We start from the raw sequence: 72,089 nt of genomic DNA, 5'->3' as shown, positions 1-72,089 counted from the left end.
AAGGATGACTTCTTGATCGGATCTGGAAATGATCATTGTAAATGAGTTACAATGATATTGATTATCCAAAACCGAAGAACAGTATACCCAGATTGTAGTCTGGAATAAACTTTATGCTCGGATGTCAAATCTATAAGCTTACAAGCTTCAGAAGATTGATATATCTATTACAAAGGTCAAATATATGATTTGAATCGTTTGTCTCATAAGATGAGGCAGAAAATTGTTTTCCTTACATTGCAGATTCCCTTGACCTCATTAAAGATGGTAATGGTTTAATCTTGCAAGCAACGGAAAACCAGATCACACCAACGATTCAAATACAAGTTTTGACACTTGATTTTTTTTATAGAAGATCAAAAGTGTAAATTGGAAGATGTAATGGGTACCAACATAAGAAAGAGTTTCTTATCCACTAATAGAAAATCTTGCATAGAAGATGCTTGATGATGACGCTAGTCCAATAGATGTTGAGTTAATATCTGATTGGCTTTAGTGCTAGTGGGAGATTGTTGGAGTAAGCCCTAAAAGCCAATCTATTTTGATAGAATCGTCTTTTGTATGATGACTTTGATTTATATATTTAATATATATAATAAGGCATTTCTTTATTATGTTTGTTTCAAACTAATAAAGTCCCTAGAATAGCTAGTCTAATTAATGGAACATTAAGTGTGACTTAATAGTGAGACTCCATTAAACATAATGACACTATTCTTAAAGTATCCATAGTCAAGTTTTACTGTGATGTGGGATAACAGTAAAACATAGAGACTATTATGTGAGTAGACCGATGACTTCATCTCACGAGTCATGGATATGAGATATCAAGTCTTCACATAGATATAAATATTAGGAGTAATATTTATATTGGATTGACCCGCCATGAGAATGCTACATTGTATGTTATGAAAAGTGTCATAAGTTATTCTCATAGTGATAATGGTGTATACCACCCTTCGACCTGAAACCACTATGGACCCTAGATGTGGAGTAGAATACTTAGTTGCCGTTCAAACATTGTCCGTAACAGGATGACTATAAAGTCGGTTGATGGGTACTCTACAAATCATGCTGAGGGACATGAGTGACCTAGATGGAATTTGCCCCTCTTACATAACAGGAGCAATATCTGTAGGTCTCTTGATGGAATATAACTGATAAAATGCGTGGCCACGCCGAACTAAGTCAATATGAGATATTGAGCTTATTCGTTGTTTAGTATATTCTGGGATCAAGAAATAAAATATTGAACCATACAAGGGTGACACGATCTATGCCTTGTGGTCAATATAGATATAAGGGCAAAGGGGTAATTATACATAAGATCGTTATCATAGAAAGGTTTCGTCAGATCACATGACATTCTCGTCACTTGGGTAGCAGTGATGTGTTGCTAGATACCGCTCACTGTTTATAATATTAAATATGTGATTTAATATTATTGCCAACGTTACGAGAACCTATAGGGTCACACACAAAGAACAGATAGATGAGAGAAATAAATAAGTAAGACTTATTTATAAAATAATAAGTAGGACTTATTAGTAATTAAATAATTAAGTATGACTTATTATTTAATTTATGAAAATAGAGAAATACGGTCCACCGTAAGGTACGGTGCAGTGCTTGGTTTGATGACCACACAAGTGGTTCTATAAATAGAACCCTTGTGATGAAGTTTTGTAAGCTTAACCTAATTTACAAAGTGAAACCTAGCCGCCGCTCTCTAAAAACCCCGTTCTCTCTGACTCTCTCGTGGAATTGGCTAGCACCGATCATCGGAGAAATTCTGTTCGTGTGGACTGAGTAGATGCATCGCTACTTTGCTTTGCTCGTGATCGAAACTATTTCCATACTTTGTGAGGTAACAATTCTATCACTGATTCATTCTAAGTTCGTAATGATCCAAGGAAAGGAAATCGTTTTTTTTTTTAAAATTCCGCTGCCTCTGATATATCGATTTCCCTTCAGGAGGTTGGTTTCTTCCTTCCCAAGTCAGTTGCTGTCGCAGGGAAGAAGAAGATATTTTATAACAATACGGCATTCACTTCTGGGCGTTGCCATGTTGTCGTTGGTCACGCCTTGGTCTTGAGTCGCCTAATGGGGCGTTGAGGGCCTTCTGGATTTGGGCCTAATACTCTTTCCCATATTAATTGGGCTTGTTGAATTTGCTTCTAAGCCCCTTGCCCAGTCCACAGCCCCCCAAGCACGAAATCCGTAGGAGCGAAGTGCTTGAATATGATTCAAATTTCCCTCTAAAATTTTTGGCGCGAGGTGAATCTTGTCACGTCCTTACCCATTTTCTAGTGCACGTTGTTCTATTTACACCATGTTTATTAACCGTCTCTCCACTTCCTGCAGCCACGATGAGATTTTTCTTCTATAAAATGAAGCATTCGATGCTGGGATCAACTCATCACATTCTCACCTGCTTGCTTAAGAGTTTTCTTTTTGCAGTATGTCTCCCAAAAATCCTCCCTTTGAATGTGGTCAATCCCCTGCTTCCCCCGTCATCAAGCGGCTCCGGCGTATGTTGACCCTGAGTACGGAGGACTTAATGGACGATTTTGGTGAGTTCTCGGAGTTTGTCAAAGAGCTTAATGATTATTGCTGGAGGTTGACGAAGGAAGAGAAGCGTTTTCTTGACAGTGTGCTGCGTCTGGAGAAAGAGTTGAAGGATAGTGCATCCTTTGTGATTGCTGTGGAGAATGTCAAGGAATGCCATGTCGAAGTTACCGAAGCTGTCGACATCCAGATAGAGATCACGAAAGAGACCATGGATGTGCAGGAGGAGATCCTGGGTATATGCTTTAACGAGGAGCGAAGGGTGGATGATCGTTTGGCGATGTTGAACAAAGAGATGAAGCCACTCTTGAAGAGGAAGAGGGCTCTTCAGGGTGAGATTAGGGATGATGTTACTAAGCTGATTTCCAGACGTCATTCTTTGGTGGACCTTTTGGACAAGCAGGGCGAGCTGAAAGAAGATTTGAAGCCTATTGAAGAAAACATGGTGAAGGCGAAGAGGGTGAAACGGGCATTGGAGGAAATGCACCGTATCGCCGTCGCCGATGCTGGTGAATTGGGGAGTTCTACCATGCCATGAAGTCTTTACTTGCTTGCCCTTTTATGTCTTTTTTCCTATGTTTGTAATTTGTTTCCGTATTTTTGAACCTTCGTTATTTTCATTCTGTTTCTTTGCTTCCGTTGTATTTCCTTTGCAAAAAATTTGAATATTAAGCAATTTCCTTTCCTTATGTGTTGTTCTTTTGTTCCTTTTAGTACCGCCTCCCTTTGCAGTCTTCAATAACTAAAATGAGTCAAATTTTGACTTCTTGGAAACATAAAAGTGGCATTTCTCGAGACAGTCAAAACTTGGTGGTTACAACCGTCCAAGCATTTATTACTACCGTTAATCACGATGTTAAGGTTAAACATTGACTATAAATATCACCTGATAAAACTCAAATTTATATCAACTTGTTTTGAATCATCACGATGGAAAAGAACAATGCCAAAATACCTGCTGCTGAGAAGTCTCAACCTCAGCGAAGGAAGAAAAGGGTAGAGGTATCTACCTCTAACTCCACTCGCTCCCGAAGGTCTAAAGAGGTCAAGAAGGTGGAGGTTATCATTCTTTCCTCTGACACCTCTGATTCTGACAGCGCTGATGGGGATTACGTTTCGTTTCTGGAGACGTATGTTCCTCCCGAGCTTTCTTCTCGTGCTTCTTCGTCGGGTGAAGAAGATGGATCCCGGATTACCGTGGAATCCAAGATGACGCTTCCTGAGCCTGTGCAGAGGGATTCGGAATCCGAGTGATAGGATTTTTAGGACTAGTTTTTCTTTGTAACTTTGCTTTATATCATTGTACCTTTATTTTTCGAAATTAATAAAGATCTCTTTTTTGGTCTAGGACTGAATTTATTGTTCCTGTGTTTTGCTTTCTCCTTAATCTTGAATCTTTTCCTTTTGGGCGTTTTTTCCCTTTTAACTTCTGTTACGCCTAAAAAAAGGCGAGGCTCGTACTTTTGGCGTGGTCATTCTAGAGGCGCGTTGTGCTTCGAGGCGACTTCAACTTCGCCTTTAGGATAATAACTATTTGACGATAAATCTTCCAAAACTTACTCTCGGGATACACGCTTTTTGACACGTGTTGGTGTTTTATGTTGGCCTCATTTTGCTAAAACAAATATTCAAGCAAGATGTTGGATAGAATGCTTCAACATTGGATACAACATTCATGCTTCAACATTGGATACCACATCCAGTGCGCTCTGTTTTCGCGAATGATATATTTTTGCGTAAGATCTTTGAAAGATTTGATTGAAGATTTAATCCACGCCTTTTAATTTGTGTGCCAACACACAGGTGTTTCCAGAATCTTCAGTAAGCGATTTATGTGTTATTAGTTCCTCAATATTAAGAGATAAAAGATTTAAATTCTAAATATGGAATCCACAATAAATGTTCGTTTGAGATAAGGAGCGTTGTCACGTATAATTAATAATGGATCTCGTGATCAAGTTTTGTTTGCTAATCAGATCTTCAAGTTAAGGAAACAAAACATTTTAATTGAAGATTATTCCTTGAAGGAACCTTTAATCAAGTTGTGCTATTGTAGCCTAATTGAAGACCTAGCCTGAGCTAGTGAAGGTTATTTAAAGAATGTTGACACCATTGTTCAAGTCACTGAAACCAGATTTGAGTCTTACAAAGCATGTGTTCAGGGTTTTAGTATTGTTAATTGTGTTCTGAGTCTTGTGTTGATTTATACACTGATTAGGAACTGTGTGTCTTTGTGTTGTAATATCTCTGGAGCTTCTAAGCAAGGAGATAGTGTGTGTGTATACAATTCCAAAGCTTTTAAGTAAGGAATTGGTATGTGTTTTATGAAGTGTGTCTTCACCTGTTGAATCTAGAAGTGTACGATCACAGTGGCTGTGATCAAGAGGAGGTGAGCGGAGGTTCTCATACCTAGGTGTGACTTAGGTAGAATATAGCACGGGTGGTGATTAGGTGAGAAGTCATAAACGGGGCGTTTATTGAGGGCTTCAAACTAATACTATCATAGTGGATTCACTCCTGGATTGGTATCCCCCAGAGTAGGCTGTTATGCTAAATTGGGTTAACAAATAACTGTGTTATTCTGTTTCGTGCATTTTATATTTCCTTATTGTTCGTCTAGTTCAGTGTTGAACACAGTGTTGGATCATCGGATCAAACATACAGTGTTGGAGCATCGTGTTCAACATCGTGTTACTAGTGTGCCAGAATTTCAATTGGCATCAGAGCAGGCACCCTGTTCTGGATTTAGGGTGAGCTCCAGGGAAAATACTTTCTGGTGAAATGGACAAGGAAGGAGGAACAATTTCCAGACCGCCCCTACTGATAGGGCCTGAGAACTATGACTACTGGAAAGCTAAGATGATGGTTTTTCTTAAATCCATTGATAGCAGAACATGGAAAGCTATAGAAAATGGCTGGGAACCCCCAGTGCTCATTGATAAGGATGGAAAGAAAACCAGTGAAATCAAGCCTACAAAAGACTATTCTAAAGACGAGGATGACTTAGCTCTAGGAAACTCAAAAGCCTTAAATGCCATATTCAATGGGGTGGACATCAACATGTTCAGACTTGTCAAACGATGCACTGTGGCTAAACATGCGTGGGAGATACTTAGGAAAGCACATGAAGGAACCAACAAGGTAAAGTTGTCCAAACCTCAGATGCTTCGCACAAACTTTGAAAATCTGAGTATGAAGGAAGAAGAGACTATTCATGATTTTCACATGAATATTTTAGAATTTGCAAATTCTTTTGATGCCTTGGGAGAACCCATATCAGATGAAAAGCTTGTGAGCAAAATTCTCAGATCTCTACCTAAGAGGTTTGACATGAAAGTGACAGCAATTGAAGAATCTCAAGATCTGGTCAACATTCAAGTGGATGAACTAATAGGCTCACTTCAAACCTATGAGTTAGGCATGAATCAAAGAAAAGAAAAGAAAAATAAAAGTTTAGCCTTTGCCTCCAACACTAGAGAAGATGAAGAATCAGATTTGGAGAGTGATGAAAGTTTGTCAGAAGCAATGGTCTTGCTAGGAAGACAATTCAACAGAATCGTGAAAAGAATGGACAAAAAGTCTAAGTTCAATGTGCCAAGCATCAAGCTCGACATCAACAAACAGACCAATGATCAAAGAAGGGCTAGAAGTGATGAGAAAACCAGTCAGTCAGAAGGGGTCCAGTGTCAAGAATGTGAAGGATATGGACACATCAAAGCTGAATGTCCTACCTTTCTGAAGAGACAAAAGAAAAGTCTGGCTATCACTTGGTCAGATGAGGATGACTCAGAGGAGGAAACTGAAAGTGGATCTGTAAAACATGTCAATGCGCTGACAGGTCTGTGTGAGTCTGATGTTGAATCATGTGATGAAACATCTTATGAAGAACTGGTTGCCACCTATAAGGATCTGTTCATCAGGAGTAATGAAGTTTGTAAGGCATTGGAAAGACAAAAGAAGGTTAATTGTCAACTACAGGCTGAGAAGAATGACTATCTTGCAAAAATTGATGCTCTCAACAAAGAGATTGAAAAACTAAATGTTGACTTGGAGCATGCTAGAAGACAAGTCAGAGTTTATGGATCAGGAGAAGAAAAATTCCAAGCAATGCTATTGAAACAAAGTGCAGGAAAGAAACCAATTGGCTTTGACTATGAGATTGTTGATCAACAAATGGGATACAACAAAGCTACAATCAGTACTCCCATTGAGAAGACTTTTCCTGTCAGTGCTGGCTTTTTACCACCACATCCTCCCACACACCAGGGAACTGACACTTGGTTAAAATCCAAACCTAAGCCTCCTGCACAGACTGGATCGATGCCTCAACATCCTCCTCCACATCGGAATAACTGGTCAAGAACTAAATCTAGAAGAAGGAACTGGAGATGTCACTATTGTGGTAGGAAAGGGCACATAAGGCCTTATTGCTATAAATTGTATGGTTACCCAAAGAATTTCCGGTCACCTGCACCAAAGCCAGAAAATGTGAAGACTAAGAAAGAGTGGAAAGAAAAAGAGAATGATGTATGTCTGATAGCTCACACATCACTACGAGCATCATCTAGACAAGATTGGTACTTTGACAGTGGATGTTCAAGACACATGACTGGAGTGGAAGGATGTCTTGCCAACTTTAAATCCTATGCCACAAGTTATGTAACCTTTGGTGATGGAGCTAAGGGAGAGATAAAAGGAATTGGGAATCTAATCAACAATGGATTGCCAAATCTAGATAATGTTCTATTGGTGAAAGGTCTTACAACTAATCTAATCAGCATTAGCCAGTTGTGTGATCAAGGCATGAAAGTAAACTTCACAAAGTCAGAATGTCTTGTTACAAATGAAGAAGGAAGACTCTTGATGAAGGGTGTGATGTCAAAGGACAACTGCTACTTATGGGTCTCTGAAGAAGAAAACCACTTGTCCACTTGTCTCTTAAGCAAAGAGGATAAAGTGAAGCTGTGGCATCAAAAAATGGGTCACTTACATCTGAGAGGTTTGAAAAAGGTCATAGCAGAAGAAACAATCAAGGGAAATCCAAAGCTCAAGATTGAGGAAGGAACTATATGTGGTGAGTGCCAAATAGGCAAGCAAACCATGGTGGCACATCCGAGGCTCCAACATTCGGTTACATCTAGAGCACTTGAACTATTACACATAGATCTGATGGCACCTATGCAGACTGAAAATCTTGGTGGTAAAAGGTATGTTTTTGCTTTGGAAGATGATTTTTCTAGATTCACTTGGATAGATTTCCTTAGAGAAAAATCAGACAGCTTTGAAACTTTTAGAAACTTATGCTTACAACTTCAAAGAGAAAAGGAGGTTGTTATTGTAAGAATAAGAAGTGATCGTGGAAAAGAATTTCAGAATGCAAAATTCTTTGATTCCTGTGCATCAGAAGGCATTTTTCTTGGATACTCCACAAACAGCAGAGTTTATAACTCTAGAACTAAAGTTACCGTGGAATTAATGAATGTGGTAGTTGATGATGCATCATCAACCAAAACAGCAGATGATGAATCATCCATTCAACAGTCATATGATATTGTATTTGATGAAGTTTCAGGTTCTAACAATGAATCTGCTGATCCTAAATCAAAACTTGCTCGTGTCAACAAAGTCCCATTTATCAGGGATTTAGTTGAAGAAAATATTGTGAAGCTTGATCATGTTGCTATTGGATGCATATTCAGTAAAGCATTGGATGTTGTTGAGTTTGAAAGGCTAAGGGGCAAATTAGGAATTTGCCTGCATAAGGAATTGTAGCAGTTAAGGAGTTTTGAGCGTGCAACCACATTTTTCACTTCGCTCCCACCAGTGATGCACGCTAATTCCGGGCAATCATATCAAAATTGCCATAACCGTGTCATAACATGCAATCAACTCTCTTTCACCTACTGTCCCACTGATTGTGCTTTGTTTGAAGTTCAATTCAATCAAAAACTATTTTATTCCAATCAGATCACCATGTTAAACTCTGATAATACTGTTGATGCTACTGTACAACCATTTGTAGTTGTGAATGATCATGTGGCTCCATCTGATAAGTCCATCTCTGATTCTGTTGTTGAGCTTGTTACTTTTTCTATCAAGGAGAACATTACTACCCTTGATGTTGCACAGGATGTTGGAACATCCTCTGTCCAGCCTAATCCAAATGCTACCACTATCACTGAGTCTTTTGGTGATAGCTGTGATTTTGAGGCTGCTACTGAAGATGAATTGCAGGACAAAGAAAAGAATGATATTCCTGCTGATGCTATTGAAGACTCTAAAACAGAGGAAAGTATAGAGAAAGTTGTCTCTCTTGGTGATAAAGATACTGAGTCTGAAAAGATAGTAGATGAAGAACAAGAGATGATTGATCTTGATGAGGTTGACTTCTTGGATGAACCTCAGCCAAAGACTGTTCATGGGAGATTGGAACAATGTTTTCTTATGCCCTTGTCATATTATGCAAACAAGGGGAAATGTCTATTTTTTGAATGGATTATGTGTTTGTTGTGATGGAGGTAGTAGATATGTTTTTTACAACCTCTAGTTAGCTGGATGAAAAGAAGTTGTAGTTTGAGCGAATGATTCATGCTCTGAAGCTTGAAGAAGCTGCATTAGAAGCAACTGACGGAGGTGTTGATGAGAATCTGAGTGTTGGTCCAGGTGGTTATAATGAGGAAGAAGACTCTGAGGTTGAAGATGAGGGAAATGATTCCCCAAGACAGTGCCTCTGTGTAATGTTTTCTTTTGGATTTATTTTTCATGTGTGGGCTATGATCTAAATTTAAGCACCTTGTGTGCATATGGACTGTGATATTCTGCACTGTGTCTCTGGTTTTTCTGCTACTTCTATGAAGACCCTATTTTGTCTAAAAAAGGGGGAGTAGTTGGTAGTTAGTAGTGTGCAGTATGTTGATGTGCTATTTGATGTTGCAACATCTGATATGTGTCGTAGTACTTATGTTTGCTCTGTAAGGATTAAGGGGGAGTAAGTTCTAATATGCATGTGGTACTCGGATACCTTGTTATGATATGCACTTTTTTAGGGGGAGTAAACATGTTTGATTAAATTTTTGCTCATCTCTGATATTGAGGGGGAGGAGTATTATTTAGTGAGCATGATGTGCTGACAGATGCTCTAACATCTGCTGTAGGCACGGTAGCAGTATGTGATGTATAGTATCTGATGTATGTGCTTTGCATATGTTCTGAATGTGCTTTGCATGAGTGGTGTGTGATGTTTTGATACTCTGTTATGCATGTCTTGAAGGGGAGTAGTTATCTGATGTTTCATGATGTGGTGCTTAATGTAGAGACATTTGCCTTTCCTGTTGTGGAGTGTAGTATATGTTATGTATAGCAATGCTGCTGCATTTTTGTATGTGAAGTAATGCTTCTGCTATTACAAGACTACGGATTGCTAGATACTAATATATGGATTTGTTATGCTCTGATACTCTGCACTATGGATTTCTGTGATACTCTTCGTTCATGAAGCTTTTGTTTGGCATATTTTGTGACTAAAAAGGGGGAGAGTTAGTAAGTCTGCCTGATGTACTGCTGATTGTCTGCTGAATCTGTGAAGAGTAGTATTATGTGCTGTGGTTTGCCTTGGTTTGCCTTCAGTGGCCCAATGCTAGATGTTCTAATCGATGCTGAATCACGTTACCTGAAGCTCTGTTGAAAATGAACATCTTGATTCCTGAGAGGAATTTATTTTTCCCCGGTGATTCTTTTTATGAGAAATATTTTTCACTCCATTGGCGTTTTCCTGTGAGGCGAGTTGTGTTCACTATTCCGCTGTTGCATGCCTCTGTTATTCTTGTGCGATACAACTATTCTTATTTGCTATTTTCATCTGAGAAGTTCTATTGAAAACTGCATTTAAAGATGTTCTACTTTACTTCATGACTGTGTGCTTATGTTGATTTGAAGAAAGGTAGGTGATGTATCTCTCTAGATTGGTTGAAATGATCTTAAGTTGTTTTAGCCAAAAATTGCCAAAGGGGGAGATTGTTGGTGTTTTATGTTGGCCTCATTTTGCTAAAACAAATATTCAAGCAAGATGTTGGATAGAATGCTTCAACATTGGATACAACATTCATGCTTCAACATTGGATACCACATCCAGTGCGCTCTGTTTTCGCGAATGATATATTTTTGCGTAAGATCTTTGAAAGATTTGATTGAAGATTTAATCCACGCCTTTTAATTTGTGTGCCAACACACAGGTGTTTCCAGAATCTTCAGTAAGCGATTTATGTGTTATTAGTTCCTCAATATTAAGAGATAAAAGATTTAAATTCTAAATATGGAATCCACAATAAATGTTCGTTTGAGATAAGGAGCGTTGTCACGTATAATTAATAATGGATCTCGTGATCAAGTTTTGTTTGCTAATCAGATCTTCAAGTTAAGGAAACAAAACATTTTAATTGAAGATTATTCCTTGAAGGAACCTTTAATCAAGTTGTGCTATTGTAGCCTAATTGAAGACCTAGCCTGAGCTAGTGAAGGTTATTTAAAGAATGTTGACACCATTGTTCAAGTCACTGAAACCAGATTTGAGTCTTACAAAGCATGTGTTCAGGGTTTTAGTATTGTTAATTGTGTTCTGAGTCTTGTGTTGATTTATACACTGATTAGGAACTGTGTGTCTTTGTGTTGTAATATCTCTGGAGCTTCTAAGCAAGGAGATAGTGTGTGTATACAATTCCAAAGCTTTTAAGTAAGGAATTGGTATGTGTTTTATGAAGTGTGTCTTCACCTGTTGAATCTAGAAGTGTACGATCACAGTGGCTGTGATCAAGAGGAGGTGAGCGGAGGTTCTCATACCTAGGTGTGACTTAGGTAGAATATAGCACGGGTGGTGATTAGGTGAGAAGTCATAAACGGGGCGTTTATTGAGGGCTTCAAACTAATACTATCATAGTGGATTCACTCCTGGATTGGTATCCCCCAGAGTAGGCTGTTATGCTGAACTGGGTTAACAAATAACTGTGTTATTCTGTTTCGTGCATTTTATATTTCCTTATTGTTCGTCTAGTTCAGTGTTGAACACAGTGTTGGATCATCGGATCAAACATACAGTGTTGGAGCATCGTGTTCAACATCGTGTTACTAGTGTGCCAGAATTTCAACACGTATTTAATCCGACGTCGCATGCGATACTTCTTACTTCGACTTCTGGACTTCAACCAGTCGAAAAAGGTTTCCCTCTTTATAAGTAGTATTTCCGTTTCTTTTTTCCCTTTACTTATTTCTTCTCGCGAATCAGTATTCTTTTTCATATACCCTTCTTCGATCCTCCAGCAAGCCTTTGTTCAACGCTTCGTGTTAGGACGCTTCCAGTTTATTGCTCCAAGCTTTGTCACTTTCTTAAGGTATTTTACTTTTATACCTTACTCTTTTTCGCCAATTTGGTCTGTCTTGAGTAGGAACCCTAAGTTTTTGATTAGGTTTAAAAAAGATGGTTATTTTGAGGGAGTTAGATGACAATGAGGGGAGGGTTCCTATTTCTTCTTCTAGTTATCTCGAATGGGCGCAACAAGTTCGCGCCCACTATACTAGGGCTAACGGCGTTCTTAATAGCCGAGGGTTTTACTCGGAATTATGGGGTTTTGATGTTGGGAGTAGTAGTAGTGATAGTGATAGTGATTGCGTCATAATCTCCCCTTCCTCTTTCACAGGAAAGCGGAAGAACCCCTGCCGAGATCTGGTCGTTGCTGATTACACTCCAGTCACCATGGAAGTTCCTTCGAAGTATACTGGTGTGGAAATGGTGAGGAGCTTTAGGAAAGCCGTCAAACTCTCTGATTCTCGACATGAAGATTCTATTATTACCGAGCCTGTCAGAGAGGACGAGTTTGTATTTTCTAAGAATGACAACCCGCCGCATTATTTCTACCTTTACACTGGCGTGATCTAACCCCTCAATATTTGGCTGCCTTTTACCCCTTTTGAAGCGGAGATGTTGAAGGTTCTTAACGTCGCCCCTACCCAACTTCATCCCAATAGTTGGGCCTTTATCAAAGCCTTCGAGGTGATGTGCTTAGGTTTCGAACTGAAACCCTCAATTGGCGTCTTTTTCTCCTTCTACCACATTAAAAACTTGAAACCTCAAGCTTTAGTCTCCCTTAGCAGTCAACCTAATCGCCGCCTCCTGAGTTTGTACGCTTCCAACTTCAAGAACTTTAAGAACTCTTTCTTCCGGGTTCGCTGTGGCGATCAACTCCCGGATTTGATGTATGATGAAGTAGAAGATCCTCTATTTCCCTTCTACTAGACCGATAACCCTAGGCTTATCAAGGGAGCCCTTCTACCGGATTTGATGTATGATGAAGTAGAAGATCCTCTATTTCCCTTCTACTGGACCGATTTTGAACAAGATATCGTCAACTTCCTTGACTCCTATGCTCTTATGGATACCGCCGACATTCTTAGGTGTGAGGGTAATAGTGAAGCCCTGACAGAGTATTTACGTAAGTAATGCATTTGGTATTTTTCTACTTCTGTTTAATGTTGATCTCGCCTTATTACTAACTTGTGTTTTTTTTTTTGTCTCTTTATTTTTGCAGAGAGAATGAGGACTATCTCTAATGAGGAGAGACTGGCATTCTTGGCTAAGGCTCGCCAGCAAAAAGCCAATCCTGCTGTCGCCGTGATTGACCCACTGAAACAGCTGCAAGTGGAGGAAGCTGTTATTAAAGAGGGGCGGAGCAAAAAGAAACATGATGGGCGGATCCGTATCGAGATCCCGGGGAAAGCAGATTCCGGAGTAGTGGGATCCGAGGGTGTTGAACCACCTCCTCCTTCCAAAAAACAAAGGGTAGAGAAGACTACTCAAAAGGCTGGGGGTGCTGACAAGGGCAAAGGTGCGGCTTCCAGTTCTTCTCAGCCTCCTGCTCAAGACGCTGAAACTGCTGCGCCCCTTTCCTGGAGCTCCTTCGATCCTCTGGAGTTTATTGAGAGAGGAGTAACCATGGTGGGTGACATGACTCGCTTCACCAACACTTCGACGGGAGACCTGAGGAAGAAGGCCTTAGAGTATGAAGTCAAGGGTACTCTTCTTAATTATCTACTGACAAACCGCCAGGAGCAAGAGGTTCTAGAGGCGAGGCAAAAAGTGAAGATGGTTGATGATAATCTCGCTGACATTGAGAAGAGGTATTCTGAAACTAAGGCAAAGCTGGAGAACGATATCAAGAAGCTGAAGGAAGAAAGGGAGGGCGAGACAGAGAGACTGAAGAAAGAGTATGAGGAGAAGCTGTCTAAAGTTAAAGAAAGCTATGCCGCTTCGGAGGCCAAGCTCAAGGAGAATGCTGCTGCCCAGGATGAGAAACTCTCTAAGCTATCTAAGGAGAAGAATGAGGCGGTACTGTCTATTGGGACCTTGGCTGATGAGAAGGCTAGGTTGGAGAACGACATCAACGAGCTTCAACTCTGTGCAGCCAATCAATATGATGAGGGTTTCGCCTTTGCGATCGAGCAGGTTAAGCTGCTCTTTCCTGATTTAGATGCTGAGCGCCTAGGCGAGGCCGATGCAATGAAGCAGATAGTTGATGGCAAGCTCGTTCCTTACGTTCCTCCTCAGTGAATGCTTTATTCTTCTGTTGTAATAGATTAAATCTTGCCCTTATGTGGCTTTTGTAACTATTCTGTATGCCCTTTTATGGCCTGAACATCTTGCCCTTCAGTGGGTTTCTTATTAATTTCTTCGCTTGTCTGATTTTCTTTCTTCATGCTTTTGCGGATTATTTTGATATTGCGCTATTAAATAACACCTCCTACCTTTCTTTCTTCGTAAACTTTTACCCTTACACCTGTGATGTCTTTGACACTTTAACATAATTGTGAGTTGTTTGGGAATAAATTTATACCTGTTGCCTTTTTGGCGATTGTAGCTGGTATGGCGATATGTCGCCTTATTTTGAGTGCGTGCAAGCTTTTCCTCTTGGTGATGTTGATAATCTTGCCTTTCTTCGCTGTACATTTTCTGTTTTTGGCGCCCCCTACGGGTGACGCCAGGGCCTTTCAACCTTGTTTTATTTTCTGTTCTTGACGTCCCCTACGGGTGACGCCAGGGCCTTTCAACCTTGATTTAATTTCTGTTCTTGACGTCCCCTACGGGTGACGCCAGGGCCTTTCAACCTTGATTTAATTTCTGTTCTTGACGTCCCCTATGGGTGACGCCAGGGCCTTTCAACCTTGATTTAATTTCTGTTCTTGACGTCCCCTACGGGTGACGCCAAGGCCTTTCAACCTTGATTTAATTTTTGTTCTTGACGTCCCCTACGGGTGACGCCAGGGCCTTTCAACCTTGTTTTAATTTCTGTTCTTGACGTCCCCTACGGGTGACGTCAGGGCCTTTCAACCTTGATTTAATTTCTGTTCTTGACGTCCCCTACGGGTGACGCCAAGGCCTTTCAACCTTGTTTTATTTTCTGTTCTTGACGTCCCCTACGGGTGACGCCAGGGCCTTTCAACCTTGATTTAATTTCTGTTCTTGACGTCCCCTACGGGTGACGCCAGGGCCTTTCAACCTTGATTTAATTTCTGTTCTTGACGTCCCCTACGGGTGACGCCAGGGCCTTTCAACCTTGTTTTATTTTCTGTTCTTGACGTCCCCTACGGGTGACGCCAGGGCCTTTCAACCTTGATTTAATTTCTGTTCTTGACGTCCCCTACGGGTGACGCCAGGGCCTTTCAACCTTGATTTAATTTCTGTTCTTGACGTCCCCTACGGGTGACGCCAGGGCCTTTCAACCTTGATTTAATTTCTGTTCTTGACGTCCCCTACGGGTGACGCCAGGGCCTTTCAACCTTGTTTTAATTTCTGTTCTTGACGTCCCCTACGGGTGACGCCAGGGCCTTTCAACCTTGTTTTAATTTCTGTTCTTGACGTCCCCTACGGGTGACGCCAGGGCCTTTCAACCTTGATTTAATTTCTGTTCTTGACGTCCCCTACGGGTGACGCCAGGGCCTTTCAACCTTGTTTTATTTTCTGTTCTTGACGTCCCCTACGGGTGACGCCAGGGCCTTTCAACCTTGTTTTAATTTCTTTTCTTGACGTCCCCTACGGGTGACGCCAGGGCCTTTCAACCTTGATTTAATTTCTGTTCTTGACGTCCCCTACGGGTGACGCCAGGGCCTCTCAACCCTGGTTTAATTTCTGTTTCTGACGCCCCCTACGGGTGGCGCCAAGGCCTCTCAACCCTGGTTTAATTTCTTAGTTTATTCAGAGTTCATAACTTAATCAGGTTGACCTTGATTGACGTAAATGTTTTGACTGTGTAAGAAAACATGTGTAAAAAAGAACTACTAAAATTTTGAAATTCAATGAGCCTCGATAAAAACCCTAGTTTGCACAAGGGAAAAGAGTGTCTCACTGTTTTTATTTATTAATGAAAATGGTTCTTGTACATCATTAAAATAGTGCTGAAAAGGCATGAATTTACTTGTTCTTCCACCAGTGGCGTGATGCTCCGTAACTAGCTATAGTAGAACTTTAAGTTTGCTATGTTCCACGTCCTGGGGAGGGTTCTTCCTTCCATAGTCTCTAAGCGATATGCTCCTCCTTCAAAGGCTTCTTGTATACGAAAGGGGCCTTCCCAGTTTGCCGCGAACTTCCCTCCTTTATCCTTTCCCATGGGTCTTTTCAACACTAGATCGCCCTCTTGAAAACTTCTCTGTTTGACTCTCGTATTATAACGCCTAGCGGCCCTTTGCTTTATGGCGAATTCTCTGAAGTGTGCTCTCTCTCTCTTCTTTCTTCGATAATGTCTAGGTTCTCTTCCAAAGCTCTATCGTTCTCCTCCTGCGTTATGGTTTCTCTGCGCCAACTGGGAGGATTTATTTCCACCGGGATCATTGCATCTGAGCCATAGACCATTGTAAATGGTGCTTCTCCCGTTGCGGATTGGGGAGTGGTATGATAGGACCACAGGATGGGCGAGATGTGGGCTACCCAAGCCTCGCCTTTGCTATCTAGCCTCCTTTTCAACGCCCTTAATATAACCTTATTTGCCGATTCAGCCTGTCCGTTAGCTTGTGGGTGCTCCACTGATATAAAGGTGTTTTTGATTCCTTTGCTTCGACAGAATTCCACGACCTTTTCGCTGGCGAACTGAGTGCCGTTATCGGACACGATGTACTTAGGCAAGCCGAATCTGCAGATGATTTTTTTCCAATAAAAAATCTTGACCTGTTCCGCCGAAATACTAGATACTGGCTCTGCTTCAATTCATTTTGTAAAATAATCAACGGCGACGATGATCCATCTTGCTTGTTTGTAGCCAACTGGGAATGGACCAACAATATCCACCCCCCACATGAAAAAAGGCCATGGGGATAATACTGATTTCAATGGCTCTCCAGGCATGTGGTGTAAATTGGCGTGTCTTTGGCATTTATCATAGTTTCTTACGTACATGGCGGTGTCATCGTGTATATCCGGCCAGTAGAAACCTGCCCTTAATATTTTTCCTGCTAAAGCCCTTGAACCGATATGGCTGCCACATGAGCCCTCATGTACTTCGGACATAATGTGTTTTGCTTCTTCATTGCTGACGCATAGGAGAAGGGGGGATGCAAATCCCCTTTTGTATAGCCTATCCCCTACCATAGAATACCATGCCGCCATCTTCTTTAATTTGAAAGCCTTTTCCCTTTCTTTTGGGAGTTCATCCTTTTGGAGGTAACGTATAATGGGTGATCTCCAATCTTCATCCTCTATCACCATCATCAAATCTTCTCCGCCGATGCTGGGAGTTTTGATCGTTTCTTGGATAACGGTTCTATGGCTCCCTGGTTTCTTTGTGCTCGCCAGTTTTGACAATAGATCTGCTCTCATGTTTTGCTCGCGAGGGACATAAACTAATTCGAACGAGTCGAAGTGTTTAGCTAGACTTTGCACTCCCTCTACGTATTTGATTAACTGTGGTTCCTTCGTCTGAAACTTTCCTGACACTTGGTTGGTTACTAGTTGGGAATCACTCATGGCTTTTAACTCCTTCACTTCCATGTCTTTTGCTAACTTCATTCCTGCTATTAAGGCTTCGTACTCAGCCTGGTTGTTGCTGGCTTTGAAGGCGAAACGTAATGATTGTTCTATCATAACGCCGTCTGGTCCTTCCAACACTACTCCGGCTCCACTTCCCCGTACGTTGGAGGCTCCGTCTACTGAGAGGGTCCAAGTCGCCGCTTTTTCAGTTGTTGGCGGGGTAGACATTTCTAATACAAAGTCGGCCAGTCTTTGCGATTTGATGGCCCCTCTCGGTGAGAAAGTGATGTCGAATTCTGACAGTTCGACGGACCATGCTACCATTCTTCCTGCTAAGTCTAGCTTTCTGAGGACGTTCTTGATAGGGTAATCTGTCCTAACAACTATCTTGTGGCTTTGAAAGTATTGTCTTAGTTTTCTAGCCGTGACAACCACCGCAAGAGATAACCTCTCTATTCTCTGATATCTTGTTTCTGCTCCTCTAAGGGTTCTACTTACAAAATATATAGGCTTTTCTTCGCCTTCTACTTCCTGAACCAGAGCTGAACTTAAGGCTCTATCAGAGACTGCAAGATAAAGGTAAAGGGTATTACCTGGTAATGAGCGCGTCAAGATGGGCGGCGATGCCAAAAATTCCTTTAGTTGTCTGAAGGCTTCTTCACATTCGGGCGTCCAGGAGAATCTTTCATTCTTCCTAAGGGATGTGAAGAAGTGGAAGCCTTTTTCGCCCGCGCATGATAAGAATCTGGATAATGCCGATATTCTGCCCGTCAAAGTTTGGACCTCTTTCACAGATGTAGGACTTCTCATGTCTATGATAGCTTGACATTTTTCTGGATTGGCTTCTATTCCTCTGTTGGTGAGCATGAAACCTAGGAATTTTCCTGCTTGCACCCCGAAGGAACATTTCGCTGGGTTTAATCTCATGTTGTACTTTCTTACTGATCCCAGGATGTCTAAAAGGTCTTCGTCATGGCGATTTCCTTCGGGAGTTTTCACTACCATATCATCAATGTATACCTCTAAGTTCTTCCCTATTTGCTCGGAAAAAACCCTGTCCATCAACCTTTGGTATGTTGCTCCTGCATTCTTCAACCCGAAAGGCATAACGTTGTAAAAATAATTGCAGGTATTCGACATAAAGGCTGTATGGCAGGCATCTATAGGGTTCATCTTTATTTGATTATACCCTGAGTAGGCGTCCATAAAACTCAACATTTTGCATCCTGAAGCACCATCAATCAACTTGTCTATGTTGGGCAAAGGATATGGGTCTTTGGGACATGCCTTATTTAGATCCGTAAAATCCACGCACATCCTCCACTTTCCGTTGGCCTTTTTCACCATGACGACGTTAGCCAACCAAGAGGGATATTTTATCTCTTCAATGAATCCAGCCTCTTTTAGTTTCTCCACTTCTTCCGCTATTGCAGCTCGCCTTTCCTCCCCAACTTTTCTTTTTCTCTGGGAGACAGGTTTTGTGTTGGGTGATATTGATAGTTTATGTGTTATCACCCCTTCATCTATTCCTGGCATATCTGAGGGTTTCCATGCAAATAGGTCAGCGTTGTCCTTCAAGATTTTGATGATTCTTCTTCTCTCCTCATTGGGCAACGCCGTTCCTAAACTGGTTGTTTGGTGCGGGTGATCGCCGATTTGAACTTGCTCCAGGTCTTCTATAGGGCTCACCCTTCTGTCTTGAAATTCTTCCCTTGGATCCATGTCTGAATTTTCTATGATGTTTATGCCACCTGGAACTGTGGATTGTCTTCTTTCGGATGCTCCATTTGTATTGGATGCTCGATGCCGTATCTTTAAGCTGGACTCGTAACATTTTTTGGCGAGGATCTGATCGCCTCTAACTGTTCCTACTCCTCCGTTATCGAGAGGGTACTTAATTGCTAGGTACAGAGTGGACATGGCCGCCCCTAAGGTGTTGAAAGCAGGTCTTCCTATGATAATGTTGTAGGAGGTGAACGGAGTTTTGACTACCAAATATCGCACTTTGATGGTCTTGGCGTTATTTCCCTCTCCGAAGGTAGTGAGTAATGAGGCGTAGCCCATCACGTCTACCTGTTCTCCGAAAAACCCCACTAGAGCTCCTGCGTACGGCTGCAATTGCTCCTCCGCTAATTGCATGGCCTTGAAAGCTTCCCAGTACATGATGTCTGCTGAACTTCCTGAATCAATTAGTACTCTCTTTACATCGCAGTTCAGGATTTGGACTTGTATTACCAGAGGGTCATCGTCATGGGGCGCTACCTCCAGGCCATCCCTTGCAGTAAATGCCAAATCCGGAACGTCGATTGGTTGGGGTTGTCTCACGAGATATATCTCTGAGATGGCTCGACGCACATATCTTTTCCTTGCTGAGCTTGACTCACCTCCTCCTGAGAACCCCCCCGCTATTGTATTCACAGAGATCCTCTCCTTTGGAGGCTCTTTACTTGGCCCCTGAGTATCGCGTGGCTCTTGCCTGGGGATTTTTGACACGACGACTCGGCCTTGCGCTGCATCGTCAATGAACCTTCGGAGGTGTCCGCTTTTAATCAGTTCTTCAATCAAATCTCTTAGGCGGAAGCACTTTTCCGTAGAATGACCTCTGCACCTATGGTAGGCGCACCAGGCGTTGTCGTTGAGTCCCATGGGGATATTGTTGGCTCTTTTTGGGGGGAGATTTGCCAAGCCACTGGCCAGAATTTCGTTTAACACGTACACTTTTGAAGTGTTTAATGGCGTAAACTCTTCCTCGGCGGGGTGATTCCTGAACTCTCTCCTTGGTGGTTGATGGTATGGCTTACCATGGTGCCTTTGCCATGTGTTTCCTTGATGACTTCCCGTTTTTGGTCGCGGGTGTTCTGGGGCTCTAGTAGCACGGCCTACATATTCCTTCTCCTTGGCGTCTCTTTGCCTTTTCTCGGCGTTGCTTTCTTCGCCCTTTATGTAACACTCCGCTCTCTTGTTTACCTCCTGCATTGATGAGGCTGGTTTTTGGGCTAAGGATTCGTTGAAATGTCCTGCTCTTAGCCCATTGTGGAAGGCCGCCACGAACATCTCCTTGTTTGGATTTGAGACCTTGATGGTGGCCTCGCTGAATCTGGCTAGAAAACTACGCAACGATTCGCCGTGGTTTTGGCGAATGGAGAATAGGCTAGTTGACGTGACTTTCACGTGTTTCGATCCGGCGAACTGGTGAACGAATTTTTTGTGAAAATCCGCGTAGCTTTCTATTGAATTTCTTGGAAGGTTCATATACCAACGCAAGGCTACATCCTTGAAGGTGCCGGCTAGTAGTTTACATTTCAGGTGTTCTGGAGCATTGATTATGGCGGTTTGTGTTCCAATTGCCATCAGATGCTCTCGAGGGTCAGTTTTCCCATCAAAGGTAGGAAGGTGAGGAACTTTGATCGCTTCCGTGATTTGTGTATCCCATAAATGTTGTGCCAAAGGCTGTACATCCATGATGTTCTCTCCTTCCTCCTCTTCTGAAATCATTTTCGCTTTTTCTTTCTCATGTGTTCTTTCGGCTTCGATAGCCGCGATCTGGGTCTGCAAACGCCGAATTTCTACGACGGCGGCTTGCAAGGTGTTAACGCTAGAATTATCGTTGTTTCCATGTTCTCCAGCCATGTGGAGATGTTTGATTTTTTCGTCTAATTGCTGTGATAGGCTGGGATCAAATGATTTTACCGCAGCCCCACGGTGGGCGCCAAAATGTTCTGGTAAAAACTCAAAGGGGGTTGTATTATTGATTAAATGGTGTGATTACACTTGGTTCAATCCCAACAACCCTGGGAGTTTTTTCAGTCAGAAAAAGGATCCCTTTACAAATGAAAGCATGGAGCTATTTATAGAGACTCTAGTCTTCTTCTCCAAGTAAGGATTCCTAGAAATCCGGTCTACAGCGCCTTCTTCGGTGACACAGCGTGAAAATAGGGGTAAAGACCTTGGTCTCCAAGCTATGGCGGTTGCGGGAGGTTGGTTTCTTCCTTCCCAAGTCAGTTGCTGTCGCAGGGAAGAAGAAGATATTTTATAACAATACGGCATTCACTTCTGGGCGTTGCCATGTTGTCGTTGGTCACGCCTTGGTCTTGAGTCGCCTAATGGGGCGTTGAGGGCCTTCTGGATTTGGGCCTAATACTCTTTCCCATATTAATTGGGCTTGTTGAATTTGCTTCTAAGCCCCTTGCCCAGTCCAAATATAGAAGCAACACACTTTTTATTAATGTATTTTGTTTATAATATAGACCAAATACATCAGTTATTTAATGAACTAAGATAGTCAACTGTTTCTTATAAAAAGTATCAGAAGTAGTATTTATTTAATCAAGATATATATTAAGGATTATTCTGGTAATTTAATTTTTATATGTTATATTTTAAAGATGTTTATAATTTTAAGGTGAATAAGTGGGTGTACATAAAGATGACAATGAGTAAAGTTCTATAGTACTCATTCCCATCATATCCGCAATTTGAAAAATATTCATAACCGAATCCATATTCTCGTGGGTGATAGGTCTCCCATAGTGGGAAACAAATTTTAACCTTTAGATCACAAAAGTATACAATAGGCTATAATAAATTAAAGCGTCCACACCATACTTTATCATCTTTCATCAAAATCATTTTAAATTTATATATTATTATTAAATTAATTATATGTTATTATTAAATTATTTTTATATGCCAAAATTTTATTTTAATTTTAATGTAATATATTTCACGTCGCATGTACAATAACAAAGGTGGAAAAAAAAACTACAAATCGAACTTAGAAATAGAGAAGGTGTTCAAAGATGAAACACAAATAAGAGGAAGTCTCCTTGTACTAAATATCTCATTTTATTAATTTAATATATCATTTTTATACTATTATTAAATTAATTTTTATTTACTGGAATTTTATTTACAATTTTTTTTCAATTTTAAGTACATTGTTCTCTTGTGTGCATTTTACTCAGGATCTGTTTGGCAAAACCAAAAATCTGATTTAGGATCTAACTTTTAGCTTATAGCTTATAAACTCATATAACTAAAAAAAGATTAGTGTGATAACGGCCATTTCACCAAGAGTTTATAACTTATAGGTTACTTTTCAACGTTATTTGAATTAGCTTATGAACTTATAGCTTATTATTGTTCCTACCATATTTAACCTTGAAACATGGGCCCGAATGGGCCGCGGGTAGCCCGAGCCTGAATAAGTTATAAAAAAAATTAAAAATAAATATAAATAACTTGTTTTAGATGATTTAAACTTAGTCTGTGTTATGACCATTTCTTTTGCCATCGTACGAGTTTCTCAAACATCATCCGCTACTTAAATAGTGGGTGGTGTTTTTTTTCTCAAATTTCTCATTTTTACTACTTAACTAGCGGATAGTAAAAATAGGGCGCGCGAGAAATTTGTAGATGGCGGATGAGTAAAAATAGGGCGCGCGAGAAACCCGTAGGTAGCTGATGACAGTCAATTATATGATGTTTTTAGTAGTAGATTAGGGTAGTTTTAATAGCAATTGAAGACCAAAAACAAGCAAATACCTGGAAAAGTGAAATTATTTGGCCCAGAAACAAGAAAAGTGGAAAAAGCAGCAAAAAATGGCAAAAACATAATAAAAAGCGCGCACCATCGTACATACAATGAGATCCAGCGTGGCACGATGAGAAGGCGGTTTAAATTGAAGAAAATCTGCAACAAATCTTTCGCATCGTACCACGATGACTTGTCATCGTGGCACGATGAAAGGCGGTTGAAGAAAACAGAAAATCCTGATCAAATCTTTCATCGTACCACGATATGATCCATCGTGGCCACGATAGGTGCGATGGACGCGCAGAAAAGCCCAAAACCCAGCTGAAAAAATATAAATAGAGTCTTTCTCCTTCACTATTATTCATTCCAAAATATTGAGAACTATTCAATATTCACTCTAGAGTTAGGAGAACTCTAAGAAGGAGGCAAGGAGGGCCAAGGAACTCCAAGGTCAGCAAGGTTCTTTTCTTTGTGTCTTTGTAATTTATTTTTTCTAGGTTAGGTGGAGTCGAGGAACTCCCTTACGAATGCTTGGTTTTGTATAATTTGGGTATAAATTCAATTGTTCCTACTTTCAAACTCTTTTATTGTCTGGTTTTATATTTATTTTAATACTGATCACATAGAATAAAAATCTAAGGAGCTAGTGGATATCAGATAGGAAACGAATTTAGTTATCCCAAACGAAGGACGGTGTGCTAAGGCCAAGATGAGACCATTAAATTCAGTATCTGAGGCAGAGTTATGACTAGTTTGAGGCACACGTGACAGCTTGCGACACAATGAGCCTTAAAGGTAATGATACCAAAGTTTAAACGAGTAAGTGGAACCGACTGGGGCAAGGATATTTAAGCAGAGTAGGGCAACCTAAACTAGGCTCTAAACAATTTGTAACAGAAATAGGGAACGAGTGCTTCTGAACGTATTTTCAATAGTCTAATCCTGATAGAGGGGAACAATGGAATAACCACCAAGCATGAGTAAGGGAGGGATCCGAAAACACTTAACCACCCCGCGTGGACACACACGCACCATTTACTTTTATAGTCATTTACTTTCCTGCAATTTACTTTTCTGCTCTTTAATTAATGTTATTTACTTTTACCCGTACAACTATCTTTAAACAAAGCGACTGCAAAACTATTCTCAAGCGAAACTAGTAATTTTGGCACAATCCCTGTGGAGAACGATAACTTATCACTTTATTACTTGGTTGCGATTCTGTGCACTTGCAGAGCCACCACCAAGTTGCTGGGGATTGTGTTTACAAACTCATTAGCGCAGTTTAGGAATTATAAATTTTCAAAAAATCAAAAAAATTAAAAAATTTAAAATCCAAAAATATTTCTTGTTTATATTATTTGTAGATTTAGTTTTAATTTATTTTGACCTATTTAGATTTTGTATCTATATTAGTATATGTAAAAAAAAAATTATTTATATTTATCGAAAAAAATTAATTAATTTTTTTTTGTAGATTTAGTTTTATTTTATTATGACCTATTTAGATTTTGTATCTATATTAGTATATGTAATATATATATATATATATATATATATATATATATATATATATATATATATATATATATATATATATATATATATATATATATATCGGAAAAAATTAATTAAAATTTTTTTATTGCAAATTTTGATCTACTGAGATTTTGGCTAGGTAAGTGACGGTGGTTCTGCAAGTGCACAGAATCGCTACCAAGTAATAAAGTGATAAGTTTATCGTTCTCCATAGAGATTGTGGCAAAATTACTAGTTTCGTTTATGAATGAATTTGCATTCGCTTTGGTGTTTGGAGATAGTTGTGCAGGTAAAAGTAAATTGCAATAATTAAAGAGTAGAAAAGTAAATTGCAGGAAAGTAAATGACTGTAAAAGTAAATGGTGCGTCTGTGTCCACGCGGGGTGGTTAAGTATGGTCGGATCCCTCCCTTACTCCTGCTTGGTGGTTTTTCCATTGTTTCCCTCTATCATGAATTAGACTATTAAAAATAGGTTAAGAAACACTCGTTCCCTATTTATATTATAAACTGTTCAGAGCCTAGTTAGTGGTTACCCTTACAAACTGTTCCACTTTTTTGTTACAAACGTTGGTATCATTACCTTTAAGGCTCCATGTGTCACAAGCTGTCACGTGTGCCTCTAACTAGTCCTAACTCTGCCTCAGGTAGAAATTATCGTTCATTCTAATCCTATACTAAGACCTCAGGTACTGAATTTAATGGTCTCATCTTGGCCATAGCACACCGTCCTTCGTTCGGGATTACTAGCTTCGTTTCCTATGCGATATCCACTACCTCCTTAGATTTTTATTCTAATGTGATCAGTATTAAAATAAATATAAAACCAGACGATAAAAGAGTTTGAAAGTAGAAACAATTGAATCTATACCCAAATTATACAAAACCAAGCATTCGTAAGGGAGTTCCTCGACTCCACCTAACCCAGGAAAAATAAATTACAAAGGCAGAAAGAAAAGAACCTTATTGACCTTGGATTTCCTTGACCTCCTTGCTTCTCCTTATAGTTCTCCAAACTCTAGAGTGAATATTCAATGTCTCTGAATATTTCTGAATGAATAATGGTGGAGGAGGAATACTCTATTTAAAGTTTTTCAGCTGGGTTTTGGGCTTTTCTGCGCGTCCATCGCACCTATTGTAACGACCCAATTTTCAAATTATTAGTTTTCGTGTGTTAAAATATTTTATTAACGTGGCAATTTTAATTAAGTTAATAACTTGAGTTATTTATCGAGTACTTTAGTTATTGAGCGAGTAGAGTGAGTTAACGTGTCATTGGGCCAAGCCAATTGGGCTTGAGGCCCAATGGGCCTTGTGTGGGAGTGTGGGGCGCCCATATGGCCAAGAGGGAGAGAGAAATTCATTATTCTCTTTTGTTCTTGAAGATAGAGAGAAGGAAGAGAGCTTGAGAGCTAGGGCAAGAGGAAAGTGAAGGTATTCAAGATCTTTCGTCGTGTTTTCTTCGAATCCAGGTATGAGAGTAGGTTCCATAATCGTGGGTGACCCGAGGAAGGGGAGAATGTCGATTTCTCCTCACCCGAACTTCCTCCACCCCATTTTCGTTTTAGCTTGGAATGGATTTTCTTGATGGAAATCGATTCCAAGGTTCTTAACCTGCTTAATATGTTTTTAACATGATGAATGAATGGATTTAATGGTTAAAAACGAGTTTTATGAAAGATTAAACTCAAGAACTTTGTGTTCTTGAGAGTTTTGATGAAAAAGTGTTCAATCTTTACTTTTTCGATGTTTATGATGTAGATCTATGAAATGAACTGTCCTTTTGTGTTTATCCATGTTTGTTATGCTTGAATACAAACTTATTTGGAATTTATAACATGAAAAATGGGATTTTTGGGTGATTAGAGTGGAAAAACGCAGGTTTTGAACTTTCCTGTCAGGAGGCGCTCGCTAGGCCTTCGCTCAGCGAACGTGTGGCGAACAGCTCGCCACAGCTCGCTGCAGCTCGCCACGAGCAGGTGATCCACTGGTGTGGTTCGTTGAGGCTCGCTGAGCCTTCGCTCAGCGAACAGCTCGCTGATGCTCGCTATGAGTCAGCAATTCTCTGGTAGCGTTCGCTGAGGCTCGCTACCTTTCGCTTAGCGAACAGTACAGGAACTGCAACTTTTTGTTGATGTTTGTAAGTGTAATTAGACACTTGTAACATGGTTTAATGGTATTCTTACATGATTGTTGATGCTTGTTGATGGTTATAATAATTTTTAATCATGTATGAAGTTGTAAATGAAGAATATTAAGGTTTTGTTAATCTTAATAATGACGTATGTTGGATAGTGTTCCACATAGTAAATGACGAGCTTTATGCTAAATAATTGTTGGTGAATTCATGAAAAACATATACATGCATTCATGAATTGTTGTTGTATATTGGATATTCCAATAAAGACGGATATCGGATTATATTTATCCGATAAAGACGAATATTAGAGGTGAGATACTATAATAAAGACGAAACGGTACCACATGCATTAGATATGTCTAGGGTGACATTGCATGAAGTTGAAGCATTAGAATGCATTAGGTTATGTGTACATTTATGTGATAAGTGATATGTGACACATACTTGGCTAATTGTGATAAATGATGATTGATGTTGAGTATTCGATTATATGTATAAATGTATGATCTATGCATGTATATTGAAGAAGTGTTTAAGTACCATTTTACTTACACTTATATTTTGATTATGTGATATAACTCTCATGCTTTGTGTTATGTGCTGGACCGTTGGGGGTTCAGATTCTCAGGTTGAGCATCCCGATCAGAGTTAGAGGGCTTGCTCGTGCTTGTGATAGTGCGCTTTTTGGTGAGGAGTTTAGCTTAGACTACTCCTTTAGATATATTTTGTATATCTTTTTGATGGGTTGTATAGAATTGCTCTGATTAGGTATTTACCGTGTCGAGTTATTCGGATGAATTGTATTAAGCCCGTGATGGCATATTTGAATTTGCTAATCCTTACTCTTTTGTTGTAAACATAATATCCTTTGTTGATATGACCTAGAGCTTAGGGATATTGTGTGAACAATTATTATCAATATATAATTGTAAAGCAAACCTTTTTTTGCTGATGTGGCAGCCTAACAAAGCTTCCCATTTTTTTTCTTTTTTCTAAGCAATAGTTGATGCTTATGTGTCATATATCATTACATTGCATGCTTATATGTACTTTCTAATGTAACCCTCAATTAACTTTCTCATTATTCATTATTCATTAAATTCAATATATATAATTGTAAAGCAAACCTTTTTTTGCTGATGTGGCAGCCTAACAAAGCTTCCCATTTTGAAGGTTGAGTTGCTCATAAGCAAGCATTGTGATGATGTGGCACTCTAAAAAATAGTTCATAATCTCTATTAAAATCTTAATATTGTCTCTTTTAATTTATTAAATTAAATTTTTTTTAAAAAAAACTAATGCATTATTTAGCATCATCATAATTGTATGCATCCTTTAACATTCCTCCAAATATAACTTACAAAGTAGAAAAGTTTAGTGACTTTCACTCTCTCTCACACTCTTTATAACCACCACCTCACATTCATTTTCTACTCATTCCTAAATCTTAACATTTGACAATTTCACTCAATCTTTGAGTTTATTTCTACATGGTGCTATATATACTAATGTTTAGTTTTTGTTATCCTACAATATTCATATTTACTAATGTTTAGTTTTTGTTCTTCATTTGTAGCTTGGAAGAAATAATTTTTCACTGCAGATAGAATGCTAATGGATGAAAAGGTCGGTATTCTCAATTACTCTTATCAAATTATTGTCATTTAAATCTTTAATTTTTTTTATCATAACAATGGTTGTAAGTAAACAATCTTATTTTCCTCATTTATTTACTGATATTGGTTGTTCTTTTGTTATCAAGAACATAGAACCAATGATAATTTTTAAGAGGCTTCATTCCATGTAAGATGACAAAATATATTCCTTTCTCAAATTGTATCTAATAAAGAGTCAACTAATATTATGGAGCAAGAAAGTTGTGGAAGATTTAGAGGATTGAGATATATGATGTTTGAAGAATTTTCCAATAGTTAGATAATAAATTTATAGCATCAATATGTTTGGTGCAAGTGATTCATTTTTTTTTATAATTTTCATCTATGTTTTGAAGGAATTCACTTTCAATTCTAAAGTTTAGTTCATTTAAAAAAAGAAAAGAATGTTATAACCACTATTATAACATGGGTCCATAGTCTTTATAACTAAATGTGAGTATATGTTTATACTCACGTTTTTCCTCTACATTCATAGACGGTTAGATAAATTATGCAAGCATTGTGGTGAAGTTCAAATCTTCTAATTTCAGGGATACTTTAAACTTATATATTCAGACTAAATTATGTAAGCATTGTGTGAATTGTGATAATGATAATGACTTTGACATGATATTTAGCTTGCATTACTTATGACAATGTGACACTTCTAAAAAAAAATCCTAATACTCATTTGTAACTTCTCCCCTTTCTTATTCTATTTAATTAATGATGATTAAAAGTAATGAATATTGAAAGGTTTAGTTTTTATTCATGGGACCTTTCATTTTCATATTGAGTTTTAATTGCATGTCATATACAATCAGTTTACGTATTTAATTGTAAATTACAATTCTATCATGCATGCATTTACTTGAAAAAAAATTATACCTACAACAAAATAATAATAATTTAGAATTTTAAAATTTTGCATATAATAAAAATATTATAATTTCACACCACTAATAATATTAACTTAGGACAACTTTCAAGTTACAAAAACTATCATCTATTTTTAATTTTGTTAAAATAGATAGTCATAATTATTTAACAATTGCTTATAATAAACGAAAAATATGATTGAAACATATATGTAGGACTTTGAGAATATGATTTAAGAGTATTTACGGCCCAAAATAAATATAGAGAGATATTTATAAGAATAATATAACATTTTTAAGCAAATAATAAGATGAGATGTTAAATTCTTCTAAAATAAACTTTCTTTTTCGGGTGTCGGGTCTCGAACCAAGTTCCTCTAGGTTGAAGATTAACTCTTCAACCAAGTGACCTCTCGGGAGACATGCAAAATAAACTTTCTTTACCTGAGCCAAATAACTGAACCTAAATTCAAATATATGAAATCATCATCCAAACTTATATATTGGCAACAAAAAGTATTTAAGGTTTATATATAGGCTAAATTGCAGTTTTGGCCCCCCACGTTTCATAATTGTGCGATTTTGGCCCCCCAAGTTTCAAATGAGCGATTTTGGCCCCCCACGTTTGCCCCCTTTTGCATTTCTTGGTCCCCCTTGACTATTTTGACCAAAAACCTGCTGACATGAAATATTTTTTACACGTGTCTTAATTGTATTGGCCAACCAAAATTATAAGAAAATTTAAGGAAAGGTCACGTGACTCTTTTTATGTTGGGATTAATTTTTTTTTTTTTTTTACAAATTGTAAAAAACAACAATTAAAAGTCTTAATTTAACAATCAGATGTTAGTGCCTCTGTTGGTAGTCTTAAATCGCAATTTTGGTTAGAAAACTCTAACATCTGATTGGGGAGAAGTTATTATACATAAGTGTAATCCTTATGCATGGTACATAAGTCAATAACATCCATTAGATTGAGCATCCACATGTAATAATCCTAGCCAATCTCAACTCACACACTCACACCTAATCTCACACCCCCCAAATTTCTCACGTACCCCCCAAATTACTCGCGCACCCCCAAATTTCTCGTGCACCCCCCCCCCCAAATTTCTCATGCACCCCCAATTTCTCGCACACCCCCAAATTTCTAGCGCACCCCCCAAAATTTTTCACGCACCCCCAGATGACTTGTGCGCCCAATTTTTTTTTAACCCCCCATATTTCAAGCCTAAACCATTTTGCTGTGGGAATGGTTTCAAAAATATACACTCCAAAACCATTAAGTGCATAAGATGGTTTTGAAGTACAACCTATAATTAGAATCATAATTGTTTTTTTTTTGTACAATTATAATCATTATTTAAAACCAGTTAAATGGTTTCAGATAGTTATACACTAAAACCATTTGTATTGTAAAATGGTTTTATGTGTGTTTTTATGGTTTCAAAAATTCTGGAAACCATTATGCTGGTTAAATGGTTTCAGATAGTTATACACTGAAACCATTTGTATTGTAAAATGGTTTTATGTGTGTTTATATGGTTTTAAAAATTCTGGAAACCATTATGTTGGTTAAATGGTTTCAAATCACAATTATTGTTTGTATTCTAATTATAGGGTTGTACTCTAAAACCATCTTATACACTTAATGGTTTTGGAGTGCATATCTCTGAAACCATTCCCACAACAAAATGGTTTAGGCTAGAAATGTGGAGGGGACCAAAAAAATAAAATTGGGGGGCAAAAGTCATATTGGGGGTGTGCGAGAAATTTTGGGGGTGCATGAGAAATTTGGGGGGTGCATGAGAAATTTGGGGGTGCACAAGTAATTTGGGGGGGTGCATGAGAAATTTGGGGGTGTGCTAGTAATTTGGGGGGTGCACAAGTAATTTGGGGGGTGCACTAAGTAACTTATGCATGGTGCATAAGGATAGCTTATGTATAATAACCAATCCCCAACAAAAAAAGAGTCACGTGACCTTTCCTTAAATTTTTTTTTTAAAAAAAAAATAATAAATTTTGGTTGGCCAATACAATTAAGACACGTGTCAAAAGTATTCGATGTCAGCAGGTTTTTGGTCAAAATAGTCAGGGGGACCAAGAAATGCAAAAGGGGGCAAATGTGGGGGGCCAAAATCGCTCATTTGAAACTTGGGGGGCCAAAATCGCACAATTATAAAACGTGGGGGGCCAAAACTGCAATTTAGCCTTATATATATTATAACAAAAATACACTAAATATTCAAGCAAATATTATTAAATAAGAGACACAAAAACTAAAAATAAATTTGTAGGGTCACAAACTTTACCATAAAAAAGAAAAAACAAACCAAAACAAAAAAAGACTAAGAAAAAAAATGTAAACTAAACAATATACTAAAAAAATTGGGACTAATAAAGTCGGGATAAAATTTCACCAAATGAATATGTGAGGAGAAACTTCAAAAGACCGAAAGAGAAGTAAGTAGAAAAGCTATTTGGTGCCTTAAATTGCATATAAGGGAGTAAACGGCCGGTTACGTTATTTGATACGTAATTTTCAAAAAACGAGATCACGTGATAAAAAAAAATATGTATGTACGCATGCCTCCAACTGTTATTGAAAATACAATAACGGAGACATAAAAAAATAAAAAGCAAAGTGACATATGACTGTAAAGTTGTCATTCATATAAAGAAAACCTAAGATCTTATAGGAGCACACAATTAAAATAAAATATGATGTATCCCTTCAAATTTATAAAATATTATAAGAAATCTATTACATTAAAATATAAACAAAACTATGATATAAATAAATAAAATCTAATATTTCTAAACAACTTTTTTTTTATATACATATACTAATATTAAACATGATCATATTTTAAATTAATTATGTTTTAATTATGTGTGATTAAACTTATCACAATTATTATTTTTCATTTATAAAATTATTTTAGTTATATATTTTAATCGAACCCGTGCAACGCACGGGTTTACCCCTAGTGTAATTAAAGAAGTGAAACAAATTTGTATTTAATGAAAAATGTGTGTGTGTGCTGGCTTAGCATATCTATAACGTACGTATATATCTAGGACTAAGAAATTGCGTCTATCTCAAGTCTCCAACTAAGCTATAATATGCAAAAGTTACAAAAGAACTTGGACAAAGCAGGGTAACAAACAAACAAACAAACCTCTGTCTTTGTTTGTGTTGATGATGATGAATGAAGAGTTTTAGATTTTTCGATAACATATTAAATTTGTGACTACTTCGAAGTGTCTAGACTAGATCCTTCAATTATTTCATCATCTTCTCATGTCTAGAAATAATGCAAATTGTTGTAAATCAGATAAAACATATTGGTATGGGACCAATTAAATATTGTCAAAACCTTGTGATTGGATTGGTTGACTTATGAATTAATAAAAAAAATTATAAGGACAAACATCTCCATGGACCATGCTATAGTTGGTTGATTAATTAAGAACCTTATAAGAAGTTATTATGTTCCGGGAGTTATATGGTTGGTTAAGTAGCTAAGAAATAGAGTGACGTGTCTCTGGTTCAATTTTCACCTTCACTAAAAAAAACTACCAATTAACAATTAGCATATTTTAATATTGAATTAACAATTAGCGTATTAATATTGACCATTTTTTTAAAAAAAAGTTATTTGATTCTTAATATTCTTTGCACACTTGCATGTGCGATTGCACACCCTAAACATGGTCAAAGATTGCCACTTAATCTAAGGAGAATTGTTATACTAAAGTTTTGAAACTCAATATATAATTACAAACACTTCATTGACACTGTTATAAAAAAGGCTGCTGATCCTTTTGATGTAAGCTTTTACATCATTTCTAATGCTAATGCAGGGTTAACATACATCGATAAACGGAGTATAGACCAGAGTTGTATGAATGCTAATTCTAGTAAAATATAATGATAAGACCGATGATTCAATTTCCACTTCCTATATAATACAACAATTACTAAATAATATAAGCAATTAGTATATTTTCATTTTCAGAAAAATAAAATAATAACTTGGTATAAATTGGTTTTTCATTATCAAAAAGCAAAAGATTTTGTTAAAATAAAAGATTTTGTCGAACCGCATGATTAAACCGGATAAACCGATTGAATAAACCGGTCTCAATAAGAAAACTATATAGCTATTGAACTAAGTTGAACCAGAAGACTCGGTCTCTAAAAAAATCTTGATTTTTTAAGAACATTAAAATTTAATATTTATTATAATATATATTTGTCTATTCAATATAGAAACTATCAATTATTATAATTTATTACTATTTATTATTTATCAAAGTCATTGGTCATGTGTCAAAAAAAATTCAATGTCATTGGCCCAAACATGGAAACAAAACGGGTTGACTATAATGAAGGCCCTATATACCTATAATTTTGTTAAGAAACCCTAAATTTTTTGAAGGAAATAACATGGTTTCTCGTTCTAGTGTGGCCTCTTTCTTTCTCTTTTTTCCTACTTTCTTCCATTTGTTCTCCCTTTCTTTATTATTTCTTTGTTAGCATCAAAATATTATGAAAACAGTTTATTTGAAAGACAACCAAAAATAAATTTTATCTTTTCCAGCTTTCTTTTTTGATTTATGTAACTCAACTTTGCTTTCTCCTTCTTCTAAGGCTAAATTTTGATCCACTTTTTTCAAAATCCAAAATACCAGATCAGTTCAACTTCTAAAATCACCTAATCTACGGATCTACAATCTTCCTTACTCTCTCCAAACTTGATCTATCTCTGGTAAATTCTACTCTCCCTTTTCCGATTTATCTCATTTTTGTGTGTTGTCAATTTCTCTGGGTTGATTTTGCATTTTGTGATTTCATCGGTTTTTTATTTTAAGCAATTATAATGATCAATTTGTATTTTCAGTGTTGTAAATGCATAATTTCATATGGTTTTTGCATTTTGCTTTCAGGCATATGTTTATTGTATGTTTTGGATGAGATTATAATTATCAATTTGTATATAAGTTCTGTACATACAATCTATATCTATATATCTATATATCTAATTGCTAGATAGTTCTCCAACTATCCATGGCAACCCTAATCCACGTCAGCAATTCACAACCAATTGAATCACGCCACATCACAACTTATATTATTTTATTTTTTTGGTAGAACAACTTATATTATTTATGAATTATGATAGTGCAAGAACAGAAAAAAAAAAAAAATAGAGATGCCAACTTATATTCATTGAATCACGCCACATCACCGTAATTAATTATCATAATTATCATATTATTTTGGCTTACTAATCCTCTTCCGTCAGTTCCCTACTTCCCTCCTCTCTTCCACCAATTCAATCCTCTTCCATCTTCAACTCCGATCCGTCATCACAGGTCAGTTCTTCTTCTTCTCCGCCTCTCCAATCCTCTCTTCCTAATCGCTTTTCTTTCTCTGCGTTTCCATTCTTATTTCCAGTATGTTAGGGTTTTTCGATTTTCAATTTTTCACCTTTTCACCCATAGATCTTGATTTATACCTCATCGGAAATCATCGAAATAACACTGGATTCAATTTGTTTCGTTATTATGCTCTTCCTGTATCATGAATTCATGTCTGTTACAAAACAATTTTTTGTTGCATAGTAATTTTTTGTTACGGAGTAATGGAAAGACAAGGGAGTAATTTTTATTAAATTGAATTTACCTGATTTTCATCACTGAACATTTCAGTTACAAAAAAAAAAAATACAAAACAATCTATATATCTATAAGAAACCAATGTGCCCTGAAAAAACCTAAAATACCCATATCTAAAAATTTGACACCACATCAAAAAACCTAAAATGCCCCTAACTAACAAAAATCAGAAAACAAAGTCTCTCCTAAATTTGGTCCAAGGTAAATTTGCAAGTTTTGGTTAGGTTTAGGGTTTGCAAGAGTTGATGCAAGCTTAATTAAATATTCTTAATAAAAATTTATCCAAACAATTTCATCCCTTTATTCAAACAATAAAATTTGAAAATGAAGGGAATTTAATTGAATCAATTGAATTGTCTGTTATTTTAAATCCCTTATTAAAAAAAAAAAATCCAACAAATAATCTAACAAAAAAATTTAAAAATAATAATCTAGGAGTAACAAATAAGAATGAAGGATAAACCCTGTCGCTAACCTTGCGCCGGATAATTGAAGAAGGTACGCCCTAGCACCTCGTTCCCGTGCCGTCGTCACCATTGCGTAAGTCATTGTCTCCATAGTTGCACCGTCAACTAAAGTGAACCGCTGCCTCCGCCGTGTCACGCAACTGTCCTCAGGTGCACGCATCTAATCTCAGGTGTTAATTTCATGCTCTGTTAATATCATGTTTTAACAGTGATTGATAAATGTTACATTTCAACTTCGTTACGCCATTTCTGTTCGCATATTCATGCTTATACTTGGTATTAGGGTTTCATAAATGTTATTACATTGTTCACATTTTCATTATTTTCAAAGTGTTTGCTTACATTTTCACTTGTGCTGATTGCGTGAGTGGTAGTTAGGAATTAGGGTTAGGGTTTATCTAGGTTTTCTTATCATATTCTTTACTTTCTGATTTCTGATAGGAGAACGAGATAGAGATGAGAGAGATTCAGTTACAGTTGAGTCAAACTCAGAAGGTCCGTCTACAGAAGGCTCTAGAACACCTGGAATCTCTATCTTCTAAGGTGAATTCCGATGCTTCGGTGACCATAGCAGATTCTATACCTGTCAACCATGAAGACGGCGTGCTCAAGGGACACGGAACTGCCGTTCTGGAGGGAGAAGTCGTTGCCACGCTCTGTGGTGTTGTCGAGCGTGTTAACAAGCTTGTTTATGTCCGCACGTTGCGGTCAAGGTAGTCATTCTTCTTAACTTGTTTGCTTTCTTCATTTGTTATGTTTTTGTTTGTTAATCGAATCTAGTGACTAAATATTAGGTACAAACCTGAGGTTGGTGACATTGTTATTGGGCGTGTCATTGAGGTACAGTTTTATTGTGTCAACCATTTTCTGCATTTGATTTGAAGTTTTTCCACTCTAGGAACCTTATTGTTTGTTGTGTTGTGTAGGTTGCTCAGAAACGTTGGAGATTGGATATTAATTACAGTCAAAATGCTTATCTGATGCTTTCTGCTATGAATATGCCTGATGGTGTACAGGTATTTTGCAACCCTCTTTATGAATATGCCTGTATAGCGAGCACAGTTCTTTGTTTTCTTTTTTTAAAATTGTTAGGGCTCTTTGCGTGTTTTTTTTGAGGAAAACTAGTGTCTTTCTAAATAAAAAAATGTCTAAGAAATTTTATGGTAGGTAATTATGTTTCAGAAAATGAAAGAGGAAAAAAAATCCAAGAAAAGCAGATTAGTGTGCAGATGAGAATTTAACTATTTTTTACAACTGGGTGTAATAGAATTGGAAATCATTGATGAGTTTTTTGCTGTATTGTTGCCATAGCATAATGTTATTGTTGAGTGGAAGAATGGATGAGCAAAAAGCAGATATGTATTTAGTAGTATTTATATAAAATAGCAATGAGTGTATGCAGTTCCTAATGAATTTTGGATTTTTGGTGAATTGATTATGGGTAATTCTGCAATGTTAGATGATTGGAACAGTGCCTTGGGATAGATTTCGGAAGCTCTTAGTTGCAGGGGCAAGTTCCCCAATGTTAGCGGTTTGATCAAATTACGCTACGCAATAGTGCTATAGTGCCGCTATAGTTGCTATTTGACAATTTTTTGTACTAATTAGTGTATCGTGAAACAATAGCGGATTGTTCTAATTCTGCTATGCTACAGCGCCACCATGGCTGCTATTTAACAACGATATAAGTAAACCTTTTCCCTATCAGTAGGATCATACGGTCCGTGTTACGATCCTTGAGTTACGATCTTTCAATCCCCTCCCGATCTTGTGTAGACTCTTGATTTTCAAAACACTGGTTGATATCCATTTTTCCTGTTGCAGTCTAAACTGATAGTCTGATATGTTGGTTGAACACCTATTATTATTTATGACCTGAATTGTGTATTTGGTGTGTGTCAACTTTTGATTTGATTTTTATGCTTGCATAAAGAAACTGCAATTCTGGAAGAAATAATACTAAGTTTAAATTCAAAGAAAGTAATAGATGATGGTGAGGAGTAAAAATGTAATTGTAAAACAATTATGGTCATCACTTATCAAGCAGTTAAGTCCTGTGTAAGTTTTGATAAGCACAGAAATAGGAACTGTGCACAATTACCTTCAGTTTTGAGAATACACGATTGGGTTTCTTTCCTTTTTGTTTTTGTATGTACCATATCATATTTTTGGATTTCTTTCCCAATTAAGCTTGAATACCCCTCATTTATAATTTTTCTTTACACTGGTAGAGGCGAAGGACAGCTTTGGATGAACTAAATATGCGCTGTATTTTTGAGGAGGCAGATGTCATTTGTGTAAGTGCAGTCATGTTTATTAAAATTTACTTTCTTTTATGAAGGAAGTAACAGTTGACTAATATCGTAAATTATGTACATGTCCAAAGGCCGAAGTTCGTGGTTTTCAGCAGGATGGCTTACATCTTCAAGCAAGAAGTCAAAAATATGGAAAGGTTAGTCTTGAAAACTTGCTTCTTATTCCCCGAAAAAATCATTGTTTGCTTAAAAAAATACAAAACTACATGACTTACTGCTACCTGTATATATATGATTGAGATGTAATGCAAGCATCCTGGAATGACGGGGTGTATACAAATTTTGCTAACTATGGTGCTTACAGTAATTTTATGTAGGGCTTGTAACTTTGTAATACATTTTGGGTTCTTAAAATTTGTTTCAAATTTTCAATTATATTCTACCGTCTGTTACTAATGGCTTTCAGTTGTATTGCAGCTTAGTACTGGTCAACTGATTACAGTCACACCTTATTTAGTGAAGAGACAGAAACAACATTTCCATCATCTGGAGCAGTATGGAATTGATTTAATAATTGGCTGTAATGGATTCATATGGGTTGGGGAACATGTTGAAGTCAGAGATGACATGGTAGAAGATCAAGTGAGCCAATCTGATCCACAAGTTTTAATTCCCAATAAAAATTCTGTGAGTCTTGAAGAACAAGAGAAAAACTATACGGCATTGGAGACAAGAAAACACATATGCAGGGCTGCTAATGCTGTTAGAGTATTGTCCACTTTAGGTTTCATTATAACTTTGGAAATCATCAAGGGAGTTATTGATCTAAGTCTTTCTATGAATCTTGATATACACGACATGCTTGGTTCAGAGTTCTGTGTTCTGGTTGCCGAAAAAGAGGCAGAAAGAAGAAGCTCAAATAAAAAGAAGCGGTAGATTGTGAAATCGTGGTTATTATAAAAGCCAAGTTTTATTATTCCTTTGCTCGTCTGCAAATTGGGTAAAGAAGAGTAAAGGAATCCTTCTATTTGTAGCAAGTTTTTCTTCAATCAAGTTGGATGGACTTATTTTTTATGTTAAAGCTATTGCACCTGCAGAGATGTTAAAGCAGGTATAATGAAATTGGGTGAACTGTTTTTCCGATTGGCCGTTTTGCTACCTTGCTTTTCAGGATTCACACGAAGTGACCTGTGGCCCTTGTCTGTATTGTTTGCATAGTCTTATGGGTTGTTTTTGGATCTTCGATTTGTATACTGAATTAGTATTTTTTTTTGGAAAAGTATACTGAATTAGTATTGATACTTTCATTATAATTTACAAACGTAGATCAAATTTTTTATGGACCTATTTTAATTGTAGTGGTTCCAACAAGAATGTTTAAATGCGATTTATCTCCAACCAGACCTGTGGTTTAAAATTTACATAAATTTTTTTTAGTGTAGCGTTCGTGAATTCCATGAATTATAGTTTGCAAATTTTAATTCATGTCAAATCTTCAATAATATTTTTTTTATAACTCATGTCAATTTATAGTTTGAATTATAGTGTGCTATTTTTGTGTTACGCCATTTTGTGTTTCACTGGTCTACTTTTTTTGGTAAGGGTTTCACTGGTCTATTTGGTTCCTCATTTTATTTCCTACTATTTATTTTCTATTACTTAACCAAATCTTAACATGTGCTAATCACTCGTCCTAATCCTAATATGACCCATCAGAAGCTATGTTGAGCTATGTTTGTTGAATTTCTGGTATTTAAGCGAAAGAAGGAGAGAAAATAATAAAAAAAGCATGTCTTATATTATAGTGAGGTTGTTAATAAAAAAATTTTGCTACTAAAAAAAATGTCTTATGTTATGGTGAGTTTGTTAATAAAATAATTTTTCTGCTCAAAAAAAAAAAAATCAAGGTTATTGTTGGTATTATGAAAAATTCACACCAATTTTTTTGTATCCTCTTTATATAGGTATACATGATGCTAATGACCTAAATATATTATTTAGGAAATAAAATAGTATAATACTACCTTTGGTATTTATAACAAGTGAATATATTTAAATCTACATTAAATCCCTTAATTATAGGGCATAGAAACAGACCTAATATTTTCTATTCTAACACCCCCTCAAGTTATAGCTTACTAAGCTTTAAGCTTGTTACAAAATTAACCCTGAAAATAAATTAAATCCATTGATAGCATAGTCAACGAAGAGCAGCAACCAAAAAAGTAGTAGAGCAACGGCCGAAGCAATGAATCCATATCAAATTATGTAAACATACTCGTGGATTAAAGTATGATAAACGGGATGCCTGCAGATTAAAGGATCACAAACGGGATGCCCCGCGGATTAAAGTATCACAAATGGGATGTCGCGGATTAAAGTATCATAAACGAGGACCCGCAGATTAAAGTATCACTCACGGGGATTATTAGACCACCAAAACAAGACCAAGAGAGACTAACAATCGATTTGGAAAAAGCAATGGCTAAAGGTAAAGTATTCATGAAAAAGTGGCGTGTGGGATGCATGTGTCAGCTAACATATGAATAAAAAACAAAGGCAGTAAGAAAGAACCACAAAGGTGGAACAAAATATAAAAAAATCCTAATGACGGCTAACTAGGGTTTATATGAAAAAAAGAAAAAAAAGGTAATGCTATTCTTCAGGATTATTTAGGTGAAAGAATGGGAGAAAATAATAAGAAATATAAATATTATTGATATGATGCTAATAACCTAAATACATTATTTACATAATAAATAGTATTTTTTGTTGTGTAAAAAAAAATAGTATTTTTTTTTACAATGAGTTGAAGATCGTACTCAGGACCTATAGCCTACTACCCAAATCTCTCACCACTAGACTAAACTTAGTGGTTTTACATAATAAAATAGTATGATACTACCTTGGTATTTATAATCAAGTGAATATATTTAACCGTATATGTGAAAATTGACTTGAAAATCAAGAAACAGAGATTATGTTTATTATTAAACTGGATATGTTTGAAAACACTCGATATGTTTGAAAACAAAACGAGATTCAGTTTGTTTTTAAATTGGATATATTTAAAAATAAATTGAGATTTTGTTTTATTTTTAAAACAAATTTGTTTCTATTTTCATGGCTTGTATTTTTCTATAAATAAGATTGTTATATGCTTTGGAAAATAAGAGAGTAAGGGAGAACAAACTAAGATTAGGATTTGCCACCAAGTTGGTTTTTAGAGAGAAACAAAATATATTTTCTTTTGGTATGTTTTTAGGGTCGGGTAGATTATCTTTGTATTTACCTTGTGTAGTCTAAATCATTGAATCTCTTGGGTACTGGAAGAAATTTCAGAAAAGGGTAGAATTAGGATTGAAAACTAATTTTTGTAGCAAAACTCTTTATATAGTGGAACAACCGGCTACTGCCCCACAAACGCAAGTCATTATTGGAACGAACTGAATAGGTCATTATTGGATTGAATTGGATAAACAATTGGGACTAATAAAGTTGGAATAAAATTTCACCAAGTGAATAAGTGAGAATAAACTCCAAGAAAACGAGAGATGAGTAAGTAGATAAGCTATTTGGAACCTTAAATTGCATAGAACGTAGTAAGCAAAATATGCTATTTGATACATAATTTTCAAAAAATGAGAACACGTGGAACAAATAGTCAAAGCCACCATATATGAATCATATTCTATAATCAAAACTTTTTTTAACATTTCTCATGAGCAATATTGTCTACAAGTATAATTAGGTATGCCTCCAACTCTTATTGAAAATAATAAAATAAGGGATACATCAAAAATAAAAAACAAAGTGACATTTGACTATAAAATTGCAACTCATATAAAGAAAACTAAAATCTTATATTATTACACTAATAAAATAAAAAATGATACATCCTTTCAAACTTATGAAATATTATAAGAGATCTATTACATTAAAATGTAAACAAACTACGATATAAATTAATAAAAAATCTAATATTTCTAAACAACTTTTTTTTTTTACTCATATACTAATATTGAATATAATCATATTTTAAAATAATATCTATTATTTAACTATATGTGATTATAGTTATCGCAATTATTATTTTTTATTTATAAAAATATTTTAATTTTATATTTTAATCAAACCCGTGCAACGCACGGGTTTATCCCTAGTAGTTAATTATAGTAAGGTGCGTTGTTTTAAAAAAATTATAGTAAGGTATATACCTATCAATTGATAAAAAAAAATAATATGCTTTAACATTCATATTTGAAAATAGATAATAAGACAACATTAAAACATACTATATACATGTGATTGTAAAAGAAACAACATTAAAACATGCATTTATTTATTTTATTTTAAATTATAATAATAATAAATTATAAAGGGTAAATATGGATTTTAGTTAAAATAATAAAGGTAAAAGAGGAAGAAAAAATGAAAAGCTAGAAACTATAAGCTCAGAATCTACTTGAAATAGCTTCTGAAAAAGAAGTTATAAGTCAGTAAAATAAACTAAAACTCTTTATGAAATGACGGTTACCAAACAGGTCTTTTAGCTTATAAGCCATAAGACAAAAGCTAAAAACTAGTTTTTTTTTTGATTTCTTCACAAACACACCCTAAAACCCCAAAACTAAAGAGTGCAACTTTGCTCCTTTTAGGGAGACTCATTTTATTCCTTTCCTGTTTGTAGATGAGTGACATGTGTATTAAAAAGATCAAATGACTATAATTTAATAGGTATAATTAAGCATTTGTTTTAAGAATAAAAATTAAAAATAAAATAGGAACGCAGAACTTCTTCCTCCCATCACTCAGCTTAGCTTCCTTTCCTTTACCTATCGGCGCCACCGCCCCTCTCCGGCAATTCTAGCGGCGACTTTCTTCATCCCATCTGCTCCACCCACCGTCTTGTCGTCGTTCTGGTGTCTCTCCGTCGCAGCATCTCACTGTTTTGGTGTATCAATATAACTTCTCTCTCGCGTCCTCTCTCTCTCTCAACTTCGACCTAAACAAGTAAGAATATCTCTCTCAGTTTCGTTCTCTATCTCTCTGCTCTGACTTTAACAAAATCTTTAACTGCGATTTTGTGATGTTATTTTGCTGCATTTTTGTGATGTGAAACTTCCATTTTCATTCATGACAGAATTTCTTCATTACTGGTTTTGAATCTTTGATCAGTTTTGTGTGTGGTTTCAAATTTGAGCAAGTATCACCAATATTGCTGAACATCAAACTTGGGTTTTGTCTGTGATTTTAAATTTGGGTTTTCTGTGTGATTTCAAATTGTTTTGCTGAATATCAATGATTGTTATTTTGATGCAAAGTGTATGAAAATGCTCAATGTGTTCACAAATGAGGGTTATGTGATTGTTATTTTGGTGGAAAGTCAACTCATCTTGTAATAGATATGATTTTAGTAGTTACTGTATAAAAAAAAAGATTTTAGTATTTAGTAGAAAAATTGTGTTTTTAATAGACAAGTATTTTGTGGATGAAATTGGAGTTTAGTAGCAAGTTTTTAGTTTTTAATTTGCAAAAAAAAAATATGGTAGCAGGTTAGTATGTATGGATTTACATTGGTTTATATGCAGAAGGTTTTATATGTATGGATTTACATTAGTTTCTGTGTTTTTAACTATGTATGGTTTTATATGTATGGATTTACATTAGTTTCTGGATTTACATTAGTACCGGTACATATCCACATAATATGTGTACCGGAGTGTTCACCATAGGAGGATGAAAAATCCTATTTCTATTTGCAGGAACTAAAATCAAAATCAAAATTTACTATATTTTTATTACTAGAAATTTATTTAACTCAAATTAAAAAGAAAAAACCAAGCCCTAAATTTTTTAACTCTGTTGTTGCCGTAGCCACTTTGGCCTTGTTGTATCAGAAACAACAACTTGTATTGAAGTCACGTTCAATTCAACTGCAACTGCCCGCCGGAAGGTGTTCATCTTCAGCCACCACGAGAGAAAGTCGTCAGAAACAGGCTTTCCATTCTTATACACATCTTTTATTTTCGTAGGAATGAGTCGTACCGGAGCACCAAACCACAGCACATCGCAACGCAATTCAGTGATTGTGCGGTGAAGTGGTGCGCCATTGTGAACATAGGTTGAACAGAACATTACTCATAGTTAGTTTCCTTTCTTCAATCCAATCCAATGCTTTGTTAAGTGATGATTGTTCAGATTTTGATTCAACGCCATTTTCAATAACATCACATGTATGTCCTTAATGTAAAAATATTTCGTTGATTATAGTTATCTATCTGAACCAGCTTTTTCTTCTTAGAGAGTATAAGATAGATTATTGGGATTTTCAGCTTTCTCATTGGAACTGCATAGTTTATATGGTTAAGGTTTGTAACAATAAGGCATTGATATCTTCTCCTCCAAATGAAACTAAAATGCCTTGACTAGCTTCACACAGTTAGGAAACTTGGGGTATTGAAATTGGTAGCCACTTAATTTAACTACTCAGTTGAAGTGATCTCTCTTGTTTTTTTTTTCTTCTATGATTTTTCAGTTCTCACTAAATGTAAGGAATTGAGAGCCGCTTAGATGCATTGTACAATATACACAATCTACCAAAATGTTATGAAGGAGTAGCCGCTTCTTCTAGAAACAATAGACTAAAAAATACTCTTCCATCTTCAACTCTAAAAATACTCTCTTCCACCAATTCAATCCTCTTCCATCTTCAACTCCGATCCGTCATCACAGGTCAGTTATTCTTCTTCTCCGCCTCTCCAATCCTCTCTTCCTAATCGCTTTTCTTTCTCTGCGTTTCCATTCTTATTTCCAGTATGTTAGGGTTTTTCGATTTTCAATTTTTCACCTTTTCACCCATAGATCTTGATTTATACCTCATCGGAAATCATCGAAATAACACTGGATTCAATTTGTTTCGTTATTATGCTCTTCCTGTATCATGAATTCATGTCTGTTACAAAACAATTTTTTGTTGCATAGTAATTTTTTGTTACGGAGTAATGGAAAGACAAGGGAGTAATTTTTATTAAATTGAATTTACCTGATTTTCATCACTGAACATTTCAGTTACAAAAAAAAAAATACAAAACAATCTATATATCTATAAGAAACCAATGTGCCCTGAAAAAACCTAAAATACCCATATCTAAAAATTTGACACCACATCAAAAAACCTAAAATGCCCCTAACTAACAAAAATCAGAAAACAAAGTCTCTCCTAAATTTGGTCCAAGGTAAATTTGCAAGTTTTGGTTAGGTTTAGGGTTTGCAAGAGTTGATGCAAGCTTAATTAAATATTCTTAATAAAAATTTATCCAAACAATTTCATCCCTTTATTCAAACAATAAAATTTGAAAATGAAGGGAATTTAATTGAATCAATTGAATTGTCTGTTATTTTAAATCCCTTATTAAAAAAAAAAAATCCAACAAATAATCTAACAAAAAAATTTAAAAATAATAATCTAGGAGTAACAAATAAGAATGAAGGATAAACCCTGTCGCTAACCTTGCGCCGGATAATTGAAGAAGGTACGCCCTAGCACCTCGTTCCCGTGCCGTCGTCACCATTGCGTAAGTCATTGTCTCCATAGTTGCACCGTCAACTAAAGTGAACCGCTGCCTCCGCCGTGTCACGCAACTGTCCTCAGGTGCACGCATCTAATCTCAGGTGTTAATTTCATGCTCTGTTAATATCATGTTTTAACAGTGATTGATAAATGTTACATTTCAACTTCGTTACGCCATTTCTGTTCGCATATTCATGCTTATACTTGGTATTAGGGTTTCATAAATGTTATTACATTGTTCACATTTTCATTATTTTCAAAGTGTTTGCTTACATTTTCACTTGTGCTGATTGCGTGAGTGGTAGTTAGGAATTAGGGTTAGGGTTTATCTAGGTTTTCTTATCATATTCTTTACTTTCTGATTTCTGATAGGAGAACGAGATAGAGATGAGAGAGATTCAGTTACAGTTGAGTCAAACTCAGAAGGTCCGTCTACAGAAGGCTCTAGAACACCTGGAATCTCTATCTTCTAAGGTGAATTCCGATGCTTCGGTGACCATAGCAGATTCTATACCTGTCAACCATGAAGACGGCGTGCTCAAGGGACACGGAACTGCCGTTCTGGAGGGAGAAGTCGTTGCCACGCTCTGTGGTGTTGTCGAGCGTGTTAACAAGCTTGTTTATGTCCGCACGTTGCGGTCAAGGTAGTCATTCTTCTTAACTTGTTTGCTTTCTTCATTTGTTATGTTTTTGTTTGTTAATCGAATCTAGTGACTAAATATTAGGTACAAACCTGAGGTTGGTGACATTGTTATTGGGCGTGTCATTGAGGTACAGTTTTATTGTGTCAACCATTTTCTGCATTTGATTTGAAGTTTTTCCACTCTAGGAACCTTATTGTTTGTTGTGTTGTGTAGGTTGCTCAGAAACGTTGGAGATTGGATATTAATTACAGTCAAAATGCTTATCTGATGCTTTCTGCTATGAATATGCCTGATGGTGTACAGGTATTTTGCAACCCTCTTTATGAATATGCCTGTATAGCGAGCACAGTTCTTTGTTTTCTTTTTTTAAAATTGTTAGGGCTCTTTGCGTGTTTTTTTGAGGAAAACTAGTGTCTTTCTAAATAAAAAAATGTCTAAGAAATTTTATGGTAGGTAATTATGTTTCAGAAAATGAAAGAGGAAAAAAAATCCAAGAAAAGCAGATTAGTGTGCAGATGAGAATTTAACTATTTTTTACAACTGGGTGTAATAGAATTGGAAATCATTGATGAGTTTTTTGCTGTATTGTTGCCATAGCATAATGTTATTGTTGAGTGGAAGAATGGATGAGCAAAAAGCAGATATGTATTTAGTAGTATTTATATAAAATAGCAATGAGTGTATGCAGTTCCTAATGAATTTTGGATTTTTGGTGAATTGATTATGGGTAATTCTGCAATGTTAGATGATTGGAACAGTGCCTTGGGATAGATTTCGGAAGCTCTTAGTTGCAGGGGCAAGTTCCCCAATGTTAGCGGTTTGATCAAATTACGCTACGCAATAGTGCTATAGTGCCGCTATAGTTGCTATTTGACAATTTTTTGTACTAATTAGTGTATCGTGAAACAATAGCGGATTGTTCTAATTCTGCTATGCTACAGCGCCACCATGGCTGCTATTTAACAACGATATAAGTAAACCTTTTCCCTATCAGTAGGATCATACGGTCCGTGTTACGATCCTTGAGTTACGATCTTTCAATCCCCTCCCGATCTTGTGTAGACTCTTGATTTTCAAAACACTGGTTGATATCCATTTTTCCTGTTGCAGTCTAAACTGATAGTCTGATATGTTGGTTGAACACCTATTATTATTTATGACCTGAATTGTGTATTTGGTGTGTGTCAACTTTTGATTTGATTTTTATGCTTGCATAAAGAAACTGCAATTCTGGAAGAAATAATACTAAGTTTAAATTCAAAGAAAGTAATAGATGATGGTGAGGAGTAAAAATGTAATTGTAAAACAATTATGGTCATCACTTATCAAGCAGTTAAGTCCTGTGTAAGTTTTGATAAGCACAGAAATAGGAACTGTGCACAATTACCTTCAGTTTTGAGAATACACGATTGGGTTTCTTTCCTTTTTGTTTTTGTATGTACCATATCATATTTTTGGATTTCTTTCCCAATTAAGCTTGAATACCCCTCATTTATAATTTTTCTTTACACTGGTAGAGGCGAAGGACAGCTTTGGATGAACTAAATATGCGCTGTATTTTTGAGGAGGCAGATGTCATTTGTGTAAGTGCAGTCATGTTTATTAAAATTTACTTTCTTTTATGAAGGAAGTAACAGTTGACTAATATCGTAAATTATGTACATGTCCAAAGGCCGAAGTTCGTGGTTTTCAGCAGGATGGCTTACATCTTCAAGCAAGAAGTCAAAAATATGGAAAGGTTAGTCTTGAAAACTTGCTTCTTATTCCCCGAAAAAATCATTGTTTGCTTAAAAAAATACAAAACTACATGACTTACTGCTACCTGTATATATATGATTGAGATGTAATGCAAGCATCCTGGAATGACGGGGTGTATACAAATTTTGCTAACTATGGTGCTTACAGTAATTTTATGTAGGGCTTGTAACTTTGTAATACATTTTGGGTTCTTAAAATTTGTTTCAAATTTTCAATTATATTCTACCGTCTGTTACTAATGGCTTTCAGTTGTATTGCAGCTTAGTACTGGTCAACTGATTACAGTCACACCTTATTTAGTGAAGAGACAGAAACAACATTTCCATCATCTGGAGCAGTATGGAATTGATTTAATAATTGGCTGTAATGGATTCATATGGGTTGGGGAACATGTTGAAGTCAGAGATGACATGGTAGAAGATCAAGTGAGCCAATCTGATCCACAAGTTTTAATTCCCAATAAAAATTCTGTGAGTCTTGAAGAACAAGAGAAAAACTATACGGCATTGGAGACAAGAAAACACATATGCAGGGCTGCTAATGCTGTTAGAGTATTGTCCACTTTAGGTTTCATTATAACTTTGGAAATCATCAAGGGAGTTATTGATCTAAGTCTTTCTATGAATCTTGATATACACGACATGCTTGGTTCAGAGTTCTGTGTTCTGGTTGCCGAAAAAGAGGCAGAAAGAAGAAGCTCAAATAAAAAGAAGCGGTAGATTGTGAAATCGTGGTTATTATAAAAGCCAAGTTTTATTATTCCTTTGCTCGTCTGCAAATTGGGTAAAGAAGAGTAAAGGAATCCTTCTATTTGTAGCAAGTTTTTCTTCAATCAAGTTGGATGGACTTATTTTTTATGTTAAAGCTATTGCACCTGCAGAGATGTTAAAGCAGGTATAATGAAATTGGGTGAACTGTTTTTCCGATTGGCCGTTTTGCTACCTTGCTTTTCAGGATTCACACGAAGTGACCTGTGGCCCTTGTCTGTATTGTTTGCATAGTCTTATGGGTTGTTTTTGGATCTTCGATTTGTATACTGAATTAGTATTTTTTTTTGGAAAAGTATACTGAATTAGTATTGATACTTTCATTATAATTTACAAACGTAGATCAAATTTTTTATGGACCTATTTTAATTGTAGTGGTTCCAACAAGAATGTTTAAATGCGATTTATCTCCAACCAGACCTGTGGTTTAAAATTTACATAAATTTTTTTTAGTGTAGCGTTCGTGAATTCCATGAATTATAGTTTGCAAATTTTAATTCATGTCAAATCTTCAATAATATTTTTTTTATAACTCATGTCAATTTATAGTTTGAATTATAGTGTGCTATTTTTGTGTTACGCCATTTTGTGTTTCACTGGTCTACTTTTTTTGGTAAGGGTTTCACTGGTCTATTTGGTTCCTCATTTTATTTCCTACTATTTATTTTCTATTACTTAACCAAATCTTAACATGTGCTAATCACTCGTCCTAATCCTAATATGACCCATCAGAAGCTATGTTGAGCTATGTTTGTTGAATTTCTGGTATTTAAGCGAAAGAATGAGAGAAAATAATAAAAAAAGCATGTCTTATATTATAGTGAGGTTGTTAATAAAAAAATTTTGCTACTAAAAAAAATGTCTTATGTTATGGTGAGTTTGTTAATAAAATAATTTTTCTGCTCAAAAAAAAAAAAATCAAGGTTATTGTTGGTATTATGAAAAATTCACACCAATTTTTTTGTATCCTCTTTATATAGGTATACATGATGCTAATGACCTAAATATATTATTTAGGAAATAAAATAGTATAATACTACCTTTGGTATTTATAACAAGTGAATATATTTAAATCTACATTAAATCCCTTAATTATAGGGCATAGAAACAGACCTAATATTTTCTATTCTAACACCCCCTCAAGTTATAGCTTACTAAGCTTTAAGCTTGTTACAAAATTAACCCTGAAAATAAATTAAATCCATTGATAGCATAGTCAACGAAGAGCAGCAACCAAAAAAGTAGTAGAGCAACGGCCGAAGCAATGAATCCATATCAAATTATGTAAACATACTCGTGGATTAAAGTATGATAAACGGGATGCCTGCAGATTAAAGGATCACAAACGGGATGCCCCGCGGATTAAAGTATCACAAATGGGATGTCGCGGATTAAAGTATCATAAACGAGGACCCGCAGATTAAAGTATCACTCACGGGGATTATTAGACCACCAAAACAAGACCAAGAGAGACTAACAATCGATTTGGAAAAAGCAATGGCTAAAGGTAAAGTATTCATGAAAAAGTGGCGTGTGGGATGCATGTGTCAGCTAACATATGAATAAAAAACAAAGGCAGTAAGAAAGAACCACAAAGGTGGAACAAAATATAAAAAAATCCTAATGACGGCTAACTAGGGTTTATATGAAAAAAAGAAAAAAAAGGTAATGCTATTCTTCAGGATTATTTAGGTGAAAGAATGGGAGAAAATAATAAGAAATATAAATATTATTGATATGATGCTAATAACCTAAATACATTATTTACATAATAAATAGTATTTTTTGTTGTGTAAAAAAAAATAGTATTTTTTTTTACAATGAGTTGAAGATCGTACTCAGGACCTATAGCCTACTACCCAAATCTCTCACCACTAGACTAAACTTAGTGGTTTTACATAATAAAATAGTATGATACTACCTTGGTATTTATAATCAAGTGAATATATTTAACCGTATATGTGAAAATTGACTTGAAAATCAAGAAACAGAGATTATGTTTATTATTAAACTGGATATGTTTGAAAACACTCGATATGTTTGAAAACAAAACGAGATTCAGTTTGTTTTTAAATTGGATATATTTAAAAATAAATTGAGATTTTGTTTTATTTTTAAAACAAATTTGTTTCTATTTTCATGGCTTGTATTTTTCTATAAATAAGATTGTTATATGCTTTGGAAAATAAGAGAGTAAGGGAGAACAAACTAAGATTAGGATTTGCCACCAAGTTGGTTTTTAGAGAGAAACAAAATATATTTTCTTTTGGTATGTTTTTAGGGTCGGGTAGATTATCTTTGTATTTACCTTGTGTAGTCTAAATCATTGAATCTCTTGGGTACTGGAAGAAATTTCAGAAAAGGGTAGAATTAGGATTGAAAACTAATTTTTGTAGCAAAACTCTTTATATAGTGGAACAACTGGCTACTGCCCCACAAACGCAAGTCATTATTGGAACGAACTGAATAGGTCATTATTGGAACGAACTGAATAGGTCATTATTGGATTGAATTGGATAAACAATATTGTGTGTTACTTCTTCTCTTCATGTTGCTTGTTTTATTTTGTTTGTAATTATTATTGCCTTCTTAGTTTTTTTTAACAGCAAATATATTATTAATCAGGTTTCTGCACAAGACGAAACCGATAAAAAAGAACTACAAAACAGATGTGTCATATATAGGCGGAACATCGAAAATAAACACCAACCTGACCCAAAAAGTTGTCACTAGACACTAATTTCTGATCTCGAAGCAAAAGTGTTGGCCTATCAGAATCCAATAAACAACTCAGTAGGGCAAAGACTGACACGACCGAGGAAAATCCGTCGTCACCAGCGCAATAGATCTTAACCAGAGACAAAGATTCCTGCAAATCTATAGATTTGAAAACAATCGGAGAATCAAATCTATATCTAGAGAACCAACTAGTTTCGAAACCGCCAGAACCAAGCATCAAAGAACACGACCCGCGGAAAATCATTCGCCACCGGCGCACGCGGTAGAGGTCAACCAGCTGCAAATCTCAACAGATTTGAAAACAATCGGAGAATCAAATATCTAGAGAACCAACCACACGCGACAACAACCAAAACACCGAAGACTACCACCACCACGAGGGCGACAATTTCGAAACCGCCAGAACCAAGAATCAAAGAAATCCTACAAATCGAAGAGTCAAATATCTAGAGAACCAACCACACGCTGAAGACTAGAAATCACCACCACGAGGGCGGCAGTTTCGAAACCGTCAGAACCAAGCATCAAAGAACACGACCCGAGAAAATCAATCAGCGCCGACGCAGTAGAGGTCAACCAGAGACAAAAAAATCCTAAAAATCTCAACAGATTTAAAAATAATCAGAAAATAGAAAAATCTAGAAAACCAACCACACACGACAAAGTATTAGTGTGACTATTACGAATTCACAACAATATCCGGTAATAGATATATTTAGAGATGTCTCTCGAATATTGTGAGGAAGGAACAACTACAAGTGAAAAATATATTTTGGGTCCGTTTGATGGTAGAGATGAGATGATATGGTCAAAAAACCTTGCTGTCAAACTCTTTGAAAAGATGTCATCAAACCATAGACTTCAAAATAAAATGCACAAAGTTCACGCATCTTTGAAGTCTAATTCTAAACATCAACAGGTACATTTACAATATTTATACAAATATTCAAATTTGGTCTATGGTATCTCCGGTTGACACTGACAGGATATGCTGTTAACATTTTTGTTTTCTTTGTTTAAATTAACCATTAATTTGATATTTAAAAATGAATGACAATCGTCATGTAATTGATCCGAGTAGTAAGAAACTCAGACACCTAATAGTCATATGTTTAATTTATAACTTTGTATGCAGAAAATCCAATTAGAGAAAAGAATAGACTTTGTGTGTCTAGGGGTAAACCCGTGCGTTGCACGGGTTCGATTAACTATATAATTAAAATATTTTTATAAATGAAAAATAATAATTGTTATAAATATAATAATATTATATAGTTAAATGATAGATATTAAAATAGCATATTTAACTCATCTTCGATGTATTATTGGTCAAAAAAGAATAAGAAAATATGAGACATAAGAGCAATTTAAGGTTCGCTTATAGATATGTCGTAAAATAAATTATAACCTTTAACTTCTAAACTTTTGCATAGGTCATATACATTCAAATTATTTCTAATGTAGTTGAGACATACATTTTTTTTTTACAAAACATACCAAATCCATGGTTTAAATAGAAGGAAAACTTCCGATCAAATGGACGTGCTCCACAATCATCACACTGCAATGACCACATTTATTGCATAAAGCAATCTTTAAACTTCAGTCATTAAAAAGATGAAAAATGGATATTGAAAATAGAATAACATTCATATATATAGACATAATAATTTGCTAAAATATCTATACATAGAAAACATACAAAATAATTTAAATACAAAAAATGAGAGAGCATAACTAAACAAAAAGTATGTGATACATGTGAATAGATATTAGTTATATAAGGATCATGGTTACATTGAGAAGTATTCCAACAGTCATAAGATTTAATTGTAATGAGTGTTTAGTTATCATTGCATTATATTTTTACAAATTAACTATGCAAATGTTAATTTATAGCATAAGAAATTAGATCTCTTTATGCAAAAACCACAATATCACATGAAGTTTAATTCTTTTCATTTTAGTGTGCTGTTTCTTTTGCAGATAATCAAAAGTCACACTATTAATTGGTGTTTCAAATTATTTGCAATTAAGCATAAAATAAATCTCATAACTGATTTCAATTATTTTTTCTTCTATGGACCAATAATAAACATGTTATTGTTCTCATATTTATCAATTCTCTTTTCTAAAAAGTCCGGTATCAAATATAAAATTATATTCATAGTTATACAATAACTTTAGTAAAATTGCATATTATTAAAAAAAATCTCTAAGGAAGATTTTTTTATTTTTTTTTTTATCAGAAATTTTTTTAGTAAAGTTGGACGCAAAAATGTCAATATGGCGCAATTCAGTTTTTTCTCAATTACATTATATACTATCATTTATCATTATAAGTCCAAATTTAGTAGAAAGCTGAGACAAATAATATAAGAATACATCATTGTTTGTTGATATATCTTCTTGTGAGAATTTCATTTTAGAATTCCAACAATCATGAGAATTTGATGGTCATAGTATCATTTATGTCTCTCCCTAAACCATAACCGAGATATAAATTTGTAGGTCTTATAATATTAGTTGGTCACTTTTAATTAAATTTTTCATTTTTCATTATTGATATATTCTTTTGTAAGAAATTCTCTTAGAGGTGCCACATCATCACAAAGAAGGCCTAAAAACAATTCAAGCTTCCTTTTAATAGTAAAAGATGTTATGTCAATTTTCAAGATATAATTTGACAGATCAATATAATAGATATCAAACCATAAAAAATATGGATTAACATATATGAAGAATATGAAATACAAAATGGATAAATAATAAAAGGGTGAAACTGAATATACAATAGATTAATTTTATGTTTTGGGTGGGTGGGGTAGCTCAGTTGGCACTTGCTGACTGAGCAGGTGTAGGCTGTTGGTCAGGGGTTCGATCCTTGGCAGCAGCAATTGTAGTATTTTCTTTGTAAATAAGTTGGTGGTACTTATAAACCATCAACTTTTAATAAAAAAAAAAAAAGAATATACAATAGATGATAAAATATTCTTATATGAGTGACTATTTGTTTTACAAATTTCTCGTAAGGATGCATGAAAATCAATAGATACTTTAGTCAATATTCTGCCATAGAAATCAATAAATTAGTGAAGGCATACATGGAAAGTAAGAAAAGAACATAAGACATTATTAAAAGTTGAAGAATACGTACCTAAGAGTTATTTTAGAGAAAGTAAATGATGACTCAAACAAAAAATTTATAAATTAGTAAATACTTTTTTCTTCCTCTGGTTCTATCACATGGATCTGGAGTAAGTAGACTAAAATAATATAACGTTCTATGTTCTCGATAACAAATGAACAACCAATATCAATAAATAAATGAGAAAAATAAGATTGTTTACTTACAATCATTGTTATGATAAAAAAAATATTTTAAAGATAACTTTTAAATGAACAATATAATTTGATAAGAGTAATTGAGTATACCGGCCTTTTCATCCATTAACATTCTATTGTAGTGAAAAATTATTTCTTTCAACCTACACATGAAGAACAAAAACTAAACATTAGTACAAATGAATATTGTTGGATATCAATACATAGCACCATGGTAGAAATACGCTCAAAGATTGAGTGAAAATATCAATTATTAAGATTTAGAAATAATAAGTAGAAAAAGAATGTGGGGTGGTGGTTATAAAGAGTGAGAGTGAACATTAGTCACTAAACTTTCTCATTTTATAGTAAAGTGTTTTTCTAGCTCATACCACTTTCTAGCTCTAGAATTTGAAAGAAAAACCTATCATAATACATAGCACATACCACTTTTTTTTCTTCTTAGTATTGAAAGAATATATTTTGTGGTTATATTGGTCCCTTCTAATTCATTTAGGAACCAATTAACTTGCAATGAAGAGAGACACACGTTTTTTTTTTTATTAAATTCAGCTCTTTAAGAGATTGATCAAAGAGGTTTGGAATATCAAAGTGACTCACTTGCTTGAAATATAATGATTCCTTTTTTTATTAGTATTAGTATTGAAAGAATTCCAATAGTCATGAATATTTTGTGGTTATATAAATCTTATATATTAGTTGGTCCATTTTAATTTAATAATTTTTCATTTTAGTTAGTTGGTCCCTTTTAAGAAGTTATATAGTGATAATTTGATATATTGATAATTAAAATTAAAATGATTTAATTAAAGATAATTAAAATTAAAATGATTTAATCAAAGGAGATGATGAAAAGGTTTTTTAATAGAGATTGTAAACTTGATAATTTGATATATTGATAATTAAAATTAAAATGATTTAATTAAAGGAGATGATAAAAAGGTTTTTTAATAGAGATTGTAAACTTTTCTTGTACAGTGCCACATCATCAAAATACTTGATTGTGAACAACTCAACATTCCTTTTACTTGTTGGATATTTAAATTCAATATATATATTATTATATTATTATTATTATATATATATAATATATATAATAATAATATATATAATTGTAAAGCAAACCTTTTTTTGCTGATGTGGCAGCCTAACAAAGCTTCCCATTTTTTTTCTTTTTTCTAAGCAATAGTTGATGCTTATGTGTCATATATCATTACATTGCATGCTTATATGTACTTTCTAATGTAACCCTCAATTAACTTTCTCATTATTCATTAAATATATAATATAATATATAGACTATATAACTCTTTGAAATAGAAAAATTCTTCATGTTTTTCATTCTTGACCTTTAAAATTCTTCTTCCCATTTTCTTAATTTATTGCATTAATTTTACACTAATTAAATATTTTAATGAATTTTTATCTTACACTAATCAATCCTAATATATTTTAATGCATTAGTCTATTATGCATCCCTTCCCATAAAAAAAATACTGCTTCAATTCTAAAAAAAATAAAAATAAAAGATTGTTAGAACTTAAAAACTTAAAACACTCTCCAACTCTTTAATTACACTAATTAGATCTATCTCTTAACATTCCTCCAAATATAACTTACAAAATGAAAATATTTAATGCACAATTTTTCAGATTCATTGTCACTATATATAGCCACCACCATCCACCTTTCCATGGTGCTATTGAAACTACTATGTTCATTTGGACTAAAATTGTTGTATATTGATTTCTCTCTCACTTTTTTTTTCCTTTTCATTTTCAGGCTGAAAGAAAAAATGTTTTACTTCAGTTGTGGTGTTAATCAATGAAAAGGTATTTCTAAAATTATTTATTTTGTTCTTCATTTCTACTAAAGTTATTGTATATATACTCTTTTTTCCTTCTTTGCATTGAACGAAATGATTTTTCACAAATTTTCACTTCATGTGTGGTGCTAAATCTAATCAATGAAGAAGTAGGATGAAACAAGGTTGCCATAAGCTGATGAGCTGTAGGATGAAACAAGGTTGCCAATCAAAGATGTCACACAAAACATTTAAAGATATATACATACATTTTAGAGTCAAAGTTATGTAATTGTTTAGCTCCTCTAATTGCCTCATATATGTAACTGATAAGGTTTGAAAGATCATATAATTAGAGAACACCTTCATGTCTTCCATTGAAACCCATTTCTTTTTATTTTTGCAATTTTGCTTTTAGTTTTGATGCATAACATTTTAAAATAAAATGATTTGACTCTTTTTTTGTTTTTGCAGATCACCAGATTGCGCCTCTGTATCTCATTTTTCGTTAGTGAACATCTTTGAAAGGTGACAGAAGAGATAATATACTATTTCTCTTTTTCCTTTTTGTAATTTATGTTTTTAGTTCTTGAGATGTTGAAGAGATATAATTTACTTAGAATTTTAATTTGTAACATAATATTTTTATACATTTGTAATGATCTTATTCTATTGTTTCTTACGAAGGTATAAACTATATATCTATTGTTAACATGAAATATAGCCATTGGGAGCTTTAGTAAGTGTGGTACCGAATTTAAAATCAATTTTTATAAAGTATATTTGTGGTACTGACTTTTTAACAGATGCTTTTTGAGAAATTCATGTTAAATATGATGTGAAGTTTATACGGTTATGACAAGATCTCATTCTATTGTTTTTGATGGTATAGACCAAACATCTATGTCAACAATAAATATTGTCATTGAGAGCTTTAGTATATGTGGTACTAACATACTTTTTGTCAAACTAATCCGTGCAGAGAAGCCACTTTTTGTCTAACTAATGAGGTTGAAATCTATCTTAAAAATATTTAGCCTTATGTAGAGATGGATTTTTAAAAAATAACTTTCTCACACCAACCTTTGCAATACTATTTTTTCTATATTCCTTAACTCTTATTTCTTAATTATGGTTATTTACTCACTCATTGTATTCATCTAAAATTTTAATTTACAATAGTTGGACAGTTACAATTTTAATTAATTTTCCTATTAAATTTAAAAATAACTTTATTATACCAACATTTGAAGTACTTTTTTTCTATCCTTAACTGTTGTGTATATAACTATATGATTTCATACAAGGCTACTACATTGCTTATCAAAAAAAAATACAAGGCTATTACATGTTTGTGGTACAAATTTTGGATTTTGGGTCTTTATCATTTTCTCTAAACAACTCTTCGGTGATGCATTTTCAATTATGTGTTGTAGTTTTTCCCTCTCTTTCATGTCTGTCTTATGTCTTGGCTCTTCATTGGTTATTATGGCATGATAGGAACTAATTATAGTTACTCTATTATATAAAAATTGGGCAAATTATAAAATAAAATTTTAATTTTTAATGTAAATACAACTACATTTTTATATAATAGCTAACCTTTACGGACATGCAAATGCAATTTTAGAAAGAGAATTTTCATTTCGGTAAACGAAATCTATTATAATATAATGATAGGAAAAAATGAAGTAGAAATGAAAGAGACAATGTTTAAGAATAACAAATGATTGTTACCAATTAATTGAGGGAAAAGAAGAGTTAGTGGTGATTACTTATTAGTATAATTGAAATGATAACTCTGCCCTTACATATTCTTTATATTAAGTTGACATCATTAGCCATATTTATTCATTTTGTGTTTTTTATTTTTATTTTATCAAATTCATAAGGAAAAAAGAAAAAGATATTATGAATTGAGGATTATAAATGCTAGAGGTTTAAGATAAAACCCCTTATTTATCTGAAGAATATTAGAACATATATGATTTATTTTCTCTTTTAAAAAATATATTCTTTTATTAAAAATGTTCTTTTGAAGTCTAGCTCAAATATAAAATTTGACAAAATTGATTTCAAAGCTCTTTAAATGTCTATTTTTTGTATTGTCAAATAAAAACACTATATATTTACCTAAAAATACTAATTGAGTTTATAAAGGTCAAAGACAAGTGTCTATATTTTTTATATAATAATAATAATATTATTATTATTATTATTATTAATAAAGAGATTGAAATATAATTAAGATAAAGTTATAGAGAATTGAGAGAGAAAATGCGAGAAACATAGAGAGGGTAGTGGATATAAGTCAATGTCGATCCTTAAAAATATATTAGTAGACTATACTATAGTATGTCTTTATGACAAAGTTTTTTTCTTTATGATAAGTCGATGTGAATTCATGATGTGAACCGTAAGCTGCCAAAATAATATCAAACCGATCAAAATTAAAATGAATAAGATATTCATTTTTAGTGCAGTATCTTTTCGCATGCTTAGCAAACTCATAATCTCATCGTTTTGTTTGATCAGCGATATGATAAATTTATTCAAGCAGAATGACAATGAAATGTTTTGGTAATATTGCGACTTTGATATGAAGATTACATCTTTCATTTTAATAGTGTTTTGACTTTAATTTGAAATATATTTAGAGGATTAAAAATATATTTAATAACCCTATAAAATACTATTTACACTACACATGCATGCAAAGTTGTTTCGAAAGTTCTTTGAATATTTAGTCTAATATAAAAAGTCTCTTTAAAGTATAAAAAAATTAATACTTCAAAATAATTTACGATTAATTAACATGTCATCTTATTCTTATAAATTAAAGCTCAAGACAAGTATCAACCATTTTTTCATATAAAATAATAATGAGATTGAAGTATAATTAAGATAAAGATAGAGAGATACAAAGAATGATAGATATAGAGAATGTATTAAAATGATCCACTATATTTTCATAAAAACAAAAAATACATTAAAATAAAAATTACACTAATTTGAAGATATATAAATCAAACCCAAAAAAAATAAGATTAATAAAACAAATTTTTAATATAATACACTAATCGAATGCACTTCTATTAATTTCTATATACACCTGAATGACACATTGTCTGTGTTTAAAACAATTTTTATCTATCTATCTATCTATCTATCTATCTATCTATCTATCTATCTATCTATCTATCTATCTATCTATCTATCTATCTATCTATCTATCTATCTATCTATCTATCTATCTATCTATCTATCTATCTATCTATCTATCTATCTATCTATCTATCTATCTATCTATCTATATTATAGATTCACTTGAATGGAGAAAAAAAATTAAAAATATTTTAAAAGTCACTTTTATAATCGAAGAATAATTCAACACATCTAAAAAAATTATCATTTTCAATACAATTTATTATAAAACGCAACTTTTTTTTAAAACATTCTAATCAAACCCGTGCAACGCACGGGTTGAACACCTAGTGATTATTGTATGACATGCACTATGATCTATATTTGCTTTTAATCTCCGTTGTGCTAGCATGATTTTAAATTTGCCGTGATTTTGTATTATAACATGTGATGCCTAGATTTTCTTAAGTGTTTTATTTATTTATATTCAATAAATTCGCGTTAAGGGGTTTGGGTGTTGCACCTATCGTGGCCACGATGGTGTGTAATTTTGCCTTATCGTGGCCACGATGGATCATATCATGGTACGATGGAAGATTTCCTCAAGATTTTCTGCGTGCTTTTGCCATCATCATCGTGCCACAATGACAAGTCATTGTGCCACGATGACAAGTCATCGTGGTACGATGGAAAAGATTTGTTGCGGATTTTCTTCAATTTAAACTGCCTTCTCATCGCGCCACGCCGGATCTCATCGTGGGTATGATGGTGCACGCTGTTTATTACGTTTTTACCCCTTTTTTGCTGCCTTTTCAACGTTTCTTGCTTCTGGGCCAAGTAACTTCACTTTTCCAGGCATTTCCTTGCTTTTGGGCTTCGACTGCTATTAAAACTACCCTAAATTACTACTAAAAACATCATATAATTACCTGTCATCAGCAATGTTTGGTACTTCCCTTACCTGGGAATCCCCGTAGTGAAATACTTGGAAAAAAAAAAACAAAAAACGGAAAAATCTAAAAATATTTTATCTTCATATATCAATTATTTGATGTTTTTTGTAGTAGATTAGGGTAGTTTTAATAGCAATTGAAGTCCAAAACCAAGCAAATACCTGGAAAAGTGAAGTTACTTGGCCCTAGGCGTGTCAATAAAACTCATACCCGCGGGTACCCACCCAAATCATACCCGTTTTGATGGGTTTGGGGCGGGTAATGGGTACATTGATACCCACCCCGAACCCGTCCCCGAACCCGCCCCGCTTATACTAATAATTAGATTTCACCTCTTTTAAATTAGAAACGCTTAAACAATCTCTTAAATTACATTCATATATTTATTTTTTATTTTAATTTGAGTATTAAACAAACCATTTTCTCTAATTTTTTTTTCTTTATTTAAAAAATATTGTTGAGAGAAAATAATTTTGGACATTTAACTTTTTTTTTAATAAGAAAATACTAAAATATAATATAAATTCATGTGGAAAGAGGCGTAATATGGGGATACCCGAAACCCGATGGCGATACCCAATCACCGTTGGGTATGGGTTTGGGGTTATCATTTTTATCTCCGCTCAAATTTGGGATGAGTTTGGGGAAACCCGAACTTCATGGGTTTGGGTTTGGGGAGGGCAAAACCCGTCCCCGTCCTGCCCCATTGCCATGCCTACTTAGCCCATAAGCAAGAAAACAGGAAAAAGCAGCAAAAAAGGGCAAAAACGTAATAAAAAGTGCGCACCATCTTACTTATGATGAGATCCAGCGTGGCGCGATGAGAATGCGGTTTAAATTGACAAAAATCTGCAACAAATCTTTCCCATCGTACCACGATGACTTGTCATCATGGCACAATGAAAAGGCGGGTGAAGAAAATAGAAAATCCATATCAAATCTTCCATCGTACCACGATATGATCCTTCGTGGCCATGATGAGGCAAAATTACACGCCATCGTGGCCACGATAGGTGCGATGGACGTGAAGAAAATGTCCAAACCCAGCTGAAAAACTATAAATAGAATCTTCCTCTTTCACTATTATTCATTCAAAAATATTGAGAACTATTCAATATTCACTCTAGAGTTAGGAGAACTCTAAGAAGGAGGCAAGGGCCAACAAGGTTCTTTTCTTTGTGTCTTTGTAATTTATTTTTTCTAGGTTAGGTGGAGTCGAGGAACTCCCTTACGAATGCTTGGTTTTGTATAATTTGGGTATAAATTCAATTGCTCCCACTTTCAAACTCTTTTATTGTCTGGTTTTATATTTATTTTAATACTGATCACATTAGAATAAAAATCTAAGGAGGTAGTGGATATATCGGATAGGAAATGAAGCTAGTTATCCCGAACGAAGGACGATGTGCTAAGGCCAAGATGAGACCATTAAATTCAGTATCTGAGGTGTTAGTATAGGATTAAAACGAACGATAATTTCTACCTGAGGTAGAGTTAGGACTAGTGTGAGGCATACGTGACAGCTTGCGACACATTGAGCCTTAAAGGTAATGATACCAAAGTTTAAACGAGTAAGTGAAACCGACTGGGGCAAGGATATTTAAGCAGAGTAGGGCAACCTAAACTAGGCTCTGAACAGTTTGTAACAAAAATAGGGAACGAGTGCTTCTGAACCTATTTTAAATAGTCTAATCCTGATAGCGGGGAACAAGGGAATAACCACCAAGCATGAGTAAGGGAGAGATCCGAAAACACTTAACCACCCCGCGTGGACACACACGCACCATTTACTTTTACAGTCATTTACTTTCCTGCAATTTACTTTTCTGCTCTTTAATTAGTGTTATTTACTTTTACCCGCACAACTATCTTTAAACAAAGTGACTGCAAAATTATTCCTAAGCGAAACTAGTAATTTTGGCACAAACCCTGTGGAGAACGATAACTTATCACTTTGTTACTTGGTTGCGATTATGTGCACTTGCAGAACCACCATCAGTAACGGATGAGTAAAAATAGGGAGCGTGACAAACTCGAAAGTAGCGGATGAGTAAAAATAGGGTGCGCGAGAAACTCGTAGGTAGAAGATGAGTAAAAATAGGGCGCACGAGAAAATCGTAGGTAGCGAATGAGTAAAAATAGGCGCGAGAAACTCGTAGTAAAAATAGAATGCGCCAAACACTCGTAGGTAACAGATGAGTAAATATAGAGCGTGCAAGAAACTCGTACGTAAGAGATGTCAAAAGATAGGGCATGTGAGAAACATGTATGTATAATATAAATGTATGTTTTTTTGCCAAAACATTTGCTAAACAATATTTAAAACAGAAAAAAAAAATTATACAACTAAAATAAAAATAAATTGAAAATAAAATTCCAATAATAAAAATTAAATTAATAAAATGAGATATTTAAGTACAATGAGCCTTTCTCTTATCTGTGTTTCATCTCTCGACCTTCCCTATTTTTAATTTTCAGATTTTTTTTCCCTCCTTTGTTATTGTATATGTGTTATGCATCGACAATAAGCCCAATATACTAGAAGCCCCATCAAAATAGGATAAGAATGAGCATGTGGCGAAACAACCACAACGACATACAAACAAGCACGGACTAAAGGTGAAGATCCTAAATCATCCTCAAGTGCTCGTACGAAAGGACAATACAGGTGTTACCAGTGACAGATCCACTCCACATTGGGGATCCCACGGTACTGTAAACCTTAATATTCTCCCATATATAAATATATTCTCATACATTAATCCCTAGGTATGACATCTACGCCTCCATTTACACTCTTTAAACCTTTTTCATATACTGACTTGAGCGTCGGAGTGCTAAAATGACTGCAGGTACCCTTTTCCCCAACATACAAAGGTCGGAATCGTCAAGCTCACCAGCATCACCAACACTCTACCGCTAGCTGAGACGTCGTTGTTCAGAAGTCAACGTTGCCAGCCCAAATCATTTCTGATCGCCTAGTTCAGTTGCGGTGTCTGCGAGCCGATTTACTAAGAAATCAGAACCGAACCTCTCTTCTGAAAGAAACCACCTTTCTTTAAAAAAAAAGGGGGAACCACCATCCCCACCACCTTCTCAAAGAAAACCTCTCTGGAAACTATGTCTAGAACCAGCGGACCTTTCACACGCAGCAGAGCCATAGCTCTAGCCAACCAAGCTGAACCGTCAAACATCCATGATGTTGAAGCTTCTCTGGAACCTATCAACACTCAAGGAGAACCATTTCCCTAGTTTTCTACTCAAACCTCAGTACCAATAAAAAATATATTCTCATCGATACATGCTTCTTTAAGCAAGAATCACAATCACCAAACTCCTCTCCAAAACAGGCAACAGCCGACGGGAGTTCATACCCAAAATCCATCAAGACGGAATTCTCAAGAACAACAAACGAATGATATGCTCTCAACAATGTTAACTTTATTACAACAACAAGCAGCAAGGCTCTCATACATAGAGAAAAACCAAAAAACTGTCCCAAATGGCAAATAACCAAGTCCAAAACAACCACAACAACACCCTCAAGGACGAAACCTCTTCTCAGTTACGCCAAACAGCTCAACAAGGTACCCAGACCAACGCCATCGTAAACACAGACAGTAACAATTGTCGTGTCAATAACGGAACCCATCCCGTGAGACTCAACGACAACCAAAATGCGAGCGACGAAGGCAACAGTAATAATGGCAACAACGGGAACGACGAACATAGAGGAAAAGGACGGAACTCAGAGGTCCGTACTTCCGACGACCTCGGGAGAGGTGACTATCCATATGAGGACGGACACAAAGGAAGAAAATGTCAACACCCTGGAAAGACTTCATTCACCATCAGGATCTTGGAATCCAGGATCCTAAGAGCTTTAGAAAAGCCACCCAAGCTGGAAAATTACGATGGCCCAACAGACCTGGACGAGCACGTCGAACACATCTACACCGTTTTGGACTACTACCAAGAACCTGGATCCATCAAGTGCAAACTCTTTGTACTCACTCTCAAAGTCGCAACCATGACATGGTTCAAAGGGCTAGAAGACAACTTCATCAAATCATGGGAGGAGCTAAACAAAGCATCATCATCCCCCTTTATAGCATGGAAGCGCCAGCCCAAAACCATAACTTCCCTCAGCAACATCCTCCAAGGAAAAGATGAATCCCTGAGAGATTACATAGAACGATTCACAAGGAAAGCCATCGAAGTTAAGGGAACCAATGTCAAGATCAAATGCTATATCTTCGAGAACGGACTAAGACATGACACCAAATTCAAGAAGAAGCTGGGCCTCAAAAAATCAAAAGACATGCAGGATTTATTGTCCCATGCACAACGTTACATCAACTATGAGGAGAAAATGCTGAGAGAGAGAACGTAGAAAAACGAAAACCCGTCGAAGAAAGAGTGAAAGGACAAGGAAGGCGAATGACGGAAAGCCCAGAGAGGGAATTATATTAGCTACACCCCTCTAAACACACCAAGAGAACAAATCCTTCAAGAATGCATCAACACAGTGTTCGCCGACTCCGGCATCCGTCCCCCTAAAGCAATAAAAGAAAATTCCAAGACGGATAGAAACAAATTTTGCAGATTCCACAAGAGCTCTGGTCATGACACAGAAGATTGTATCCAACTGAAAGATGCAATCGAAGATCTAATTAGACAAGGAAAGATGAACCACTCAGAGAAAAACCAGAAAAGCAGATACGACCAATCACGAAGAGCCTAAAAAAGAAGAGAATCTCCCAGAAGAATACGGTCTTCAAGAAGGGACTTCGCCCCAAAGGGAAGGGTTGAAGTTGCCACAGAGAAGGAGTCGACAACAACCGAACCCAATACGGGATCACCATGACGGATAAGATTCACAAACTCTAAACTACTCTATACTCTATTTGCTTTAAGGCAATATGTTATGCCAAATTCCAATAAAAAGTTCCCTTAGAAGGGGGCAATCTTATTTACCCATCTTATTATTATTCATTCAAATAAAAATGTGAAAACCCATATTTTATGCGTGACATGAAAACAGCAAACAAAATCAGGGAAGATAATTCAATGGCAAGGCTAAAGCCACCCGAAGTACAAACAAAGCACAACCAAGGGAGGAAGTTCATAAGCCAAGAACGATGGTGACCCGAACGCGAGGTTTCGATTCGTCTCTTTGGTCCAAAAACGGTGACGCTTTGAACGTGAGAGCAAACCGTCCAAAGCTCATAAGCCAAAAATGATGGTGACCTGAACGCGAGGTTCCGTTTCGTCTCTTGGTCCGAAAACGGTGATGCTCAGAACGCGAGAGCATACCGTTCAAAGCTCATAAGCCAAGAACGATGGTTACCCTAACACGAGGTTCCGATTCATCTCTTTGGTCCAAAAACAGGGACGCTCCGAACGCGAGAGCAAACTGTCCAAAGTTCATAAGCCAAGAATGATGGTGACCCGAACGCGAGGTTCTTATTCGTCTCTTTGGTCCAAAAACGGTGACGCTCTGAACGCGAGAGCAAACCGTCCAAAGCTCATAAGCCAAGAACGATAGTGACCCGAACGCGAGTTTCTGATTCGTCTCTTTGGTCCATCAACGACGATGTTCCAAATTGGAGAACAAACCGTCCAAATTAAACCAATCATTCAATCAGCCGAAGAAAGGCTCGACATCCAACGAGGGCAAGCACCACGCCCTTCTGAGCTAGAAAGAAAGACACGCCAAACCCACTAGCTGAGACGTCACTGTTCAGAGGTCAACGTTGCCAGCCCAAATCATTTCTGAACGCCTAGTTCAATATGTACACTTTGACGAGAAATATACATTAAAAAAAAATTGGCATATAAAAATAAATTTAATAATAATATATAAATTAAAAAATGATTTTGATGAAAGAGTATAAAATATGGTGTTGACACTTTATTATAGTCTATTGTATACCTTTGTGATCTAAAGGTTAAAATTGGTTATCCACCATGGAAGACCTATCATCCTTTCCCATACTAGAATCAGCCTATCATTAATAACTTGAATGGTCTCACAAAAAATAGCATTTATAAATTTAACTACCTCACAAAAAACAATACTTCAAATTTTATCACATTCAATAGATAGGATAATTCAAGCAATAAACCATAAGCATAATTGTCACATAACCAAAACATCCCAATGACTATCCAACCAAAGATAGTCTTAAAATAAAAACCATTCAACCTTAAAAAGTTTCACAATTGTTCAATAATTGAAATAAAAATACTAAAGTGATCCAAATGAATCATATATGGCCTAATGGCCATTTGAGCAACATGCACTTTACTTCACCACCATGGTTCAGATTCTTTGGGCTCAATAACATTAATTGTCCCATCTGACAGTGCAATTGCAAATTGATTGGGCACTCCTGGATTGGATGCCACAACAAGAGGAAACAAATTTTGGCTGTAAAAAATAAATAAAAATTTAAGGATTAATATTCTGCAGAAAATAGACAAAATAAAATTCCAAGCATGTGACAAAAATATCAACACTTCAATAGTAACAATAAACAAACACAAAATAATTTTGATATACCGTCAGTGTAAGACTTTTTATACTGTCAATCTATAAAGATTGAACGGTTATGGTTCACCGACAGTATAATAATCTCTACAATGTTGGTACATATGAATCAAGGAAACTATCTTCACACAAATAGTTATCTTAATATAAGGAAACTAAATAAGTTTAAGCATATGAGATTGTTCAAAAACCTGGTTGATGGGGTCTGATATAGGTATGCAGATGGAGCAATACGACATCTTGGTATGAGGCTGCCAGCATCAAATATTCCGATGTTTCCATCGGTAAATGTTGCATAAATTTGTTCGAAATTTGACGAGTAGGTAGCAGACGATATGGCACAAGCTTGCAGCCCACCATGTGGCAGCCACTGTTAAATACAAACATAAATATATGTCACTAAGTATAGCTGAATCTTCCATAAATAAATTTCTATTTGAGAGAAAAGTACGGAGAATGTGCGAGAGTAGATGCGTACCTGACACATCAGTTTCATTCTTGATGCATCATATAAGGCTAGTTGTGTCTCATGGCATGCCAGCAACATCACTTGATCACTGTGAAATTGAACTCTAGTCTCACTTGGAGCCGCATATTCACCAGTTCGCAATTGGATTGACGCTGCTTTATTCATAGACCATGTGTTCATGTTCCAAGAGATGAGCTAAAAATACAAAAAAATATGAAGCACATATTATTTTTAATGACCAAACTATAATTCAAAATTGTTTTCTGTAAAAAAAAAATAATAATCAAAATCTGCTAGGACAACGCTTAGTTTCCATAGCGGATTCATTGAAATCCGTTATGGTATAGCGCTGCTATTTGACAAAACTGACTAATATTCTTACGGAAGTCATGGTTAAACATACCTGAGCATCAGCACCGGCAGAAACCATTATATTTTGTCGAAGCGAAAAAGCTATACCGGTAATGAGCTTCTGATGACCCTTCAATTCCACTATAAGCTGAAAGGCAAAAAGGTTCAAATCATTATATGATTTTTGAAATTGTCTAAATTTAAACTTTAGATCTCCTTAATTTCTGTACTAGGCGAGTTCCCTGGCCCAACTGGGCCCACCATGTCTTGTCGGCAAAAGGCCCAATAGGGCTAAGACAACCGCCCCGGAGCGGATAAGTCCAACTCAGGGGGTTGAACCAACAGATAAGGTCCCCTTTTATAGGCCACATGGGACAAAGATTTACGGGAGCACTCGCCACCTCCTCTAGGGAGGGGGGCACCTATATATATATACATACCTACTATACTAAACTTTAGTTCAGCATACTTGTTTACTAGATATCTCTTAAAAGAACCTTAGGAATAACAATTTCTAAATTAATTACCTCGTCATGCCTAATACTGTAAATATGAATCACAGAATCTTCCCTTCCAATTGCAGCAATGTTATTATCTTGAGGGATGAAAGCGATGCACGTTGCAGCCGGTGGAGGACTCGTAAACTGATAAAATACCTTAAATTCAACAATAATTTGTCACAAACTCACAAACACTAAGATATGTAACATAATATATTTTCATAAATATTACTAGTTAGCTTACTTTATACGATGACGCCATGTTGCACAATGAAACAGTTTCTCCACAAGCAGCTAAGCCATATGCATCATTCTTGGAAATGTCCAAGCATGGAATCACGTCATTATTGTTCTGGACATCATTAGTCATAAAAATACCCTCAGCAGGTGTCGAATGTTCAGGATTAGCACTTGTCGTCGCCTTTTAAACCAACACAATAAAACTCAGTTATATTTTAGACATAACAAAATTCATGCATACATATATGTTACAGAAATTTTGGCATAAATTAGGCGCCGCATAAGTTATATACAATCACCTTTCCGGCAGGATTGGATGGAGTAACGCTCCATTTCCACATCTTCAGAACCCCTTTTGAACCAAGAGCTAGAAGACCAGTTCCAGGTTTTGTGTATAGAAGACAAACCTTGGTAAAAGATAAAAAAATTATGATCATGAAATTATTGACAGAAAAAACAGAAATATATTAATTAAACATCTTTAGAAACTTCCAAGCTTTAGAAACTATTCGGTTGCTGAGGGAATACCTTGTTACTGGGACCTATACTCTCCGGCATAGTAACTCTTCGACACTGAGTATGATGAACGATTTCCTTCAACTTCCTAGCTGTAGAAACATCATTCGAATTTCTTCTACTCTCCATGCTTCTAGCTATAGCAATATATGCTTCCTTATATTAGATTGATAGTGTATTTCGATTAAAATTTTATGGGACATAAACTGATCAAGATATATACCTAGATTTGAAGGACCAGGCAATGCGGAAGCTGTCAGCGCAGCAAGTGGTCGAGAAGATGAGGAAGGATTTCCATTCACCATCCATGCTGGTAAAGCATTAGCCTTAGGAGCTACAGGGGCTGATAGAAATGGCTGCACAAAATTAAGTAATAATAAGAGGAAATGCAACAATACAATGTATATAAACAACAAAAAATAAATTTTTTATCATGAACATGAAAATAAATAGAAAAACTTCCATACCGCATCTACACGAGATGGATGATTTGCATCATTTGGTGGTTGATCACAACTGTGATCGGTTAAAATAGTCATTACGTTTGGGCTTTGCTTTGGATATTTGCAGAGCGCGTGCTGCCAATTCAATCTGGATAGAGAACATTGAAAAATTTTAGTCAAGAAAAATATGATTAATGAAGCTAAAAACTATATAACATGTTATTAACAGAAAAAATATTATTTTTTTTGACAAAATTAACTGAAAAAATATATTAACTACATTATTTACCCATGATTTATTAAGTGTCGCAACCGCGACTCACTCAATTTTGGAAGCTTAAGCTTATTATTGAGTCTGTTATTAAGGTTAATCAACCTTTTAAGCTCAGTCATCAACAGGTCTCTAGCTGATCTCACATCTTGATATTGTGAAAGATGTATGTTCTCCCTGCATTTAAATCAAGTACATATTTAAAATGCAACGAATTTTTTGTTTTCACCACCACTATTCGGTTCACTGGATCGTTTAATCTGGTTCGGGGGTCAGTTATGGCATCGATGATAATGCAATGAAATTTTAATATCTCTTGAATCCATAGTCAACAACATTATACCAAAAAAAAAAACGCAAAAATGTACCTTAGATTGTCAAGGGTTAGGAGATGTGTTAATTGCTTGTATATTGCTTGATCATATGTTGAAAAGATTTTCAAATCATTCACCAGAATTTCAACAGCTCTTGTTTTGTCATTACTGAGCAAAAATGAGATCATTTAAACATTAGAAAAACAATAGCAACCAAAAAATTATTTTAATACTCTTAAACAAATTAAGTACCGAAATAAAAGGATAAGGAGTATCTTTACCAAAAAAAAAAAAAAAAAAGGATAAGGAGTATAACTAGCAATCGGGATACAAGAAGTAATTATGAAGACTATAAATTATTATTATAACAAAAATAAGTGTAATAATGATGCAATCGGGATCTGGGCTATGATATAACAGTTTTTAATGTTGCAAAATTTCCAATATGACATCGACTGAAGCAAATATTTGACTGCAATTCTCCAATAATGTCAAAGATTTTGACCTAAATCATTAAGATGACTATTATTTAAAACCAATAGTTAGGGTTTAAAATAGAGGTGCTTGACTACGGATCAGGATGCACTACAGTAATAAATCTCACAGTTACACGCTGTAGTGCATCTCAACCATCCATTTCAAATCGGACGGTTCTTATTACTTCTTAATAAAATCAGTACAATTCAATCACAACCATCAATATTAGATCGGACGGCTCTGATTAAAAACAGCGTGAAAACAGCAGGAATATTTCCAGCAGGATATCCAATTCCCTTGACTACAATCTAGGGCACATTACAACAACTTTTCATGTTTTCCAAACCATTAGAAACCTTAAAAAAAGACCACATTTGACAGCGATTCTTCACAATATCAAGAATAAAGGTACAAATCACGATTATTATTCTAAGTACTCTCATTAGTCCTTAATATATGAAAACTTTTATTTTTTAGATTTATAGAATGAATGATGTATCTGGTCCATTTTCTAGAACAAACACATTAATATTTTTTTTTTTTGAAAATAACAAAATGATATTCATTCATTCAAATTGATAGATTACATCAAAAACAACCACATAATAAACATCGCTGAAAACGTAAAGGATGAATCTGCGAACAAAACTCACAGCATCTGAGTTAATAGCATACAACGGCAAAATGCCTACAACAAATAATATGATAAAGTTAAAGTCACCGAAGTATCCAAGCCTCCGGATCTGCAACATTGAAGCCCAAATCATTGGTTGAATCTGTAATTGACTGAAACCGATCTTTTCAATATAAATCAAATGAACACCGCACAATACGAGACAACAAAAACGTCGCACAAGACGACGAACAACACAACGCCGCACTCAGACGGCGAAAACACAAAAAAGAAAACACAAAGGAAAAACTTGATCAATGTGAAGATCACTTATTTAAATAAAGAAGAAAAGGAAAAACAATTATGAGGGGTGATTTTGGGTCAAAAATTGACCCTAAAACCACCCCTCCTTGATAGATCAAGAAGAAAAAAAAAACTAGGTTAAGGTGGGGGGCGGCGGCTATGAAGAAAAGGAGAAGAAAAATTTCAATACATCAATATTTTTATGAATCTAAAAAATAAACTTTTTATTTTACTAGAGGGGGTACTATCTAAAACCCTAAAGGTTATGTGATGACGATGATGATGATGATGATAAATACTAGTATAAAGATAAAGAACACTACCTTTCCAATGCTTCATAATAATTTTGTTTTCTTATCTCAAAAAACATTTTCATTGAAAAAGCATTATCATCGATACTTGTAAATCCCCTGAGGTACTTCTCTGACTCCTCCCATTCTCCATCCAAAACTTTCTTTTCAAAATACTTTAGATTAAAATAGATGGCCGATTCCTGCTCCATCCTAAACACAAAAAAAAAAAAAAAATAAACACGTTTTTCCAATTTCAATTTACGTACACACTAGAAATCTAAAAACACAAAAAAACAA

At 35.3% G+C, this 72,089-nt stretch overlaps 5 protein-coding genes and 1 long non-coding RNA gene across 17 annotated transcripts in view; 4 read left to right on the top strand and 2 right to left on the bottom strand.

Moving 5' to 3' along the window:
* Positions 1 to 3,498: 3,498 nt before the first annotated feature.
* On the top strand, positions 3,499 to 8,340 carry LOC123886666. Its single transcript, XM_045935962.1, has 5 exons — positions 3,499 to 3,818; positions 5,460 to 5,709; positions 5,890 to 7,095; positions 7,252 to 7,775; positions 7,887 to 8,340. Exons 1-5 carry the CDS (start codon positions 3,499 to 3,501, stop codon positions 8,338 to 8,340), a joined length of 2,754 nt encoding a protein of 917 aa, XP_045791918.1.
* Positions 8,341 to 16,810: 8,470 nt separating this feature from the next.
* On the bottom strand, positions 16,811 to 21,199 carry LOC123886665. The gene has a single exon (XM_045935961.1). The coding sequence runs from the start codon at positions 21,197 to 21,199 to the stop codon at positions 16,811 to 16,813; it is 4,389 nt and encodes a 1,462-aa protein (XP_045791917.1).
* A 7,036-nt stretch (positions 21,200 to 28,235) lies between these two features.
* LOC123883830 lies at positions 28,236 to 28,814 on the top strand. The gene is made up of 3 exons (XR_006800471.1): positions 28,236 to 28,275; positions 28,359 to 28,408; positions 28,545 to 28,814. It is a non-coding gene; the product is annotated as an uncharacterized LOC123883830 (long non-coding RNA).
* Positions 28,815 to 33,747: 4,933 nt separating this feature from the next.
* On the top strand, positions 33,748 to 39,047 carry LOC123883829 (exosome complex component RRP4 homolog). 6 transcript variants are annotated; one of them, XM_045932771.1, is made up of 8 exons: positions 34,571 to 34,697; positions 35,496 to 35,617; positions 35,909 to 36,180; positions 36,262 to 36,307; positions 36,394 to 36,483; positions 37,699 to 37,764; positions 37,854 to 37,919; positions 38,200 to 39,047. In XM_045932771.1, the coding sequence occupies exons 3-8, from the start codon at positions 35,924 to 35,926 to the stop codon at positions 38,656 to 38,658; spliced, it is 984 nt and encodes a 327-aa protein (XP_045788727.1). In that variant the 5' UTR covers positions 34,571 to 34,697; positions 35,496 to 35,617; positions 35,909 to 35,923; the 3' UTR covers positions 38,659 to 39,047. The 6 variants fall into 6 exon arrangements, with proteins under 6 accessions (XP_045788729.1, XP_045788728.1, XP_045788727.1 ...); XM_045932768.1 differs by having other exon boundaries at positions 35,496 to 35,637; XM_045932770.1 differs by having other exon boundaries at positions 35,436 to 35,617.
* A 3,429-nt stretch (positions 39,048 to 42,476) lies between these two features.
* Positions 42,477 to 48,805, top strand: LOC123883827 (exosome complex component RRP4 homolog). 7 transcript variants are annotated; one of them, XM_045932760.1, is made up of 9 exons: positions 42,492 to 42,735; positions 44,261 to 44,457; positions 45,195 to 45,396; positions 45,668 to 45,939; positions 46,021 to 46,066; positions 46,153 to 46,242; positions 47,457 to 47,522; positions 47,612 to 47,677; positions 47,958 to 48,805. In XM_045932760.1, the coding sequence occupies exons 4-9, from the start codon at positions 45,683 to 45,685 to the stop codon at positions 48,414 to 48,416; spliced, it is 984 nt and encodes a 327-aa protein (XP_045788716.1). In that variant the 5' UTR covers positions 42,492 to 42,735; positions 44,261 to 44,457; positions 45,195 to 45,396; positions 45,668 to 45,682; the 3' UTR covers positions 48,417 to 48,805. The 7 variants fall into 7 exon arrangements, with proteins under 7 accessions (XP_045788720.1, XP_045788721.1, XP_045788719.1 ...); XM_045932765.1 differs by lacking the exon at positions 44,261 to 44,457 and having other exon boundaries at positions 42,486 to 42,735; positions 45,255 to 45,376; XM_045932763.1 differs by lacking the exon at positions 44,261 to 44,457 and having other exon boundaries at positions 42,491 to 42,735; positions 45,195 to 45,376.
* Positions 48,806 to 69,060: 20,255 nt separating this feature from the next.
* Positions 69,061 to 72,089, bottom strand: part of LOC123886664 (protein TPR1-like) — a 3,152-nt gene continuing 123 nt past the window's right edge. Inside the window, exons 2-7 of the mRNA XM_045935960.1 lie at positions 71,823 to 72,002; positions 70,161 to 70,274; positions 69,811 to 69,969; positions 69,546 to 69,669; positions 69,302 to 69,434; positions 69,061 to 69,215 (exon numbers count right to left, since the gene is read on the bottom strand). Coding sequence (XP_045791916.1) covers positions 69,061 to 69,215; positions 69,302 to 69,434; positions 69,546 to 69,669; positions 69,811 to 69,969; positions 70,161 to 70,274; positions 71,823 to 72,002 — 865 coding nt within the window. The remainder of the gene's footprint in view (positions 69,216 to 69,301; positions 69,435 to 69,545; positions 69,670 to 69,810; positions 69,970 to 70,160; positions 70,275 to 71,822; positions 72,003 to 72,089) is intronic.

The sequence above is a fragment of the Trifolium pratense genome, linkage group LG5 (assembly GCF_020283565.1).
Source record: "Trifolium pratense cultivar HEN17-A07 linkage group LG5, ARS_RC_1.1, whole genome shotgun sequence".
NCBI classification, from domain to species: Eukaryota; Viridiplantae; Streptophyta; class Magnoliopsida; order Fabales; family Fabaceae; genus Trifolium; species Trifolium pratense.
This window is presented reverse-complemented; position numbering and strand designations above follow the sequence as displayed.

Coding starts and splice junctions, on each gene's coding strand:
- LOC123883829 (XM_045932773.1), top strand. CDS start 35,924: ATGAGAGAGATTCAGTTACAGTTGAGTCAAACTCAGAAGGTCCGTCTA. Junction 36,181..36,261: donor GTCCGCACGTTGCGGTCAAG/GTAGTCATTCTT, acceptor ACTAAATATTAG/GTACAAACCTGAGGTTGGTG. Junction 36,308..36,393: donor TTATTGGGCGTGTCATTGAG/GTACAGTTTTAT, acceptor TGTGTTGTGTAG/GTTGCTCAGAAACGTTGGAG.
- LOC123886666 (XM_045935962.1), top strand. CDS start 3,499: ATGGAAAAGAACAATGCCAAAATACCTGCTGCTGAGAAGTCTCAACCT. Junction 3,819..5,459: donor CAGAGGGATTCGGAATCCGA/GTGATAGGATTT, acceptor CATTGATAGCAG/AACATGGAAAGCTATAGAAA. Junction 7,096..7,251: donor GGAAAGAAAAAGAGAATGAT/GTATGTCTGATA, acceptor GATGGAGCTAAG/GGAGAGATAAAAGGAATTGG.
- LOC123883827 (XM_045932764.1), top strand. CDS start 45,683: ATGAGAGAGATTCAGTTACAGTTGAGTCAAACTCAGAAGGTCCGTCTA. Junction 46,067..46,152: donor TTATTGGGCGTGTCATTGAG/GTACAGTTTTAT, acceptor TGTGTTGTGTAG/GTTGCTCAGAAACGTTGGAG. Junction 46,243..47,456: donor ATATGCCTGATGGTGTACAG/GTATTTTGCAAC, acceptor TTACACTGGTAG/AGGCGAAGGACAGCTTTGGA.
- LOC123886665 (XM_045935961.1), bottom strand. CDS start 21,199: ATGGCTGGAGAACATGGAAACAACGATAATTCTAGCGTTAACACCTTG.